We start from the raw sequence: 72089 nt of genomic DNA, 5'->3' as shown, positions 1-72089 counted from the left end.
GTTTGTGCTTTCTCAGCACAGTTCCCAGCCTTTACATGTCGACGTCAATGCTATCCAAACCATCTTCCAAACTCCCCCTGCCGACACTCTCTCCTAACCTTTAAACAGCAATGCTTGTTTTTGAGGGTAGAAAAATGAACCATGGCATTTCTCAAGACTGTGTGTCTGCAAAATGTTTAGATAATTCCAGTTTCCATTAAAAAAAGAGCTCCATCAATAGCCCCTAGGCAGAGCTGCGCAGTGTGACTAAGTGGTAAGTACTCCACATAGCTGGACTTCAGGTTTTAAGAGATGAACCTTGCTCTTATACTTTGATGCTATGCTTGGCAACCTGTTAAATGTTAGAAAGGGAAGATAAGAAAGATTAGATTTGTGTTTTCATTCAAAGCCAGACATAAACTGCTGTTGGAGTACATCCCTGACTTAATATTGCAGACCAGACCAAAAGGGTCAGCTACTGAAATCAAGACTGCAAAATGCTAATATCATATTTTGATTCCTGATTTGACAGAAGTAAGAATCTGTATCTCAACCCTTTTCTAATTCCATGACGTTTCGACTTCAAATCAGTGCTAATGTGTAGCAGAGCAGCCAGATAAATACACATAAAAAGCTCTATAATGAAAGCATTGTTACACAAAGTGCAAAAGTACCTCGAAGATTGTTGCCAACGAAATCAGGACGTCCCAATCAAACACAGTCAATTAAACACAACAATAAGGTTCTATGGCATTTATGTTTAACCTTTCAGATAATTGCCTGGACAATGTTTGCTGACTTGTAGAAATATTAAGCCAGTGAACAAAGGTGTTCTGTTTAGAAGGTCAACTACAATTGCTTACAACTGTGTCTTAAAAAATAGCTTAATTACATATCCCAAATTTCAAGGCCATGCTATGTCCCATGTTCAATAAAATGTCTCTTAAAGTAGGTTTCAACAATGTTCTTTCCAGCTACATTAAGTACTGATACAAGTAACCACCTAAATTAACTACCTAAATTATAAATGCAGCCCATTAGCCATGCCCAGTAGTGTTGTAATAATGAAGTGGGTGAACTGCCTAGACAGTTTGACTTGAAAAACTGCACTCAGCCAGGAGAAAAAATCATTAAATAAATAGCTGACCAAAACTCCGTAGGAAAGTGTCTCTGTGCTGCTAACCCCAGGGCTTATAAATCTCCATTAAATTCAATTCTAATAATGCAAACATTAGGGACGGAGTAGCCAGAAATAGCTCTTTCCTGCAAGATGTGGAAGAGATTAGAACAGAGGGGGAGCAGGGAGGGGAGCCGGAGAAAGGGAGAGGGGGAGGCTCTGTGAAAAGGAACTCATAAAAGTCACATTTGTTGGGGATGCATGAGGAAGTGAAGCCAGCTTTGGCACACGTGTCCGCGGTGCTAAATTAACTGTTAACACAAATAATCAAAGTGCAGGGCCCATTGAGCACTGGCGCCAGTGAAATGAGGGAGAGGCTGGGTCAGAGCTGCCTCCAGAGCCGGCCTAGCAGGTGGAGACCAACCAGGGACTTTCACAGGATGGAAGTGCTTACAAAACACGCTGACCCACTGACAGAGGAAAGCACCGCTGCACTCCTGCTTTCCAGCTATTGTGTACGGGTACCGCTCTTTTTATAACTTGCAGCAGTCCAGATCTTGAAAGTCACAGGATGGATGAATCCTGCCCTTGCCCTTATATGGGTTTCGGTGTCGCCTAAGATGCACTGCTACCAAACAGGCTCTGAGTTAAACCGGCCTGTGGCGGCCAACAAAAAAAAAAAGGGTCCAGCAGGGCTGTTTCAGAGGGGGAAAGTAGGACAATTAGAGAAGGTTGGAGGGCAAACTGTGGCTACAGAGCAGTTTCCTGTGTTGAAAAAGCCCTCCAGTTCATTAGCTAACAGCTTGTCCAAAAAGGCTCCACAAACAGAGAGTGATACAGAAAAGTTCAACAACACTTAGTTCCTAATAAAGGGCACAGAGACTGTTTAAAATCCCACAAGACTCCAATAATCTGACACACATGCAGTAGACATCTGAGTCAGCCTATTCTCAGCCACACTGGAGGGTGATATTATCTAAGTAACCTTTGCACTTCACCCAGGAGAGGTCAGGGGATAAAGTCCCTGAGGAACGTGCTCCTCTGATTGCGACATGTAACGTGACCGAAAATATTCATTGTTCACTCCAGAAGAAATGTTTAATCTTTTTTTGTAAAGCATAATTTTGCAAGAATACTGTTTGAACCCCTGGTACAATATTTAATGAGAAGGAAAATACAGGAATTTAACTGGCCCTATATGGGAAGAAGTGGGCATTAAATGAACATTAAGTGTGACAACTTTGTTAAATTGATTTTTGATTTTGCTTTATTATTAAATGCAACAGGATATCATAATATTTTACGAAAAAATACACAATGATAGATCAAATGTTTCCCATTTTATGTTTTGTGGTTTTGGCATTGCAGTTACCTGTATGTTAAAGTGCTTATTTATCTTTGTAATTTAATAATAAATTGCTACAATTTAAATCTCTTCCAGACTTAATCAGTATGACTGATTGATTACCCGTTATTTCACTCTAATCAGTGAGAAGAACAGTGAACAGCTTTGGGGGTTACTTGCACTAGTCTTAAGAAACAATACTTAGCTTAGAAAAGGTGCAATTCTTAAATTCCTTGTTCTTGTTGTCAGTGTAAGGCCAATTTAAATTGGTCCTTTTCCTCAGAGAATAGCATTTACAATGCTGTTCTTGCGATCATAACGGGATCACACAAGACGCCAGTCTATCGCAGGGCACACACAGACACAAACACACACACACTCACACCAGCACCAATTTTCCCAGAAGCCAATTAACCTGCCAGTATGTAGGTTAACCTAGATACAAGGGAAGAACCTACAAACTGCACACAGCTAACACCCCCAGGTCTGGAAATGAACCCAAAACACTGCAAGGTAAAAATGCAAACAACTGGGCCACAATGCAGCTTAAAAAAAAGGAAGTTTTACTATTGTTTTACCTCACTGTCTAGATAGAAGATGTTAATGATGTGTCAATGTTAACACCCATGTATTGTCCATAACTAGCCTCATCAAACTCAGCACTTCCCATTCTATATTTATATCCATTGTGTGTCTATCAATAGTTTTTTTCTCCACTTGCACTTGCATATAACACTGTGTCTACATTCCACATTCACACACAGACAAGTGTTTGCCCAGTCTTGAATTTGACCTAAATCTCCTTATATTTAATTTTGCTGATTCTGCACTGTGTGCTAATCCTCCTCTTTTTGGTATCATGTGTAAACTTGACTGGTTTATTGACAACACCAGAATCTAGAGCATTGAGATAAATTAGGAAGATCTGTGATCCCAATGCAGATGCATGTGGAGTGTTTATGAAAGCAGGATGGAATGTTTTCATTACATGAAGTGCTTAGACCCTTGCATTTTAAATATTGTTGGCACTCATTTACTGTTTTGGAAAGACAGTACTTTCATTTTAGCATTGCATTTACTGAACCAAACCGACAATCCAGTACATGTAAGAACACACACCATTCTGCCATATTTCTACCCCAGCAAGCAACAGCCGCAAGGCAGGGTACACCCTGGACAGGACACCAGTCCATCACAGGGCACACACAGACACAAACACACACTCACAACAGGGTCAATGGTTTTTTTACAGAAGCATATTAGCCTACCAGTATGATTTGGGACTTCGGGAGGAAACCAGAGCACCTGGAGGAAACCTACTCAAACACAGGGAGAAGATGCAAACTCCACACCAGTGGCACCACGAGGAACTGAACCCAGGACACTCGCTGCAAGGCAGCAGTGCTAACCACCGCACAGTGCTCACCCCAAACCTTTCGAGTCTGCTTTTTTTCATGTTTTTAGTGGTAACATTTTGCATGCTTGTCTGGTTGTTCAGACGTATTAAGAAACGCAAAGCCTTACAAAACACAGCGCAATGTGTCCTACCACAGCTGCAATTTTGTTATCACAGATTAAGGCTGCTGTTGCTGCGAGGCTGAGATTCTCAGTGGAGGTATTGCGGTGAGCTGGCAGGGGTTTAAAGTCAGCTATTCCAGACAGCTGGAATGGGAACGACACCTCCAGTGGAGTGCCCATTGAGATTTGCAGTGCACAGTTTAGCCTTCGGCATTGAAGAAGGGAACCTTGGAACAATGGATCCTTCATTCTAAGAAACAAATTCCATCTGTACGTGTTTACAGCTCTGATTTGTCATGATTGCACATTACTGACACTGCCAACGCGAGATAAACCATGAGTACTGCACGGTACTCTACAGTACAGTAAAGTCTGCATAACCCCACACTTAGCACAAAATAGAAAGTTTCTACTACGGTTACAGCAAATCAGGAGGTCATACGAATAATTAAAAAAATACTTTAAGAGCCTCTAAGGTTTGAAAATATTTGAAAGCCAAATCCAAATAAAAAAAAATGTAATAAATGAAAACAAAACATTTGAAACATAAACTGTACATTATCCAGCACTGCCATTGTGCAACATTGTCAATAAAGAGCTGCTTTTTGTCTCACAGTTCCTGCACATACAAATCGAGGCCAATTCTGAAATTTCCTTGAAAAACGAAGTATTATAGTTCTGGAGTTTCACAACTTCTTACACAATACCATAATAAGTGTTTCTAACACAAAATATTCACTGCATAGGGAGAGCGTTTCGGTTCACCAAGCTCTCCTCTTCAAGCGCTTTAATGTTTTCCAATAAAGGGGCAAGTTGAACATGTTCCGAAAAGAGAAAAAAAACAGCTCAAGAAACAAGATCACTGGACTCTGACTCAACAAGTTTTTTGTTCCGTTAAGAAACTTTTTTTGAGCCCTCAGAAAATTAATAATAATATTACTCATGGCATGGCTGATAGACAGGGAATTGCAACCCATAGAGCTGGATAAAGTTTGAGGCTTGGCTGGTACACATAGGGGATTTGATTTTTTTATAAATACAGCAAAAGGGAACCCAAAATCTTTTTCATTTAAGAGCAATTAACTGGATCCCAGAATCGCTGGCTCCAGAAAGCCGCTCAGCTTTTTGTTTTATTACCCATTTCCTTTCCCCTTGCGCCAGCAGAAGGAATGCGTTCTAACACTTTTCAGAAAAAAAAAAGAAAAAGAAAAAGAAACCCACACTTATTACGCCAGATTTATATTGGGGCCACCACCAGCAAGTGCCAGTCAGTCAGTGCTTTTCTGAACATGTGAGGCATAGAAAAAAATGGACCAGAGCTTAGAACAGTGCTGTGTTCAAACGTTTATGTGTGGTGTAATTAAAAACATCCAGTGGTAATTTAATAGTTCCCACTAAGCAGAGACATGAAGTCTACTGACTTTTCTCTCTGTATAAATAACCCGGAATGCACTGAGTACACAGATTATTTGTTCTCTTCTTCTCTGTTTTTCTGTATATTTTTCATTCCATGTGTGGCCCTTAATACCACTATTCCACACATGGTACAGCATATGAGAGTGCAAAAGGCAGTAAAACATTATTTATTAGATTTTTGCTTGTTACGTTTGTTCTTTTTAAGTGCCAGCATGATTTTTGAGCAGGGATTTCCCTTCTTGTTTGATGGCTTTTCAGTGTATATGCTTTAAAAAAAATGATAAACACAGAAGTATAAGCACACTGAATAAGGCAGGTTTGAACATCCTGTTGCTGTAATAATGCCGTTAATCTGCCTTGAAACCCAGAGAGAAATGATCATATGGTTTCAATCTGCCTGCACCCTCCAAAGAGAAAAGGTTAATGCTGTTTCTTTATTTTACTGTAAATTCATAAACTAAACACATAACAACCATCAACAGTTTCCTGAAAGAAAACCACCCAAAAAGCTGTGAAGAGCACATGATTTCTAAATGCATGATGGGTACTTTTTTGTGTATGCCTTCTTCACAGCTTATGATAATATTTTTAAGCAATTCTTATACACCTTAAAAACTGTCTTTCTAGAATACTGCATTCCTGGGGTCTTTGGGCCGACACTCAAAACTAGCACACAGGGGAAAACACTAAATGTGACCATTTTTATTAGTATCAGAGATTTGAGAAGCTTATATCTTCAGGACTGGCATGTATTCATCAAACCTTAATTAATAGAAACCCATGAAACACTATTAATTTTTTATTCATTCATACACTTTGTGTAATTATACTTCAATTACGTTGTAATCAGGGATATTTAAGATGTGTTGCTGTAAATGCAAGTCGTTCAGGGGAATATTTCTTTTTTAGGAGTATCTACAGTTCTAGTATGTCATTTCCATGCAAAAGGTATTCTTTGCAATACAAAAAAGCTTTACCTCATAACTGTAGGATTATACCATGGAAGAGTGTTCCACACTGTATGCAAAAAAATATTCTTAACACCTATGTTTTTTAATTTGATTTTTTCATTTTACTTTAATTTTGCTGAAGACAAATAAGAACTTATAGAACAGCGACATAAAACAAACTGAAACAAACATTTTTATTTGATGCACTGCTTAAAGAGCATGTAATGCATTTTACATCACTGTAAAACTTCAAAAAAATGATCCAAAACATGAACCCTTTAAAATAAATGGATGACTCAGTATTTCTTTAAATTTAGCTTTAAAAAATAATACTATACATAACTGAAAATTACAGATGTGAAGGAAAATGCTCATAGGCAATGCATACATATCTGACCACATCTAACATCAATGTGAATTAAATTGTTCTGCATTAAAAATAAGAAAACGTGAAAGCTCTTTTCCAAAATTGCGCGCGCGCGCGCGCGTGTGTGTTTGTGTGTGTGTGTGTGTGTCATTCTAAAACTTTATTTGAGACTTTTCTAACAGACTTTGCTAAGCATAACTCTTAGATTAAGTCTTTCAATGTCCAAAGCAGGAAAACTTCATCTAGTACCCTTGGGTTTTAAAAATATTTCAATCTTAACTTGCTAACTTGTTTTTTACATGGAGCAATCACTTTTTCCTTCTATTCAAAATGACATTGGTTTGTTGCTTTGTTTTTGAAAAGTATAAATCTTGTTTTACTTTTGTGCAGATTACTTTTCTCCACGGCCAAGGTATGGAGGACCAACACCTCCAGCCTGTTCACAAGTGAATACATTATTTTTACAGTACAAGCACAAGGGAGACCTGACCTTCTAACCCTGAGGTCTAGAGGTGAAGACTTGCTGGGCTTACTATGATGAGCTGGCTCCACCGACCAGCTAGCAGACTCGCTAGTGTCTGTGTTCCTTGTCACATTCTTTCCCAACTTAGATCACTCACCAATACAACTGCCCAGACATATGTCAGCCAAAATTAATGAGCCATTTTATACCCTACATCCATTTTACCGCACATTTTACACTATGTACAACTCTACAGCGATAACAAAGGGGACCCCCAGGATTGCTACAAGTGTTTGCATGTTTTTTTGCATATTACACATGCCTTTACTAATAAAAATAGACATTGTCAGGTTTCGCACACACAGACACACAAATGGTTTTGTTTAGGTAGAAAAGCAGCAAAAGCCACTCTGTTCTGGCATCAAAAGCTGCTTACTGTAATGAACAATGAGCCTCCGGATAATTAAAAAATGGTCTATCTGCCGTCAGTCCATTTTACAATATGTGTGATTGGTCAGCAGTGTCATGTTATATGATGGTTTTGGCATCTGGAAAAATGTGACATATACAGTATATGGTATCCCAGCAAGTGGTGACACTACTACCAGTCTTTCTAACAGGACACCAGTCATGGCTGGAAAGCTATTTGGGGACCTTTTTCACTTCACTGGTATGGAAAATACAGATGCTTTACCTCTGCTTTGAATTGTCAATAATTATTACTATTTCACAACATCAGAACGGCTTAGAAATGATGGGGTTGATAGTGCCTGAGATGCATTGGAATCCGATAGCAGAGGCATTTTGTAATGGGGATGGCTAAAGTACAAAACCTGATAGCTCGCTTGGCTTTATCAGGCCGAGCTTCAGACAGGTCTCCGAATCTCCTCGCTTGAGTGGCTGGTGAATCACAGGGCTGCCAGTGGCCACACAATGAAGCAAAACAGACATTCAGCCTTAGTAGGGAATCATACTGGTATTGTTTCAATCCCTTCATAGTCACACATACCTTTTCAGTAATATTAAAGATATTGGCATGGTTGTGGCAGGCTGTGGCAACATGTTAAAGACAGCAAAATAGAGCACTCTGTCCAAAATTTGAATGTCCTGTACCAGTTCATGTTTCATGAGGTTCTCTCAGTCCTTGGGGTTTTAATGTTAATAACCAAGGCTCTCCTGCTCTTTAAGGCATTTCACGTGAATAAGGAGACAATGTATCATTTTCCCAGGCAATGTGCATCGCAGGAACATTAAATATACAAACGAACTAAACATTAACCACCTTGTAGTTCAGGTGGGTAGCTGCGTCAGCATGCGTAGGCTGCAAAGGAACAAGTAATAGGTTTATTCCATGCTGAGAAAAAGAAGAAAGAGAACACAACGTTTCGGCCGTGGAGCCTTCTTCAGGTGTGAGTTGAAGAAGGCTCCATATTAACCACCTTGCATCTCTGAAGAGTACTTGCAAATTGCTTGATTAAAGGAACATCTCTCTGGAACTAAGCAGTCAAGATAGATTGTAGTTTTTTTATGAAAGTGTAGCTACACAAATGTGCTGCATTCAATTTAACACCAGAAGGGTGGTCTGACACTAACTGTCCAAATGGGTACAACACTACTACTACCGGCAACAGTACTAGAAATCGTTTTTCACTTCATGTGAATTTGTGAAAATTGAAAAGCAACCTGAAGAGATGGAAAGTGCCTCAAAGAGTTGGCAAAGAAGTCTACTTTGATTACTTTGCAAAACCCAAGACTATAACCTTTCCATCTCCACTGCACAGTCCATCACTCATCTTTAAGGTGAAAAACCAGCATCATGTGATCAGACTGACCTACTCTACAGTTCACCACTATATACTGTCAGCACGGAAACAGGGCTGCTTGCGAAGAACAGTTGGAAAATCATCAGTTTTGTAACATTCCTATCTCCCCACTACAAGTCACCATCTTGTCTATAATGCCCTTTAATGGAACAAAATATTCAGGAATGATTATTATGTGTACGTTTGTTCTAACGTTTCCACTATGATTGTAAAACATGTATAAGAGAACATGATGCACTAATGTAATGTGAGCACTCAATTTTGGATCAATTCTTTTCAGTGCTGGGCAAAGCATACGCTACTCCAAAGTCTGTAAGCTCTTGAGAAGCCTGGACAGTGACGTCACTACAGCATGTTCCTTATACAGTTTATCTTAAGCACTGTTATACTAAATCTCTATAAAAATCTCATCTTTAAACAAGCACTGATTATTTTTAATTCTGCTGCAATTTACATGTTGTGCCTGCAGATTAATTTACTTCACTGAACAGCCAATACAATTACCAGCAAAAAGAACGTGGGCTCATTAGATGGATTCCTCATTTCTTTTTCCCCCAAAAAAGTTTTTCCAAAGCACCGCACCATTTTCTTCATATAGTTGTTTTACAGTTTTAGACATTAAACCTTTGAAGCAGAAAGTCAGCCAGCTAACTGTTGGATATTTTATCTCGTGAAATGTTACAACAAATTTTGAATGCCTCTTATTCTAAAATTAAATATTGTAGAGCACATTTCCGAGCGCAGTTACAAGCTGTCATTCAGACCATGAGCTGGAGGCTCAAAAATAATTTTGAATCGTTCTTTGATGCTATGATTTGAATGTGCAATGATCGAGATGTGTTTGCTGATCCTTGGCTTGTATTGTTATTCATTTGGCTGATGCTTTTATTTAAAGGAACTTACATTTGTTCCCATGTACTGTATACAGCTGAGCATTGTACTAAAGCAATCTTAATGAAGTACCTTGCTCAAGGCCACAACAGTGATGCCCTACCTGAGACTTGAGCCCACATACATACGTTTTTTCCAGATGGAAAATTGCTTTGAACAAGATTTATATAGCTTCCATTTATCTATTTTTATTGATTCTGTTTATCCTACTATTTATGCTGAGTATATTACATTTTTCTATAAAGGTGTTTATAAATAGGTGCAAAATGTTTAACAACAGTTCTTTTTGCATTTAATTTTATGTATTCTTTGAAATTAAATTCAAAACTAAAACCATTCTTTTAAAGCTCCCTTTGTAAGATATTTATAGCAACAGGGATAATAAAACACTCTTTATTCCTGATGACAGTTCTGAATTCATGGCCAAAGCTGTGCAACTACTAAAAAAGTGGGTAATATTTACTGTGTAGTCACAGAGTCTGTTTAACTGCTCTGAACATCACACATGTAGGAAAAGCCATTCAGATGCAATTTCAATAAAGACATGTAATCATTACTTTTATATGGTTTGCCTTAATCTTCAGATACCTCATTAACTTTTACTGACAGAACATAAAAGAAATCCTTAGACAGCAATAAATTACTTCCAAGTGTCCACTGTTATGTCTCAGAAAGGCATTTCTTTGGATATCAAATTAAAATACAAAGGCAGGGGTAAGTACTGACAATCTAAGGCAGTTCCTACACTAACATAATTCTAGCAAAGTTTCCTAAATATAGTAAATTAAGCATGTCATTCCTTTTCAACGTGTAATGTAATTATGTTCAGATGCAGCCTCAGAGATAACCAAATCACTGCTGCGCATGTGGCAGTTCTGTTACCACACTCTGCACTGAAAAATGCAAAGTCTCTGGGAAACTTGAGCAAGAGCAACCGAGTGATTCTGTAAACCTGGGAGTGCAGCGACATCTAGGGGACATTTACTTCCAGATGTTTAGGATTTCGCATCGACTTTGATTATTGTCTTCCAACAGGTCCCCTTCAGTCATATTGATATCTTATATGGCATATTAATGTGAATCTTTCAGTATCTGCATTATACATTTGCAAAACGTCTGTGACAAGTTTAGAAATGTGGATTGCCATCACATTTAGAAATCAAACCAATCCTATAAAAAAGGATTTCAAATCTTAGATGCAACAGAAATAATGACTCTAGAAAGTGTAGTTTTAAACAAGTGGCAGCTTGGAAGGAACAGGACTTAAAATTGAGGACTCCAATCTTCCAAGTCATAAAAGGGCTTCAAATAGGAAAAGTTTTTTTTCGGTCTGCATCTATTTGGAGCAGCAGCTTAAAACTCAATTCAGTTCAATTCTGTTCATATATAATCCAAAATGATCATCAAACCTGATTTGTGAACAGCCAATTATTCTTCTGAGGAACCTTTCAAACAAATGGTCTGAAACTTGACAAACTATTTAACAACACAATGCACGTCACTAAAGTGCCTGGATAAGTGTGAATGAAATGGCTTGTGGCAACCAGTTAAAACTGATGGAAACTTAAAATGAACAGCCCCAAATGGGATAAATGAGTCAAAACATGAAACGCGATGCTGAGGCTTGTTTCAAAGTCAAAACTTGCAACTGTCCTTAAGAGTTTTTCTTTTTTATTGTTCTTCCAAAAGTTCAAGTTGGAAAATTACAGTTGGAAAGACTGTTTAACTGATGAACTTGAAGCTTGGCAAGTATCATCTGTAGGACAACTTCATTCATTAATAAAAAAATCATAAATATTCCTGCTTCAACCAAGATGACTGTACTCTACAATACATCCTTTTTTTTGGCATGTCTCTGGCACAGTGTTTTTTTTTTACACTTTTTTATGGACATGTGCTGCCCTACACACTCTACAACTATCTGTAATTCTAGTTAATATTTTTAGGTGCATTTACTGGCATAGCGAATCAAAAAACACGATACTATTTGAAATGCAGTATTTTGGCTTATTAACTGCTGGTTTGCTTACAAAATAAATTAGTATGATAATAAAGTGCACTTCTACAAGAACAAGAGATATATTTAGACTTGGGGACCATTGAGGTCATGTTTAGCAGTCCTAAAATCTGAGGATCTAAGGTTACGTCTTAAAATTGCACAGTCAAATGTATCATAATATAGCTACTCAAACTTAAAATCAGGCAAGCGAATCAGCATTTAATGTCAGGGGATCAGAGCTGCACTGCAACCTTTCTATTTGCTCAGAAAAGAACCCTATTAATATTGCTGCCTCATGGCGCTGGGGCCCTGGGTAAATTGCTGGGGTGCTGTCTGTGTGGAGTTTGTATGTTCTCCCCATTTTCACGTGGGTTTCCCCAGGGGAGGAGGTGAGTTGGAGTTTCTTCCCACAGTCCAAAGACATATTGGTAGGTTAGTGTGTGCGCGTCTGTGTCTGTGTCGGGCTGCTCTGCGATACACTGGCGTCCCATCCAGGATGTACCCTGCCTGTTTTTCGGGTTAGGCTCCACTTTCCCCACAATCCTGTATTGGATAAAGCAGTTAGAAAATGTATGGATGGATGGAAGAACTCTGCGGAGTGCTCTGCCTTTTGACAGTACCTTTGCAAGCATCCTAGCAAGTTACTTCCCAAGACTTGTATATATCCCTGTATATATCCCGGATTCGGCTGTCACTGAGATGTGTAAGCCCTTTTTGGTTTATTTTCTTAGAGCTTCCTGAATGAACAGGTGATATTCAAGCTTAGGCTTATATGTACTTATTAACTAACTCTTGTTTAGTTTTTATTAGATCACATCTTTTTCCAGCCTTCTCTGGAAAGACAATCTTACAACTTAGTTAAGATACAATGCTGGTTTCAGAACTCTAGAGCCCTGGGAAACACAACAGCAGATGCAACATAACAAACTCATGGAGGTATATTTAGTTCACAAATGGACAGGCATATATACACATTAATTACAACAGTTTGCATTACAGGCGCACATGGGCTAACTCTTCACTAAAACAATAAATGATCTAACTTGGTGCTACTTTGGAAATTTGGAATGCTTTTGAATCAATACAGTTCATTTTTAAAACAGTCTTTTGTTGAGATTTTCCTGCTGGCCTTTATTTTTAAACATCTGCTTTATTTATAAAACATTAAACCAGAAAGAAATACAAGGATTACTGCTTACTTTCAACCCCATTTGTTGAAAACGCAGCAGCTTGGAAAGGCAGTGTTTATGTAAATCTGTGCAGCTGACACAGACACCATAAACAAAAGTGGGAAATATAATAAACACATTGTTCACGAAGGGAGTGTTTGTATTGAGCGTTGGCGTTGTGCTTACGCAGATTGATGAAGGGATGCTGAGACTCCAGGCCTGTGCTACAGTTCCCAGCAAACTTGTGCTGTTTACAGGAACCGATGATTTTGATGACTTTGTAAAAATGTAAATCAACTGACATCACTTCACACTCAAAATTGCAAAGAAATTCTACATACATGTGCTAAAGGACTACAAAGGGATATTTCTTCTGTAACATAGGGACCAGGGTATCACAGCACTGTATCATTTTTAACTACATGTAATAGGTGAATTGATACTACAGAGAACAGTCCCATTTATGATTATCTACTTTTGGCTAATCATATTCACTGTTTATTGACAAAAAGTGAGACATAATAGTGACAGAGGCTAATATTTCAGTCCTTGGAATTCAGTTCAGTGCTTTATTGCAATAATTACTAAATTGCATCCAATTTGGTTCAGTGAGCCCATACAGACACAGAATAACTATACTGTATACAACATAAAGCCGATAATAGACAACACCTACCCAGCACATGCACAAACCATCCTAAACACACAGCAGTAAGATTAACATTGTTATTAAGAATAACAGTGGGGCTGGATAGAATACTAATACTAATGAGCCACAAATATCAAAATTAAAGTGAAGGGTTTATCCACCTATTTAGCATCCAGGTAGGTGCTGTTATGAAATCAGGTAGTCCCTGTGTTGATAGACCTAAGCCCTTACCAGAGGGCAGGAGAGTGGGCAGAAGTTGGGCATTGTGGGAAGCATCAGTGAGGAACTTCAGAGCTTTGCGTTTTAGTCTAGAGACGTAGAGTGAGTCCACAAGGGAAGGTGGCATCCTACAATTTTGGAGGCAATATACACTACTCTCTCTAGCCGTTTCTTGCCCTGGGTAGAAGTATGGCCATATCACACAGTGAAGGAGATGACAGATCTGTAAAATAGGGTAATTTCTTCCAGTACTGTATATTCTTCACATGCTTTGTGGTAGTTCTAAAGAAAAGGGTGTTGTGTCACTGTTAAAGGTGCTCACAACAGCACAGAGTGAACTCTATGATCCAGGTTATGGGTTCGAGCCTGGACTGTGTGACTAGCTGACTGTGACTGGGATTGCCCAAACAGCAGTACAGAACAGGCTGTGAATCAGATGGGACAAGCTGACCCGGGCTCTCTTGGCTCTCGTAATCACAGTGACCCAAACAGTCTCCCAGGTGCTAGCAGGTAGGCGATGTTGTTAGTAAGGGACAATAATAATAATAATTCCTTACACTTATATAGAGCTTTTCTGGACACTCCACTCAAAGCACTCTACAGGCAATGGGGACTCTCCTCCACCACCACCAGTGTGCAGCCCCACCTAGATGATGCAAAGGCAGCTATAGTGCACCAGTACTCTCACCACACACCAGCTAGAAGTGGGGAGGAGAACAGAGTGATGAAGCCAGTTCATAGATGGGGATGATTAGGAGGCCATGCAACCTTAGTTCTTCCCAGGAGGTCTCCCATCCACATACTGACCAGGTTCACACCTGCTGAGCTTCAGTGGGCTGCCAGGTGTGAGTTGCAGGGTGATGTGATACAATGATGTAAGCTGACCCTACAGTACAGGGCTGTTTTGCCTGTGACATGTAAAAAAAAATACAATTGGCAATTCCAAAACAGTGCAGGTATAGCAATTTAAATACAAAAGACAAGAAAACTTTTAAGCACCTAGATTATCTGTGGCACTTCTCCTCTGATCAAAGTCCTTTAGGTGTAATTGGTTCTTAAACTCCCTTTTAGCAACACTCTTACAACTCCCAGGGGTCAATACATTAACATTGGGAGCCAGAGTACAAATCAATTGCCGTTTGACATTGTACAGTGTCAGGTCACAAAGTAAACGCATTGCATGAAATCAATAGATACAATAGGGACTTCTAGTCTCAGCGCATGTTTGTAAGAGGTTCAAAACAGCATTTCCAAATGAACCATGTGTTGAGCATGATGTAACAGTATAGTGGTGGAGAGAAAATCGATATACACAAGGGGTCATATTCAGGAAAGAATACTTGAATTAATTAGCAGTAAGTGCCAAACCAAATGATCAGATTGAATTGCCTACGACGTGGGGGTCAGCATTACTGCCTCCTAGCTTTTGAGTCCTGGGTTAAATTCTGGCCTAGTGAGCCTTCTGTGTGGAGTTTATGTTCCACCCCATAGCCCTGTGGATCATCACCAAGTGTTTTGGCTTCCTTCCACAGTCCAAATATATCGCACCTATATCAACTGGCATGTCAAAGTTGTCCCCTATGTGCGCTCTGAGATGGACTGGGATCCCACACAGTGCATATCCTGCCTTGTGTTCATTGACTGCCAGGTTAGGTTCTGGATCACTGTATCACCATGTTGAACTAAGTAGTTATTGAGAACGGATGGATTTGTTCTTGTAATTGCATTGTAGACTGCATATCAAAAGTGAATAGGGGCAAATAAATGGTATAAGATTCCATTACTTTCATGTCAAAATGTGGAAAGCTATGGAGGTGTCCTTAGTGAAAGGACTTAAGAGTACACAGCATCACACCTAAGTGTCTCACAGTGTGATCCTACTGTAATTCCAACAAACCAGATGCAATATACAATGCCAGGACTCACCGCCACCAGTTATTACAGTGAAGTCCAATTCAGCTACCACTACAACAATTTACAACTACAGAAATAGCAGATCACACGTGTCCATGTTAGGAAAAATAACAAATCCGAGAGTGAGTGGGTCGCATGTTTTTCTCAATTGGAGGGGCATACACCAGCTAGGACAGTTAGACACTTCGATTTTACTCACCTACCGGCCGAGTTCCATGCTGTCACCCCTGGAGATGGCTGTGAGATTGATGTTCAACTAGTTCCATACTAGGATGTGCTGTAGCTCACACCGGCAAAGGTTCGTTGTGGTTTAAATGGGTGGTAACTGCAGAAACTGATATCTAGAATTGTGAGAGTCATGACACAGCTGCACACTACTGAGATAACATCCTCGAGCTTCCTGCTGTACCCTTTACCCCTCAGTGTTCAGGCGTGTGGGACAAGAGCTCAGCCTGCACAGGTTGTAACTGATTACCATCAGACAAGGAATAATGCAAACCTTAGCAGTACCTCCCAAACTGGCTGCCCACTGTGCATGTCCCACTGGGATATTGATAAAAGGCATCTCCCACAGCTTCACCCTTCTCACCAGACCAACTGCACAGTAAAAACATTCCTAATGTCCCTCTGCTTCAGTGAATCAAATCAATTCACATCTAATTTGTGGACCTCACTACAATTTCTGGGGGTATTTTGTACCTTCCTTTTCTTGCATTTTAAGTAGTCAGTGACTCTTTCTTATGGACTCCCTACAAAGTCCTTGCTCTTTTTCTGATGAGTACACACGTCAGCATAGTTAAGAGACTTTGCAGTGGTATAGACATGCTGAAGAAATAATGGATCACTCCCTGGCCAAACAAAAACTGAACTGTGGAGTCTGCAGCGGCAGGGAGATGGATGATAGACAAAGACAAATATTGACAAAGGAATTTTGGAAAAGCCTTCCCCACAGCCGTGGATCAATACAGAATGAAGGCAGTGTATTTGTGTCAGTGATATTAAAATAACTTTTCCCTAAACAGTGTACAAAAGCCAATTTTACAAAAGGGGAGATAAAGGAGGGTGGATTTTGAAATGATCCCTCAGAAGAACCTATTGTCAGGTACCTCTCTGTTTCACTTGGTTCTTTTTGTTTTCCCTCTGAGCAGTATAAAACAATGAACTGTAAGTACTCCCATGGCAGCAGTCTCTGTTGTGTGAGCTCTTGGCTTGCTGAAATAAACAGGTTATAAAAGACTGAAGACATTTGTGTCCCCTCAGCTAGAAACATAAGCCAGCTGGAATTGAAACACGTTCGGTCTTCTTGAATATGTGAGTGTTATTTATAAAAGGACACTTTTTAATAGATGTCAGTGAAAACGTTCCTCACCAAAGCACAGTATGTGACTACGTGTACTGAGAAATTTGAGTGAAGTGCATGAAGTGGAATAATGGTCTGTGACATGCAAGGAAATTGGGGTTATGATTTCAAGGTCTGTCTTGTTGAGGAAAGCTTAATTGATTTTATAATGGTTTAATTGTGAGTAATACTGATATTCTGTTTCTTTAAAGCACTTTTTTTTCCATTCTACCTATTTATCTGATGTCTTTAAAGAATCATTCCAGGATGTTGTAAAAAGGTGTAAATTCATTCTTCTGGGCTGAACCCTAGAGCTTTTGTTATTCCTTATTTATCACATACTTTTTTAAATTAGCCCCCGAGTCTTTCTTGTACATCTGGTACGAATGATATTTCCTAGTCAGACCCTTTCTGAGAGAGACATTTATCTCTCCATGGGGATTTAATCAAATTTGTTTCCTTGGCATTTGGAATATACTCCTCCTGTATGCTAACAGTAATTCTTGTAAAATGTACCTCCCATTTTAAATTCTGATATCTTTCTGCCAATATTTTTTCCCAGCAGTCTGGGCCATGAACCATGTCTTAAAGGCACAACCATCAGAGGAGGACACAGAACAGGGATGAAGAACTTGCCCGGTCATGAGCAACAGAGTTGAAGAATGTTTAAGATAGTGTGTTTGGTTAGTTCAGGAGCTCGTATAATTATTCATCACTGTATACACAAAAATCTAAGGGTTAATCATCAACCCAATTTTTATTTTCATATTTGAAAAATAATACACGGTATAAAATTCCCATTTCCCATTGCTCCGAGATCTGATTTGTATTCAGTAGCATTCTGAAAAACAAAAATATATGCAGGAAATATTCTACAGGTGTCTGTTGTTTATTGGAATTTCCTGCCAATGAGAATATCCCCAAACAATCGTGAACCATTTCGTTTTCTCAATAATAAGATGGTGACCCATTGCTTTCTCTTCCTTCCTCTCTGTGACTTGCATTCCACCTATTGACTATTGCTCTGTGTGGTCTTTCCTCTCTGTGTAATACATTACATATCATATGACCCCATTGGAACAAAACTTTTAAATATATTTCTTTTTTTCATATAAAATTGTTCCATCTTCTTGCACATTACTTTGAAGAAACAAAACAATTAATCCACCCAAAGTTACAGTTTCAACTTACTAAAAGTTATGACAGGAGGATCTCCTGACCTCACAAAAAAAAATTCTACTTCATGCTGGGATTTTCAGTCTCGCAAAAAAAAACATCACAAAAAAGATCACACTGTACGGGTTGCTGATCACTCAAAGTGATTTAATTTTCATGAGACTTGTCAAAAAATTGTCAAAACATCTCAAGCTTCTATATTAGCAACACTCATGTTTCACCAATCCATTTTTCCAAACACTCTATTCAATACAGAATCACATGCGAGCTGAAGCCTATCCCAGTAAGCGCTGAGCACAAGACACATACTGGATGGATGCTAGCCCGTTGTCGAATTATATTGAACACACAAGGGCCAGTTTTCCCAAGACCCAATTCACCTCCAGGTATGGCTTTGGACTCTGTGAGAACAAATGAACATCACATAGATACCCATCCAGGTCCAGATTTGAACCCAAGACCCTACCATTGCAAGGCACCAATGCTAACCACTGCATCACCCTACCTTTCAAGCTGTCTTCCTCACTCACATGTTAAGCAAAAATGTATTGAGCATACAGCAATGTGGAATCCATCTAAATGGTACCACCACTTATAATGCTATTTCATATATACTGCATAAAAAATGATATGACTCTATATAGGTATGTTTCTACATATATAGTATAGAACTAATGTGAATTAGCCAATAAAGACCATAGTGCTCAATAAAGTCCATCAGGGTTATTTTCCCAACAGAACCAAATTGTTGCCAAACCCAAACTATCACAGTGAGGGCTCGTGTAAACTCAATGTCCAATATGTTATTACCTTGTGGATTTTTGCTCATATAGGTATGTGAATTTCAGTATTGTCAGTATTGGCTGTGTTTTTTTTTTCAATTATTATAACAACTGAACTCTTCCCTTTTAGGACTGGCCTGACTTTATTATTAAGGCAGTTGTGACATTACCATAATATGAGGGAGAACCATAAAGTCCTTTGCTAACAGAGGTTTGCTTCAAGGCGATAATATCAATCTCAAGTATGATGAAAGGCTTCCAGCTTTGCCTAATATGGATTCAATCAACAAGCCCGTAAATAAAACCAGATTTTTTTTTTTTATTTCAGGAACAGCTCCTAAATATTTTCACCATCATAAAACGTTTTCAGCATATCTGGCTGTTTGCTATTTTTACTCAGTACTGCATCTGGGAGCCATTGTAAGTGTTACATTTTTCTCCAGTGGCACACTGCACTTGTTGCCAATTGTTTGTTATACTGAGCTGACAGTTGACTTTGGCTTTTTTGGCAGTAGTGCTCACCTTTTGGCAGACCGTTGCAAGAAAAACATAGGATGTGGGAAAAAACTTTCAGTTTATATCTGCAAATGTACTTTTTCTTGCTGAAAAAAAAACACTTTCAATTAACCGCATAAAGACAGCAAACTAACAAAGTGTAACCATTACAATCAAAACCAGCATTTGTTTTCTCGCTGTTTACTATCACAAACAATTTTTCAGGAAAATGAGAAATGAAAAATCTTATCAGTCTTCTACCACTGTGTGTATGAATCAGACTAAAATCCAGGAGTGTTACAAAATTCCCAATACGATTCCCAATCCCACTGTCATTTGTTTCTCCCGTCTTTGCTTTATAACATCCATCGTGGTGTATGCTGGGAGTTTGAGAGCAAGCGAGAGTTTGTGCTCACAGTTTTCTGTGTTGGCCGAAGTTCCATTATATACAAATATATGAGATATTCTGTGATCTGTCCTTTTTTCTCCTCGTTTACAACAGCTTCACTAGGAATAAGAACATCCAAGAATAAAGTGTTCTGAAAGGATTATGAAATATTTAGTGAAAATTTGGCTTAAGCTGCTTAGCTGAGGGCTGACCTCCTGGCCATAGAACGAGCAGGTGAGGACCCCCAAGCAGAGGGAGAAGTGACCTGAGTTCTAAAGATGCTGTAACTTGCTAGGAATATGACAAGATACAACAGCAACACTGCATTACAATTGTAAAGCTTGGAAAAGGCAAAAGCATGCATTAGCTTTTCTGTATCAGACTGGGAGAGATGTGAAATGATATACACAAAGGTGAAACCATTTGACAACATTGAGCCGTTGTAATAAACTCTGCAACTTTTGATATATTAAGTTTGAGAGGTCATAAATTATTCTGAGAAGTGGAATCACAAGATGCAATCTTGACTCCAAGTGATATCAATTTTAGATTGAAAAAAAAATTAGATTGCATTGGACTGTAGACTCCAGAGTGCTGCATTTAACTGGATTTAAGAGATGACAAATTGTGGGGGAAAAGGGCTCTAGGATTACTTTTACCTTCTTCAATCCAAGCAAAAGCTGACCTTGTGACAGTCAGGGCGTTACTACAAGATTGCTGGAGTTGCTAGAAGACAGGTAAATGAGCAGTGTCCCTCCATCCAGAGTACAGTACAGTCAGGTTTACTTATAAAATTGTCAAAATGTAAATTCATGGCAAAGAGTGTGGAGTTCCTGGGACAGCTGACTGATGAGAAGGTTTTGCAGCCCACAGCCGAGAAAATGTCTGCAATCGCAGAAGCAGATATGACACTGCAGTTGAGAGAGATAAGAAGAATATGAAAGTGCTTGCACATATTATCTAACACTCTTTCACATCCAGACACTTGATATATGCTCAAGTTGAAAAACAGACTCTAGCCATCATTTATGAGGTTAAGACGTTCCATAGATATACGTATGTGAAGCACTGATCACAAGCCTCTCCTCTGCACTCTAAGACTAAAATTGATAGTCCATGGCTTTAACAGCATTTTGCAGTTGCAATACCCTTTCCCAGTCATTGAAGTGCTTTATTGGTGTTGAAGGAAAGATGCAGCTATCTGATTGGATGCTGAATACATTTGCTCACCCATATAGCACACACCAAATCAACTTGTTCTCAATTTGCTATCCATTTGAAACAGTATATTTTGGAAAATGCAGATTGTCCTTTTCTGTCCTAGGCAATGCTCCACCGATCCATTGTACAGGACCCATCTGTTATAATACTATAATATTGTTAATACTACTGTGGGAAGGTGTTTGGCACGATCGTAAACCCCTCCTCTTAAGGATGCTCCAGCCCTTCCTTGTTCAGTACTCATTCCCTGCACCTGCCCCTCGTCCTATAAAAGCCAGGCGTTCACTCTTTTCCTGGCTCTGCATTGGTTTCCGTACCAGGCGAGTCCAGGACCCGGAAGCGCCTGGTCCCATCAAGGTTTTAGTTTCTGTTCCTGTTCCCGTTACCATTCCCGTGCCGGTTCTGACCCGGTTCTTGTTTTAATCTCGCCTGGCTTTGGACTTTTGGCCCATCTTGGATTCCCCTTTTGGACTCAGCTCTGGATTGTTTGCCTCGGCCACACCTCCCCGGAACACCAGCGCACCATGGACATGCCCCCCTGTTTTCATTCCTGCCCCTGCATGCTTTTTTCCCAGTGTTTTCCCTCTTACCTGGATTGTGTCGACTGCATAGGGTCCGGAAAGAACGCTTCCGTTACAGTGTTGTTATGTGCTAGGTGACCTTGACTTGCCACCTTACCATATAACCTCAAGTACAATGAAACGGCTACTACCATCTTAGTTCTGCTTTGTTTCGCAGCAATACTCACTGCTATGCTAATTCAATATAATTCTACTCTAACGATACGAGTGTGAAGAACAAAAAACCCTGCTGGTAACAGTGACACCCTTGGCCTTCCTACAGAAGGGTAAGGACAGACAGATTTGTGAAGCAGAGTGGCAACATTTGGACTGTTGTCTGCTCTAGAGACTGCCTTATATGCAAAAAATGTCTCTCGTGTAAAGAGCTGGCTTTTGCTGTTTTTCACAGGGAAGGGTGCACTTGTACAGACAGCTTTTTCTGATGGATGTGAAAATGCTGGACCAAGACCAATCTATTTTGCCTTATTATTATTATGGGGTTTTCAATGCATGATGCGGAAAGTTTATTGACTTTTGGGGGGAAAAAATACATTTTGCTCTTAAATATCCTGTTATACAGTCTACACTGTTGAAAAGAATTGTTCAACTGCACCAGCTATTAGATTTGAAGAGGAGGCATTGTCAGCAGAGGCCATGCAAATTTTCCAAGACACCTAAATACGTCTTCATGTTATAGATCAAGAGGCCCCAACACTAGAGTAAGCCTCAAGTGAGCAGAAAAACAGTGCAGTGGAGTTTCCACAAGAAATTACTTCAGTCTGAGGATATGGTTAATTTTTTATTTAATGGACTGGAGAAACTGAACATCTAAAGGACCTGTGTAAAAATGTGGCTCTTTAGAAAGATCTTTACTGCCAAGAGAAATTGGACATAGAGAATTGTGATTCTCACTGGGATATGCTTCTATGATGCCTTTTTATGGAAAAGGCTTGGAGACTTGCATAGTGAATAGTTTTGCATACCAATTTGGCCGCCAATTGTGTTTGGAGCATTTTTCAGCCACGGATGTGTGTGGTGCTCTCAGTGGGAAAATGGTTTTCATTTTTTTGCTTTTTGCTGCAGATTACAGCCTCTGCTCCACATTTTGGTTGTTTTGTTTTTAGGTTTGGGTTTATCTTTCTTTGAGACTGTTTATAGCTTTTGGAATGAAGGACCCTGAGAAGGAAAAACAGTGATTCCACTTTGTAAATTTCCTGGTGGGTTGCAGAAAGAATACGATGAGTGTTAGTCTGACTGGGGATGTGTGTGCTATTTGAGAGAGCAGGTGTTGTCCAGAGTGCATCTGGAATTCACCTACAGTATTAAGAACTATTGTGGGATATTGTAGACACTGAACTAATTGTAAGTGTATAACAGTTTGGTTGGGAGTTGGTGGATTGAAGATCACATTCATTATTTTAGACATTCTGTCTTGCTTTTTTCCTATGAATGTTTATTGACTGAACATGATATTAGTCTCCGTAAATTGTTCGCTTGATATATGATGTTGTAAGTGTGAAAGAGGGAATGTTCAGAGGGCCGTTACAGTTTATTTGTTTTGTTGATGAGCTCTCTGAACTTCTTTTTTAATTCTCTACTTAATAAATTAACAATTTTATGTCATTGAAAATGCAGGTCTTTGCAAAACCAACTAAAAAAGCCTATTCCTTGGTTTGTGACGGTTACATTTGAAACATTTCAAAATCCTAAAGCGTATGTGGACAAATTCCCATGACTCAGCAATGTGTTGCTGAATTGTATCGACACATAAATATAAAATAAGCTTAGACTTATAAATATATGTTGTGTTTAACAAACTCTCAATTGTGATGGGAATTGTCAGAATTTACTGTAAATTAAATCTCTCTGAATAAATACTGATGTAGAAGCCAGTTTTCCTAGGATACTCAATTCATTTACAGACACCAATATGTTCTCGTAAATTTAAGCAGATGGGACTTTTTATGGCAAAGCAGAAATACTTTACCTTCATTCACCTCAATAGCAATTATATAGTGGAAAAAAAACTGCCATTTATTTGAAAAACATCTCGCATTGAATGACATTCGTGATTTACTAGAACATTGCACTGTATATTTAACTTTCTTTTCCTTGTGCTTCAAGGCACAAGTTAAGTTTCTCTGACCTTTCTTTATTTGGAAGTGTTTTCTAGATTTGATTAACAACAGTACCTTAATGAACTTGCATCCTGATGTGAATTCACTTTACCACAGCAGATATTTATACTCACATATTATTTCTAATTAGAACGATCCAAAAACTCTGCCTTTTGCACATACTAGAAAATCGGCGCTTCACTCTGGAAAGACAAAAATATTTATTTTGGACCAGTTGTCCTTAATCCAGACATCACAGATGATGACTTTGTTCTAATTGTATTTAATATACTAAAACCCTTCCTTCTGCACAGTGAGCTTTGACACTTCCACTGGCTTGGTGAAGACCTGATCTTTTACAGTTTTGTTTGAATCTTTCATTCATCATTGCGAAATTGTGTCAACAGCATGTGTTTAACTGTTAACAGCTGCTCATTGTCCGTTAGTATGTTAAATCCTCGCTGTCTTTATTTTTTAGCCAATTAAAGTAGATTTATTATTTCATGAAATAGCTTGTCCAAGCCTCACATTCATTCTTTTCACCATTATCTGCCCAGGCAATTTAGAGACTGCAACACAATGACTCTTTTCTCTTTGCTGAGTGCAAGACGTTGGGCTCTGGAAACCACTAATTTCATACCAAAAACAATACACATTAAGTTCAAATAAATGACCAGCCTGCAATGTTCAAGGGGTTTCTGTATTGTTTTCTCGAAAGAGAAGTAGAGTGAGAAAAGAACAGACCTTCCTTTAGATCAGAGCTCTATTGGGAGAGCCATGAAATTCGGCTGTGACATTTGTGAGCTGGGTAATACGCTGGCTGTGAGTCTTGATGTACAGTCACATGTACCTCAACTTTTCTTTCATTATAATGCTCAGGTAAACAGTACTTGTGTCAGGTGCAGAAACCTCTCTATCTATATATTCATAACTGAAGACAAAAGTACAAATATATGTCTACATTTTTGAAGATAAGACAAAAACATATTAACTGATATGAGAAATTCAAACTGCTGGTGCAATATATCTAGATATTGTTGATTTTTGCAGCACCTTTCAATGTAAGTGAAATGTTTAGGTTAATTGAGTATTGCAAGATTTGAATCTATACTCAGTTTGCAACTAGCATTTAAAATTATTTAGTATCATTGTAAATGCACTTACCATACAGGGAATATTAGCACATATCGGCAGGATGCCATTTATTTTGACTTGTATAATGGAGCCTATGCTTTAAAGCCAGAAAGGTCAGACAGAAGGGAAATGCAGAAGTATATGACAGAGTCTCCACTTTTCCACATAACACATTTAAAATAAAAAAAAATAGAATATCAAGGCTTTCTATTTAAGATCAGAGTTAAACTTATGAAATAAGAAACAACGATTATCTAAAAATGAAATAAATGAAATTTTAGTGATGGAGGTTGCATTTACACAACTAACTCCTATTTCAATGAAAGGTAAAGTGTGCTGCACTGGCAAAGACAGATTATGGAGAAAAGACCTCCTGATTAACTCAATATTAGCTTTCTCAAGGGTTTTGTCGTGTAATGAATGTCCAGTAAATTATATATACATTATCCAGGCAGGAACCCCTCTGAGAAGCTATAGACAGGAGCACAGCAATTCTGACACTGAAGAGAGAGTTAATAAACCTTAGCTATACTATCCCAGAGAAAAAAAATGATAAGCAAATAATGAGATCAGCTACAGTACCTTCTCCCTGGAAATGAGTGACAAATCAATGAGATAAACGCGTAACAGTCCCTATAGGAAAATTGTTCTAAATTGGAGCTGCCTTAATTTTACATTTTAGTGCAGCACATCCAGTGATGCTATTCAACTTGTAATGTGGAAATCTGTTTTTAGCAAAAAGTGTGAAAAAAAAGTTTACCTATAAAGTGTTTTTCAAACATTTTCACACAGTTGCAACAATGACACATTTTGATGAATTACAGACGTTTCCAAAGTTGTCACTCTATTTCTGTATTATGTTTAGAAATATAAAGTAAATGGATTTTCCATATTAATTAAATATTGTAGGCGTCATTTAAATGTATTGATCAAAGCTGACTGTGACACTCAAGTGACTTTGTTGTATCAGCACTAACGCACTCTCACCTCGTCAGTGGGTAAGTGGACTGGGCACAGGTGATGAGGCGATTTCACCTGTTGAATGTCGAGTCTGGTCTAACATCTTTGTGCCATCAATATGTAAGAAGCTGGAGCAAGTCACCTCAACAGATCTCTTTGGCAGTCGTCTTTAGAGTTGAATCAAAGTTTTGTGTAGACCACCCTCATGGACATCAGCGAGTGTGCGGCAGATGTGCAGAAATATACAGTAACTTGCATACACCAGTCCAATCTCTGGGGAGGTCTTAGTGTAGTAGTGTGAGAAGGAGTGTCTAGTTGTTATAGAACTCCACAGTGATTAATGGCAATATGACAGGTCTCTCCTCAGATAGCTTGTGAGACATGAGCAAGAAAGAAAATACTGGGCACAGAGGTTTTATGTTCCTAAAGCTCTTCGATGTACAAAGGCAAATACCTACTCTAACAAACCAGTACCTCTAACACCATAAATCCCTTTATATAGCACATTATTCTAGATTCATGTGGGAATGTGACTCCCAACGTTTCACCAATTATCCAATTAACTAATTCAGCACATGTGAATTGTATTGTATTTACACAATAGAGGCTTAAACAGTCTTCATTGGCACGGATAGCTGCTGTGTGGCTGCTGTCATATCATCCAAGTGGGGCTGCACAATGGTGTGGACACAAGTGTAAGGATTTTGTTTAAGGAATAAGGAATAAGGAATAAATACTCTTTGCTTGTCACAGGCAACCTGACTGAAGACCACCAGTGGTGTTTAGCTACAGACCTTCACTAGAATGAACTGGAGTAAGTTACAGACCTGCATGGATTTAATCTCTCACATGGTGGTACAGGTGTAGCACCAGGGAGTGGGGCTGAAACTGAAACTGAAAAAGCAGGGAAATAACTGATGTTACAGAGACTGAAAAGAAAGTGTCAGAGCTTCCTTAGTTTATCTCTGGGTGGTGCGTCTGGAGCTGACTTTGTTACTCTTCCCTTCTACATAGTCTGTACAACTTTGCAAAACATTTTTGTCATAAGCAGTCCTTAGGAAAATAGCTCCATGCTATTGAAATTGATTCAGTTGGATCTTTCAGGAATTGATAAGAAATGTTATACTCGGTTCAGTAAATAGCTAGCTACTAGTGACCAACCGATGTGGGCACAATGGATTCCTTATGACGTTTTCACATTCTTATGTATCTGCAAAGCATCATCCAATCTGTGCAACTATATTCACTCTTATGGTGATGAAATGTGCTGGGCATCTAACATGAAATGTTTTCTTAATTTTGGATGGGAGCCAGTCCCGTCAACACGTTACATACATTAAGTTATACAGAAGTATTTTTCTGATAAAGCTATTTTAATTGTGAATGTTTTGTTCTTACTTTCTTTGTTCTTGATTTTATATGTAAGGAGTGTTTGCCTTAAACTGGCTCTGGATTGAAAGGGCTTTTAAAGAAATCCACAGCCTGGCTGGACGCTGATAAAACTAGAACTTAACACAATTAGAACACATTACTCTCTTTGCTAACATTCTGCTGCTTTGTTCTAAGCTGGTCATTATATGCTTCTTTATTATTCTGAAATGGATTGCCTGCTACCTGGAAAAGAGTTTTTAAGACAAAAGCAGCTGCAAGGAGCAACAGAAAAAAATCTAACATATAAAGCATTAATAAAAACTTTGCAAACTAGGGGAGCATGTTATAAGGTGTCCCTTTTCTTCAGAAAAGTGCTAAATGAATAACAGCAGGTTTGCACTGAATGTGGCAGTCTTTGTTTATCTGGTGCGTTAACCTTTCTTGGAATTTGAGTTCATTTGGCTTCATTGTAAACTTTTATTGTTATTTCAATGGTGCACCGGCTGAACTCTGTTTACACAAAACCTTCCTGAACGTCATTTCAATGACTGATATTTTGTGTGTGTTTCTGTATATATATATGTTGAGACAGACTGCCTCCAGTCACAGTTACTGTAAAAGTACCCAAAAAGATTTTTCTAATGAGTTTTAGTTTATTTACTTAATACTTTGAAGTATTCTCAGCAATTTAGCTTCAAGACGAATTGACTTAGGTAGTTTAAGGTGCGTGGAATGCACAGTGGCACAGTGATTAGCATTTACTGCATCACAGCACTGGGGACATGGGCTCAAATCCTGTGTGGAATTTGTATGTTCTTGGCATGTATGTGTGGGTTTCCTCCCACAGTCTAAAAACATACTAGTGATTTCTGGGTGGTTAGAAAGTGGATGGTTGGATTTTAAGGTATCGGCAAAATATATGTTTGGACAGTGATGTACCTGAATATACCCAAATATATCTTTAAAAATGAGAATTTGCAAACTGGTTTGATAAAGGACTATTGTTACTACCACTGCATTATTATGCATTCAACCTCTGGTTTACTTATAGCATCCCTGTTTGGCCAAAGCATTATGTGAAAATTATCTTTACCTGTTAGCAGGTTACTAAACTCTTTTTATTTTGTTTGGGGTTGTTTTTAAAGTTTAGTTTACAGTGTCTGGCCCTCTTTATGAAATTAAAGACGATAACTCGTATTATTATTATAATAATAATGGCTTGACATGTATTCTTTAGAAAACGTCCCCTCTAATTTCCTCAGTGAAACAATGTTATTTAGTTCAATGAGTAAATGAGAATCTTATGCATACCTATGCCGAAGGTGATGTTTAAGAAAAAATGAAAGATCAAGCTAGTTTCAGCACAGAGGTCTGCTTCGTGGCATCAGAGTGAACAAAGTAGCAGCAGGAGTATTATTTAATTACAGAGGCTTGTACCCATTTGTTTCCCAGTCTAACATTACTTACATTTCCCAATGCCTTTTTATAAATTAGTCACACTTGTTTTTAGTCTTAGCTATCAAAATTACAAGTGCACCTGAATTTCGTGGTTTTGTGGTTTCAACATAATTATTAAACTCAGTAATTTAACTCAAGTTATTTAAATAGAATGGTTTCAAAAGAATTTTAAATGCTATCGCTAGTGCACTCTTTTACAGATGCACTACTGAAAGCACACTGACAGGTTGCATCACAGTGTGGTATGGCAACTGCAGTATTGCTGACTACAAGGCCCTACAGCTGGTGGTGAAAACTGCCCAGTCCATCACTGGGGTTGCTCTCCCATCCATCCAGGACATCTATGACAGATGGTGCTTGAGGAAAGCTCTAAGCATCATCAAAGACCCCACACACTTCAGCTAGAGACTGTTTGACCCTTTACCATCAGGAAAACGGTACTGGAGCATTCAGGCCTTGACTACCAGACTCAAAGACAGTTTTTACCCCCGCAGCATCAAATTATTAAATTCCTAGCCTCTCTGACATGCAATCTGAACTCTTCCAGTGCTTCCTCTCTTTATCAGAACTCAAACACACATTGAAATATACCTCACATGTCAAGAAGTTCACTCCCCATAATTTTCTATCCTTTATTTCATTCTGTTGACCTATGATTTTGCACATCTGATGTTGTTTTGCACATTATCCGTTGTTTTGCACATTGCCTGTTGTCTCTGTCTTTCTTTTCCTATACAACTGTATGGTTGTTTTACTTACTACTTACCATCCGAGAGCTACAGTAACTAAATAGCACTTAGTTATACCATATACCTGTGTATGAGTATAATGACAATAAACTTGAACTTGAATCAGCTACATTGCCATATTTGAGGTACCAGTGCTCAATGCTAGCTTTTGAACGTTTTCAGGAGTACCATACTACACACCTCTCTGCAGAAACACTGAATGACTTAGAACAGAGGACAGATTACTGCACACAGCTCAGCCTGGAGCCCCGTGGGTCACTGAAGGACTAGAGGGCTTTGTACCAGAAATACTGACTGACCTTCAAATCTGCAAAACAAGTCTCACACAGCACAATTCAAAACCTTTCATGAGACCTTTTCTAATAACACCTGGGGGCACAGATTACCATGGTACAAAAACATGTGAAGCTACATTATAGAGAAAAAAATGATCTGTGGTGTGAATTGACATTGCATGACTCAGAGAAAATCATAAAGGTCCAGTGATGACACCTTGTGGATTTTCTAGAAATGTGCGTGGAATTTAAAATTCACTTAGGGCCCAGAAGGCTAATTCTTTTTTCATGCGCTTTATTTACTGTGATATTTGGGGAGATGTCAAACACTCGCCAGTCCGGCCCGATTAATTCAATGATTGCTGAGTAGCTGTTGTCAACTTGTCCTCTAGTCAGCATATGCTTTTATAATCAAGTGCTCTAGTTCCACGTACCTATGGTGAATGGCAAAGAGAGGAAGAATCATGCCAAACTACTTGTTATTAGAGATGAATACAGAATAAAGTGAGGATAATGCTGTAGTATACAGTCTGCCCTGGCAGATCAGCATAGAAGTTAGAAACAGTACAGTGCTTCTAAAGGCATTAGAAGCAAACACTGTGCTGCATTTGCATGAATCATGGTTCAGATTTTCTCATTCGTACCACAACCCTTTAATTGGATCCCAACAATACAAAATACATGACAGACAAAATAAAACAAAACCATATGAAACTTATGTTGGAAAAGTAATATTGCATCTGCAGAACTGCTATAAATATTCAGCAAACAATCAGGAAGTAAGAGCAATGTTTGAAAAAAACAAATCTCAGTGACAGTCTATACACGCACACAGCCATTGTAGTCTTCTCTTTTCTTACAAAGAGCTCAAAGCTTCCTTTCTCAGTTGCTGAGTAAGAAAAGAGTTAGGGTGCAAAGCTGAGCAAATGCCAAGGTTCTGCAACAAGAAGACTTACATGTCTGTTAAATGAAGGAGAAACTTGCAAAAGAATGTGAAGTTTAATTATTGCAACATCCATATTTTTATTTCTAGTGAATTTTGTAATATTTAAAGACATAAAAATACAAAACTGTTTGGGGGGAGGGGGATACAAATGACTTCATCAAAGACTAATTTAATTTTGAGAATTTGATACCAAAGAGGCTTAATATAATGTTTTCTATGCCATCTCTGTTTTTGTTCTGTACTGTAACTTCACTATTTGAAATATGAAACCCTGTAGTTTCTGTAGTTAGTGCTTAAGGCAGAAAGATAATTGTGTTAGGGTATTCTGAGTTGGTTTAAGTTAAAATAAAAAATGGCAACATTCCCTAAAGATTAATGGAATTTTTTTGGTTGACAACACAATCCAAGCTTTGACAACAAAAATCCCAAAGCATTTCTAGTAACCTTTTTAACTAACTGAATCAGTACCTGATGTATAAGCTGCTTAAATATTAAACAGCAAAAACTATAAAGAATGCCTGACTGTCTTTGATTTACAAAACGAGGCAGAAGTAAAATCTACTTTCTGTTTAAATGTTTATGTTTAAATACTGATGACAACATGGGGAATAACATAATATTTTCCATTCCCCTTTGCTCAGGACAGAGGCATGAAGAAACAGTATTGTATTTCTATATGTTAGATTTCTAGATTATCACTAGCACAGTCTATGTCAGTTTTCTATATTACCAATAGCATGGTCTATGTCAGTTTTCCAGTTTATCACCAGCACTGTCTTTGTCTCGTTTCTGGATTATTGCCAGCGTTGTCTTTGTCAGATTTCTAGATTGTCACGGGCACCATCTTTGCCCATTTTCTATTTTATCACCAGCACTGTCTCTGTCAATTTTATAGAAACGTCTTTGTTCACCCGATCCTGTTTATTTTTTGGAAGAAAGGGTTACTGAGCAACATTTAAAAATTCAGATTTACCCTAAAACCTGACTAGCTTTCTTTCGTCGTTGAGAATCCAAGAATGTGAGTATCTGAAGCAGAGTAAGACATTACAACACTTGTTATGTTGGAATGGAATGCACAGTGGATTATCTTTTCAATGCACATAATCAGTGAGACAATTAAACAACAAAAAAAATTCTCTTTATAGACTTTGACCTTTTAACTACACTGGGTTTGTATACTGCCCAGAAAAGCAAAGAATTTCAGTTCCTTTTTAGAAGCTCACAAAACAAAACAAAAAAGCCTATTATGCTCTATTGGGATATATGCTAGAAAATATATAACAGAAAATACCAAACATGCTTATTAAAATATTTTTTTAGTCTAAGAACAAAAATTCCATTAACAGGAGGCAAGGACCATGCAATTTATACTACTGTATATGCACACACTGCACACCCAAACCAGTGAAAAGTTTTACAGAAAGTAAACATATAGTTAAATGGCAAAATAAAAGAAAAATCATGTTACACAACTTTGTGTACACTCGTGTTAGAAATGATCAGGGCTTTTTGAAATAATTCCTAGTGAGAACACATGTGAGAACACATTATTCAAAGCAATACCATTGCTCTAAGAAGGAAGATGGATGAACTTTGTCAGTTTTCTAGATGATAACTAGAGCAGTCTTTGTCCAATTTCTAATTTTCTAGATTATCGCTAGCAGTCTATGTCGATTTTCTAGATTATCACTAGCACATAATCTATGATGATTGTGTACAATTAATTACCCTTTCACACACATTGGCACTCTGAAGGAAATTGTGAGAAGAGGCAGCTTCACAAAAAGTGTAATTAACAGATGCAGAAAAATTGGTAACTCCACAAATTAAAATGGTCAAGGCAGAAAGGGGTCAATTTCTTCGAGAAGGCAGAGGGTAAAGGTGTACTTTCAGAAACCTTGAGTTAACAGCCAACTTTCATTCCTCGTTAAATACTTCCATATAACAAGGAAACTAGAGAAATGCCAGTGAGACACAAGGTGGGAAGAGCTGCTGAGTAAATGGGGTACATTTGCAAAGGGATAATCATCATCATTCAATACCTTCAGACAAGAAAGACAAGATGAAGGGCTGTTTTTAACATCATAATGACTCTGAACTCAACTTAAACAACATAAATCAGACCAAACAATGGGTTTTGAATGTGATCTCCACAGTGATGTTAACCCCTTTAAAATGTCAGGGGATGACAGAATAGTAGGGATGTACTTAGTTGTGCCATGTTAGATTTCCCAGAATGTGTCAATTATTTCTCCCCTAACGTTGTTTTAGGTGGGACTGCAAAAACATTAGCAGAAAGGGAACAGGTTTTTGGAGATTTGCCAGTCATTTTCGTCATCACATACAAAGTGGCAGAGCAGAACTGTATCCTGGCAAGGGGCTTTCTGAACAGAAGGACACATTCTAGAACGTCTTTCATTTTATATATAAAACCATTATAGCGGAATTAAGAGTGCAGAAGCAATTCTAGGTTTGCTACACCAGATGTGGCGACTTCACTACAGACAAACCTCAACTGTAAAAGCACAAGTCCAGCTCACCAGTTTATCGGTTTACATTAGGGCTGTAGAGAACAGAGATATCAAAAAATGCTCTCCAAGAGTGTATTCAGGATGGTAATTAGCTTCCAGAGAATTACCCACCGCAAGAGACACCTTGTATATTGTAAAATCTTCAACACATCCACATGTTGAGCAAAGCAGCAGGACAAAATACAAACCTCTAAATCTCTAAAAGAATATTTACCTCTATTTTAAATTTAAAACAATTTCCTTAACATATCAAAACCCCAAACCTTTATCAAATAATTTAACCTGTGAATGCTTGTACCTAATCATATGAATGTTCTTAGTCTTAATTCACAACATGCATTTGTCTTCTGATGGGTGATAAAAGTAGTCATTAAATGACTAGGTGAAAATACATTAAAATGTGTTTATTTTGAACACCTTTCCTGGCTAAGTCTCCCAGATCTCATCTCTTTAACCGCTCTCCACATATTTTCATTTGCTTACTTTTATCCCTTTTATCTGCCCCCTTGTTCTCCTACTCACCTGCAGAGGACTCCACCAAAGGGAAAAATGTTCTTCTCCTCTTGTCATACAGGACTTATCCTGTCATTGGTCCATTCATCCACTTTCCAACAGTACAGGGTCAGGGTCTCAGGGGAGCTGGAGCTTATCCCAGCTAGCAACGAGCACAAGGCAGGGTACACCCTGGACAGGACGCCAGTCCATCACAGGGCTCACACAGACGCACACACCCAGTCACACCAGGGCAAACTTTCCCAGAAGCCAGTTAATCTGCCAGCATGTCTTTGGACTGTGGGAGGAAGCTGGTGCTCTATCATTGTTTGTTAGCACTAAATCATCTCATTAATGAGTACTGATTGGGACCTGGTGAGGAGCTGATTTACCCTGTTGGATGTTAAGCCTGGTGTAAATCAAGAAAAAATACACCCTACGTACTACGAGACATTCCCTTTCATCACATCAAGTCACAGTATCATCTCAGGTAGACTTCTCAGCAGAACTACATCCTCTTCAGTTACGAAGGAAGGTTCTGCATAGCCCAGTGTGACAGCGAGTGTGCAGATGTGCAGAACTGTATGCTGATAGTGTACAACGGAGCAGTCGATGCATGTAATGTCTGAGTGTGATGGTGTGGGCAGGAGAGTGCATTCCTTACAAAACTCAATTTGCAGTTATAAGACTGCACAGCCAAGTCAACACAATGATATCCGAAAACTATTTTAAAAATGGTCATTCTGGTGGTCTCAGCATTTTGTCTACTTATAAAATTAGACTAGACACTGTCTAATATAACCTCTAGACTATTTAACGACAATTTGGGTCAAAATTATTCCCAGTGCTGGGTCTAATTGTGAGACAGCTTAATAACCCTGATGTGCTGTTGCAGGAATCCTGCTTCATACAAGTAACAGTAATTTGGTGTTTGTGCTTGGCCTTAGGGGCAAAGCTACTATTCGTGGGATCATGACTGAATGCCTCAAAGTCACCATCCCTCCTTAGATTCAACATAAATGTAGAACAGGCACACAGCACTTATAAATATTTTTTTTCTAATACTAATATGTTGCATAGAGGTGCTTTTCAACTTCAGATGGTTAGCCCAAAGTACTTACGTAGCAAGCAAGGCTTATTTCTGTCCAGACATTCTTGAGGCGGTCGAGCAAAGGACCCTGGAGACTTCGTTAAGTCAGTCACTGAAGAAGCTCTGATTCGGCTGCATTTTGTGGTCGCTCTCCCAAGAGCTTTGGTAAAGAGGGTTTTGAATCCCACCGTTCACACAATCTCGCATGTCCTTCTACAAGCAGAGGATGAGAACAGCAGGAGCCCCTGAGCAGCTGACCCAGAAAATGCTGTCAGAATGCTCGATATCCCAGGGTTCCACAGCTGAACTGTGGGGGCTGATGTCATTAATTGACCACAAACAATTCCCTTAGCGGTGATCTACCACTGTTTGAGCCAAATATCACCAGGTTATTATATAATAGTGCTGTATATCACACAACAGTGATCCCAGTGACTTGCCTGCAGCTGGAGAACTGCCCCACTGCGAGTGAGATCCACATAATTAATACCAGGCACTGTCTCTCTCAAAAAACAGTAATAATGCTGTGTGGATACAAGGTAATCAGAGTTGATTAAAATTGGGGGGAAAAAGTTTATTCCAAAAGTTTTTGTTTTTCATAAAGGCATTAACTGGGATTGAATGCAAAATAATTTTACAAATCTTTTAAGTATTTCTACTAAAAAATTTGAGTTATCAACCATTTAATCATTTACTAATGGGTAGCAATAAAAAAAACACAGACTCAAAGTGCACATTCAGAGCCTTGGTAAGGATGAGAAGATTTTGAACAATTTATTTGAAATTAATTTGGCCCCAAAGTTAAAATTGTGATACACTGGCACAGGAACAAAAAAAATGTAATACTATTAAAATTCGAATACCGGCATTAAAAAGCAAAAACAAAATTCCAAATAAAAACCAAAAACTAGAACTTTAAAGCTCATTTAGGAATTGTGGTTGTTATAATGCTCTCTCCCAGAAATGATGAAAATGGGGTGACTCAACCAACACGAAGTTAAATGCCAACATTACATGGAAATCATTAAATTGACACCCACCTAATCTGGTTTGATGGTGTGCTTTAACATCTTTTTCACATTCCAAAGCTCAGTGAATTTATGGCACGTTGTCTTTTAAAAAAAAACTATTACTGGTTTCAGTAACTACAGAAAGCTTTATTTTCCTCCCCTGGATTCAAGAGCAATGACCATTGTTACAAAGATTCCAGGCACCTCACTGGTTAAGTGATTCACTCAACAGGGGGGACAATATCGCTAAGACAGATCAAACTGTAATGTATAGTCACATTTGCACAGGCATCTCAAACAATAAGTCAATAAATGATTACCTAACATTAGCCATGGAAGCAGGGGAAAACACCAATTCTTCAGACATTTACTGCAACCTATCTCTTGCCTTTTTTCAGAGACAGTGATTTTCATCATTAAACAGAAAATGCCAAAATTTCTAAAGGTTCTCAAGATGTTAAAATTGTTAACAGCACATAAAAACAACAAAACAGCAGTCTTTATAGGTCCTTGAAAATACTTTTGTTCTGTTTTAGCAAAAGGGGTTTCTCTTACTAGACAACAAATTTCTTAACTTGAAACTCACATATTATTTTCTCCTGGCTAATGGTAATGCCTGTGCACAACTACTCATTTAAAGTTTTTGTTACAGATTGCCCACCTACCTGGAGTTAAACGTTTAAAGATTTAGATATCTATAGTACTGGATCAAATGGCTCTAAAGCTTTGTAACTGAATTCACACCCCTTTGTGCAATGCAAAAAAAATTTGCAAGCCTCTTTCTAAAACAAATATAAACTGTTTAATCCTGTTTTGAAGGGAAAAAAGGAAAAGTCCATACTTAAATCTCAGAGACTGGTTTTAATCTCAGAAAATCACATTTCCATACACCTATTGTCTTATTTTTTTCACTAAAAGTTAAATGCAAGTTTATTTTTTTTTTTAGTAGAACAAAGACTGTAAACAAATATCTGCAATGTCTGTTACATGTCACATATAAGAGCTGCTTTACAGAAATGATCGGTTTTTGTCATAAATACAGGTATCAAAAACAACCCTTAACACTCTGTGACACTACTAGTAGTCTACACCCACACTTGGAACTAATATTCATGAACAAAATTTGCAACATGAGTCAGTGTACCTGCTAGATTTCACTAACATAGAACTTAATTTGCAGCTCTTTTAATAAGATGGGTTTTTTAAAGCATGCCATTATATACACATCCTATTTTTCTTATTGAGACCAGTATTTTTAACTTAACATATATAGCTCTGCAATAACCTGACCTTTTTGTGTCATGCTTCTCTCCAAAATAAAAAGCCCAACTTTCACAATTCAAGCTTATGATCCAAAACAGTGTCTTGAATAAAGAAGAAAATAATTTTGTGCAGTTCTATTCTTTTTTTTATTATTATTTTAAACCGTGCCTCACATAATGGGCCAACATTTTGTTTTTACTTGACTAACAGAGATGTCCCAATCCTGCATCTGCTGATGAATTTCATTGTGTGGGTGGTAAGCATTGTGGAAATTTACAAGACATTTTAGGAGAATAAGGTTTAAGACAGAGGGTCGTAAGAATCTATTAGAATTAATTGCTGTAGGTCTGTCCTTCTGGCGGCTGTGGAAGCTTCATATTCTCTTTGGACATCATTAGACGCCGCAGCTCTTGAAGAACAACTTTAATGCTATAGGAATTTTGCCATTTAGCTAGAATTGGTATGCTACGAGCATCCACCTGCAATGGAAAGAAGAGAATATCAATCGCCAAATGAAATGCTTCAAAAACATCAAATTAGTTGAGTGATTTTACAAAAGAATTTAAATCTAAATTAATCTCTACTAATCGAATTAAATCTCTACTGTTTATCAATGGTACTTTCCCCTGTTTCATGAAAGAAACAGACAGATTAGGATATCAATGGAAAATAAGAAAGAGAGATAAAAAACTAAAAAAAGTACACTTCAAATAAGTGAAAAAGATTCAGAAAGCACATATAGTATACATAGTCTTCATATAATAGTGTGATATTCATCTGAAAAAACATCATTCGTGCATTAACGGACATTCAGCAAATAACAGACATCTCTTCCCCCCATTAGTTTATTAAAATGTTTCATTTTTCCTTTCCTCTGAGTTTCAAAGTAAAAGGTAGTCGCTTATCCATTCCACTTCAAGGTGACAAGTATTATATACTATAGCATGAAACCTCCTATATTACAATGCATGCATTAAACAATCATACACAAACAGGTGAACTACTTGCACCTACTGCAGGCGCTACAATACAACTGCATGTTTGACGTTGGGTTTCAGGCTGCCTCTAGTGTCGATGCTGCTGTAACAGCAGTCTGTATCTGCGCTGCCTTCACCACTACTTTTACATGAACAGACTCTTACACCGATGAAAGTGGATAGTCAGGCAGGGTAGACTAACGGACATCAGTGTTGCAATACACATGAACAGAGCATTGCCAATGCTTTAACTACAATATTTTAGTCAGTAATTTATAGATATATATTACATACTTTCAACCTTTAAAATGTCTTCATGTCTTCATAACCTATTCCAGCCTATGAGGTAGTACAGAGCCCTATGCACAAGTACAGCAAATTAAACAGTACTTTTGGCAGATCCTCTGCTGAACACAATGAGGTAAAACTGCTAAAAGCAAAATAGTTTCCCAGCATCTGTCCATGTACATGTGACCAGTCAAACAGTTTGCTTGCAAATACTTATTGAATCTTACATTTATGCTTTCTACTAATGATGCTATTTCAAATATACAGAAATGTACACTTACCGTCCCATTGGAATTATTTATCCCATTCATACTAATTTTTGTTACAAATCTAACAGTTGGTGGTACTTCTGGATATTTAGGTCCACACTCTACTTTGAGACTGTATATTCTGTTTTCATAGTTAGTCTAGAGAAAAAAAGACAATATTGGGAGATTTAGGCACAGCTGTTCCCAAAGAAACACATTTTAATTCACATAGAACAAGAATATCATATGTTGCAAACTGCAATGAACTTACACAAGTAAGCAAAGCGTTACACTAATACAGCATGGTTAAAAATACTCACCTCACAATGTAAAAACTATAGATGACAATAGTTTCCTTAGCCAAAAAAACGGCAGCAAAAACATTTGGGTTTGAAATTTAATTTAGCGTACGTCTGGTTTGAGCACATAACCTTAACCAGATATCTTTTCGACACCTGCTCAAGAGGTCAATGACAAGTTTTTTTTTTCCCTCAATATGACTCTGGCTCGACAATCATGTGTCATACAAAGATAAGGGGCAAAACAACCCCCAGCTGTATCAAAGCCGAAGCTAACTTCAACCAATTCAACCAACCTCAAAGCCACTTCTAACACAGTAATAATAAATTGCATTAATACAGCACCTTTCATTCTAAAAAGATCCCAAGAGCTTTACATGTAGGAGGGGACCCGTTTTATTCACCACCCACCTGGAAGACGCACGGCAGCCATTCTGTGCAACACATTTGAAAGACAAGTGAGAAATTGCTTATCAATTGTATCAAGGGAGAACTGCCAAAGCAGGCCACACTGTTCAAGCCCAGGGTGGAATTTAGCCAGAAACCCAGGCTTCAAAAAGTGATCTTCAATGACCAAACGGTTAGAACCTCTCATCTCATCAGAGAGGTACAGCATATAGCAGAATACCCCTGTCCGTATACTGGGGTATTGTTGTTCTGAAATTCTGCTCCAGGAAAGAACAGTGACACCTACTGGTCCACTATAACCATGTAAAGCATAACAGGTTTCGTCTTGGAGGCTGCACATCCCAGTACTGATCATGCCCAGTCTTGCTGGGTTCGGAGATGTGATGAGCTTGACCTAGAGCTGCTGAAAGAAGCTAATCCATCACATTTACCTATCAAACCTAATTGAGACTCATTGTAAGGTATTCCTTGTTATTGTTTATTCATTTCTACACATCCATGAGCCCAAAGGCTACTTTTATACTACAAAATACAGATCAGGTTTAAGTGTTATCTTAAAACCAAGCAGCTGAAATTTAAATAGATCTCCAACATAGGACTATTTTTGCACAAGTAAGTTAACAATGAAAACTTTTTTGTTTTTATGTAGCAATGTTTACTATAACTTAATAAGGACTGATCTAACTGAAATAAGAGTATTTTTTGTTCCGCTTACAGCCATTGATTCCAGTGGCAACTGAACTTAATGGAGGGCAGCACTGTGATGATGTGGCATTTGCCTTGTTTTGTTGGGTATTTTCTGCAATCTTTCCAGAATCCACCCTCAACATGTTTACAGCAGAAAAAGCAGGCTGGAATCCTAATTTTCACCTGTTTGTTCAGAAAACAAACTCAGCTTTTGAGAGGATACAAGTATTTCTGGATGTGTACAGTAGCATTTACACTAGAAGAGGCTGACTGGTATCCATCCTCAGTCACTCATTCAATGACATCTGACCTAGTGTAGATGTCTTAATATTAAAAAATATCAAATCACCAAGTTTTATTCTAAAGTGCAGTGACTGTTACTCACAGATAAAGTACTTAAACAACACAAAATACTGCCTTTAAAATTTACAGCTTAGTAATAATTGTTTAAAATAATTTATGCTATTGGTGACATTGACAAACTGCATGTATATGCCAGAAATTATACTGCAGCCTACAATGGGACCTGTGTTGCATTACTTGCCTTGCTATACAGATGGACAGCTAACACCCACAGACTGGTGGAGATTTTCATAAGAAACTGCTTACATGCAGTATTGTAAATGTGTGCAAAATGTTTCCACTAATAAAATCTGCAAACTGCTTTACAAAATACACTACCAAGTGTACTCTTGTTGTAGCATTTCAAACTGTCTAAACATTAGAAAATTCTCCTGAGCCTTTATCAGTCTCTAAAATTTGAAAATCTTACCAAATCTCAAAAACCTGACATTGTGATTTTAGTAAGCGATTATTGTGGACTTACCATCTTCTGTATTATACTATATTTTAGACTATTACACTATAAAATATCTTCTATATGCACAAAAGGCAGCATTTTGTGAGATTATTTTACTGTTATTCCTAAAATACCATGCACTTGTAAGCTTGCATTAATTAAAACAATAGTAAAAAGGGCAATCTTTTTGTGACAAAAAATGTAAATCACAAACCTGACCTCTCCCAATACTTCTGAAATGCCTTCTTCATTTAAAAACTAATTTGGCAGAGTACCTACTTCCAGCTTATATAGTTTATAAACTCCAGTTTAACGTGAATTATATAAATCACAGATGAGCAGATTTGCTCATTTCTTGTTCCTTCAGAAGTTTTCTTGATGATACAGTTTTGGTGATGATAAACCATTTGTTTTGATTGCTCTATAACTTTGTTTTCTCTCCCACAAACGTTTTGATGGCCTTGTCCTGAAATTGGCAAATTAAATTTGACCATAACAGATCAATCTTTCAGCCTTTTCGATTAACTACAATGAATTTTGTCTCATGTTCCATCATAGGCTCAGCTGTATTGTCTGTTCCTATCAACATCTCATTCAAGCATTTGATTGCAACTTGTATCACGCCAATCTAGCCTGAAAAACAGCCCAAGGAAAATGGCGAGACCAAAAATGGCTATTAATAATTGCATTAAAAAACAGGTGTGTGGTCTAACACTGAAATCATTTTACAAACAAGGGGACCCACACCTGATGTTAATTATGTGCTTTTCTTAAAAGAAAATGCTTAAAGAAAACATTTTTCATTTTTGGTCCTACTAATCCATCTGCAAATTCTGCTTGCTCTCCAAGCTATTAGTTATGTTTTGGAAGGTAAGAAAAAATATGATTGTTGTGCTTAGAAAATTTAAAACTGATTATGTCATAAGCAAATTAAATTAACTGCTTATTTTAACAGCAATAAACTTTGCTTATTGCTGTTAAAGGCGCTATATATAATTATTGATGCAAACCAGACATGCACTGAAACAAAAACAATCTGACAAACTGTATTAAAGTCAAATCATTTTTTTTCTATGACTAGCTGTTTCTATCAGTATAAACTACCACAATAAAGGAACTCTACCCAAGGGATCTCTGTCTGGTCTAATTACAGTCGGTCTGTCATGAGGAGAATCAATACCGGTGATTTTCTTCCACTGAGCCACCATATGACAACTTCCCTGCTGGTGTGGCTCACAAAGCCTCCATTTCCCAGATGTCTACACACCTTATGACACAATATACTGGGCCTGCAAGAGGTGCCACTATGGACCTTGGTCCTTTGGTTTTTTTGGTCATCTGGTATACCCGCTATTCCCAGTAATGAAGTAATGAAGGGCATATTGTCAGCAGTTATCCCAATTTATGAGAAAAAAACACAAATCAAGCAAAAACATCCCAATTAGAAACAGACAAAAATCAATGCCTGTGGCGGAACCTCACTTTCACAGGTTAGAAACCACTTAAAGGAAATATAGGTCTAATACATTATTACTATATAAGGTGTAATGGTGTAAAGTCAGCTTTCCTTACATAAGTAAAAATCAGAGGTAATTAATCAAATTACTGAATGCAGGCAGCCAAGTTTGTGCTAATTAGCAAGCATTCTGTACATAGGTGATCAGTCAAAACACATTCACGCACAATCCTGAACAAACTAGATGAATGTATAAGGAAAAAACTTTGGCAAGTACTTCTTCCTGCACTAATAAACAAAATCCCCTCAAATGGCTCTTAAGCATTTTTTACAGCAGAGAGATACAAAAATAGTACAAACTTGATGGAAATGCAGGCTTCAAAACCACTTAACCTTTTTCACAACAGCAAATGGTACCCAACCGCAAAGCCAGACAGTATAATTTCACACATCAGCCTTTTCTAATATCAAACTAACAGAACGTGAAAGAATGACATTTCTTGCAAACTGAATGGCTATAAGTGTGCAAGTAAGTGTGCAACCCATCAGCAACTACAATCAGTTGATTGCAGCCCTTCAACAAGTGGCATCCGCATAATGAAGAATGGAACATGAAAACTAAATTGACAGTGTTGACCAATCCCTTTCACGTAGGTCTAATTAACCGCAATGCAGCTTTCTGTGCAACAGCACACAACTCCACCACAGGCCATTTCCGATTAAGGAGTCCACATCTGGAGGTTTGAATTGTGTCCTAGGTGGTAATTATAAACCTGATCTCAATTTCAACGATGCCGTGAGGTAACCATGTCACTTCAAAGCCAACGAGTTGACTTACAGTCCTATGTCCTTCTGATTGCTTTTAAAAAACAGAGGCCCTTATTATTGACCTCCAGGAATCATCATGTGCACAGGAATCAAAAAGCCGCCTCTCAATACATTCTGCTACAGTATGAGATACAGTTAGGAGACCAAACAATGGAAACGCCTGTGTAAAAGACAGGTATCGAACAAGTAGAGTGGATATCAAAAGTTTACACAAGTTTCCGTAGTGTAATGGTTATCATGTTCGCCTCACATGCGAAAAGTCCCCAGTTCGAAACCGGGCAGTAATATCTCCGTTTAGGGGAGGTGTGGTGGCTCTGTGGCTCAGGATCTGCGCCTGTGGCTGGAAGGTTGCCGGTTCGTATCCCGCGGCCGGCAGAGGAATCCTACTCTGTTGGGCCCCTGAGCAAGGCCCTTAACCCCAACTGCTCCAAGGGGGCCGTGTAAATAACTGACCCTGCGCTCTGACCCCCAGCTTCTCTCCCTGTCTGTGTGCCTCATGGAGAGCAAGCTGGGGTATGCAAAAAGACACATTCCTAATACAAGAAATTGTATCTGGCCAATAAAGTGATCTAAATTTACACTCTTATTGAAATTTCAGATTTTGTTGATTTAAAGGCTGAAATTAAGACAAATCAAGTCAGACCTTTTTTCACCTTTAATAAGGTCTTGTAACCAACAATATTTAAGTGGAAAAACAAATAGATCATTTTTTGGAAAAACAATTAAAAATAAAAAACAAAGCCCGAGTGAGCATGTTGGATAACCAGGTTGACTGTAAATATGACTGGCATGTTTACAAAAAAAGAGATCTCGGTGGATTTAAAAGAGGGGTGATTGCTGAGGCACGTTTGTAAGAAATTTTAGTATCCAAGGCAGCCCAACTTGCTGATGTTTCACAAACAGCAGTCACTGAAATTATGTCAGCATGAAACTTCAAAATGACAAAATCAGCAAAGGGCACAGCAGGCAGAAGTGCATACTCCGGGCTCGTGATAGCTGTGCCTGAATTAAAAGTGCACATTCAAACAATGTTGAGTAACTCTCTTAACTCCTGAAACACTACAGTACTGTCTTCTTTTTTGGTAATGTTTGTCTATCTGTGTTGTATTGCACTGTGCCTGAAAAACTAATTTCCCCCAGGGATAATAAAGCTTGAATTGAAAATAAAACAGGCAAGCAACTGCATATCAATTTACTGTAACTTTCAATCTGAGATGCGAGCAAACAGTTTAATGAAAAACAGTCCACAGAAGAACTCGAACGAGATACCACAGGACAGAAGAATGGACGTATGGCGCCAAGTGCCGATGTACCTAAAGTACTCTACAGTCCCGAGTGCTTGGATCGAACAGAGAACGGTTCTGGTGGCTCCATAATTCAATGGGTGTCATTACCCATGGTTTGGGTGCGCTCATTCTCTTAGAAGTCAAGGTCAATACTAATCACTGCTTAATATTCCTGAGTGATCATCTCCATCCCATATTGCAGCACTTCTTTCCTGCTGGGAGGGGTGTTTTCCAGGATGACAATGCTCCCATCCACAGAGCACATTTGGTTTCCCAGTGGTTTGAGGAGCGCGATTTCTCAGGCATCAGATCCGAACACAATTAAGGATTAATGAGATACGCTCAAACAATACCCACCTCCAGCAACGAGGCACGAGTAGTTTTTCTTGTGAAACAATGGTGCTGCATCCACCCTGCAGAACTCTTGACGCTGGTTGACACGCAAGCTGTGCATAGTAACGCAAAGCCCTATAAAGTGTCTCCATTTTTTGTCCATTATGTGTATGTCAAGCTCTTACCTGATCTGCTCCAGGTGCTGGGTAATTCAAGCTTATCTATTTTGAATATATCTGCAAACTTGCAAATGAAATGAAATCTCTCAGTGTTCTAGCTCTTCAACACTTACCCTTGCCGGTCCAATGATCATGCCTGTCCATCTTGTGAGTGTCATGTCTTCATCATCTTCAAGACCCCAGCTGACAGTACCATCTCCTACTCCTTTCTGTCCCTCTTCAAGCTCTTCCAACAAGCGGAAATTACGAGGAACTTTGACTCCTACAGAAACAACACATGCCACTTAAATACTACAAGACGAAAATGAAGAACGCAAGGCTGACAACAGATACCAATAATACAACGCAGAAAACTATTTCTCTAAAACAGCAAATTTATAAATGCACACCTCGGTAAGTAAATGAAAAAAAAATGGAATCAGTGCTACACCTGCTGATAAAGTTCTGATTAAAACTATTTTCCATTTCCTTCTACTTCATTGGTTTAGCATATAAGTGACTTGCAAGAGACAGCATTACAGTGCAAGACTAACTGCACTGAGACACTATGCCATCATCGCAGCACTGCAGTCAATTACATGAATTTTTAAATAAGGTGAACTAAATAAAACAACTAACAAAAAAGCAAACAGCAAAAGTGCAAGGCTTCAGCAATTTTACATTAAAAATGCAGGAAATGCCAGTGCTGCGTGAAATAGTGAAATTAAAACTTTAAAGCAGTAAAAGGAATGCTACATAATGTTATCTATTATCTTCACAGTACTACAAGCTAAATTCATTGTATTGGCACTCCATAAATTAAATGCTTTCAACCACTGAGTTAATAGACTAGCCTGTAATAATTGAATAAATGCGAGAATGTTTTGAACGCCAGAAAAAGAAACACATTTTACATTATCTACAGTTAGGAATGAATTTCGTGGCTTGCCTTTCACCGGTTCTATCACAATGGAACATGTACTGGCAAATTCCATGTTAAAAAGTAAAAACGTTACTTTTCAGGGTGTAAATAACCTCATCCTGTTCCTTTGCAACTCCCATGCTGATACAGCTACACACTGTATTGACCATATTTGACAAACATTACTATTCAACTTTATTACAGACCTGAGATAACCTGCGGTAGTGCATTGAAGACAATGACACATTATGATTTACAGACCAGCTGCTGTACATAACCTTGTTTACCTTAATAAGAATATCAGTTTCACTCTTGACAAGGTTTATTCTCTAACCTTCTGAAGAATAAAATGTTGTAATCCAGTTCATTTATGCATTTAAACATCATATAGCTATACAAGTTGAAATTCAACAAAATTAATGCTACTATAAATGGCACAAAATAAAATGCATCGAAACGCTTTTGCATTGACTTTTAAACTAAATTTTAGATTATTAGCATTAAAAGGGGGACAGGAGTAATCAAAATCTTTTACAAAACAGCCTACATAATCTTCTAAAACATTAAAATCTAAATAATGGGAAATAAATGTCAGTCCTTGACAAGTTCAAAATGTTCTCGTAGTTCTATTTTATAAAGCAAGCACCTAGAAATAAACAGAATGATGAATTTATGAAGCTGTGAAAACATTTCATTCTTAAAATGCAGGCGATGGAACATAAAGTGCCAGATGTAATCATACATCTAGAGAACAAAAAAAAAACAGAACAGAAATATTTACAGACTGGACAAAGTGCCTTGGCTTAAAAATCTAAAAGTGTTATACTGTAATCTTCATGGTACTGCACAGAGAAGTACTAACTGTCATAAATAATTCAGGTCCCAAAAACATAACGGCGACTTTTACTGAAATTGCAGTACTCAGAATTGTGTAAAGCCTCCTCTGACAGGGATGAGACTAGCAAGTATCTTCTGTAGTGTGCTGTGAGGTTCTGGCACTTTTGAATCAGAAATCATGACCTTTCCTCCAGGTTGCTCTAGGTCTGGATCCTCTGTTTCTGTATAAGAGCTTCTATATATTCTTGAGCTTCGACCCACAACCATTCATCTGGACTGATGTCTGGGGATCGAGACGGTGTGCTGAGAACAGCACCAGGTGCTTGACCAAAATCTCCTCCTCTACATGTTGGGGTTTCCACAGATGGAAAACCACCCCAGAACATTATGCGCCTGCCTTGAGATTTCACAGTGGGCTTGAGTATGTTCTCAACATGAACTTCATCTTTTCAATGCCAAGCATGTCCAAAAATATTTTCATTTTGTTTGACTATAAGGCTTGGTTTCCACTGCCATTCAGATGTAGTCTGTCAAATTCAAGTTGCCTTTATTGTGAAGCACTTCAGAAGAGGGGTCTCCCTTGCAACCTGACCATTAGTGCAACTGTCCTACAGGCAGCATTAAATGGCAGTGTTCACTACTTTTCATCTTTAAGTTGTCAGTTTGTGTAGGAGATCTCCAGCTGTTGCCTTTGGACTTACAGTTGCCCCCCTAGTCACTGCCTGGGATGACAAGATACACTTGTGTCCCTTCCTTGTCCGATTTGACACTATAATAATCTTAGGTTTCCTAAAAAACAAACACTACACTAAAAACTGGGACATTCAATCTTTTGAAGAATCTTTAATAGCCATTTCCCAGCGTCTGCAGGTCAATAGCCAATTGTCCACTGTCTTTCAGTATCAAGATTCCATGATCGTGAGTAAACTTCAAGCTAAGTTCACAGATTATACCAAATCAGGGGGATCAGTTAACAATTAGAAACTAGCAAATCTTAAAAGCTCCAAAAAACACCAAAAGATTCAGACAAAATTCAAGTAACCTGGCAGATATGCAGTACCAACTAGTGCAGTTTTACATGCAGGTAGCATAAACTATAAATATAAAATGGGAAACACTGAGACTGAAAAAGAGTGAGGTGATTTTGCTGACACATCATTTTCTTCTCGTAGACAAGATGAGCAAGCAATAAAAAAGGCAAACAGAACATTTGGATACACCGTGTACAAGAGCAGAATTTAAATCCAGGGACGCTGCACTAAAATTGTCAAATTACTAGAAGGAACTCATTTAAACCACCGTGTTCAATTTTGGTTAAAAGGGTGGACCAGAGGACACTACAGATCAAAATGTGTTTAAAAAAAGTGTGAAAAGGTTAATTAAAACCAAAAGCAGGAGTAACTTCTTCACTCAAGGTGTTGTGGGGGGCTATGGACAAATCTGCCCAGTCATGTTGCTGAAGGCAATATCCTGGTTTCAGTCACAAAACCTGGGAGGCTTGTGAATCAAATAACCATATGGGTTCTTCACATTTGTAAAATATGCACACAAAAAAGTCTACATCTAATGCACAGGTCATGTTTCTAACAGTACATTAACCCGTCCTTCGGATGAGACGTAAAACCGAGGTCCTGACTCTCTGTGGTCATTAAAAATCCCAGGGCGTTTCTCGAAAAGAGTAGGGGTGTAACCCCGGCGTCCTGGCCAAAATTTCCCATTGGCCCTTACCAATCATGGCCTCCTAATAACCCCCCTCTATGAATTGGCTACATTACTCTGCTCTCCTCCCCCACTGATAGCTGATGTGTGGTGAGCGTTCTGACGCACTATGGCTGCCGTCGCATCATCCAGGTGGATGCTGCACATTGGTGGTGGTGGAGGGGATCCCCATTACCTGTAAAGCGCTTTGAGTGGAGTGTCCAGAAAAGCGCTATATAAGTGTAAGCAATTATTAATTATTATTATGTGCAGAATTATTCTATCCATCAGACAAATTATTGTACAGCTACTGGAAACAGAAATGCACTTATAATAGAAACTAAGGACCAAGGTGGCCCTCTGGAAGCTTGCGTTTGGCTATCTTGATCTAACCCTGCCTTGAAAAAAGTTTTCTTAAGGTGTGTCACTCTCTCCCTTAACCTGCGTCTCATCTCTCCGAAAATACATTTACACCTTGTAAAATGTGACCATTCTGTGTGTGCAGCCTAAGCAAATTTGACATTTCCTACATTTCCTGTGAAGTGCAAAAGTTAAGAATAAAGGGGTTTACTGCAATTCTCAAAGCTAAAGGCAAAGAAATGTGGCCAAAGTGTCTCAATACACTTGCTTTTCATTTTAAAAAAGTTTTTCCTCAATCTGAACATAAAAGACCAAACCCTGATCTTGCCTTCACATGCAGTACTGCAGTAAAAAAAAGGGCTCTACTATTCACGTTATGAGTTTGTGGGAACTGAAAGAAGTCCTCTAAAGACTGCCCCTTGAAAAGAACACTTCTCCACCTGAACATGAGAATCTCATAGAAGGAATTGCTATTTTTAGACGATTAGAAAGTAGAAAGCAGTAGTCCTGGCTTGTTAATGCAGACTCTCTAATTGACCTTGACAAATCTTAAGTGCAGACCTCTCACTGGTACTACTGTCCGAACAACTTAAGAAACTCAAAGATAAAACACTTAGATCAATTCGAATAACGCCTACTAATTATATGTAGCAGAGCATCTTTGCTTGATGACCTCCACCTACCCACCTGCTAGCATCTCTGTAATACATGCACTTAGCCATCAATACTTTCGAACATAAACCAAACTATCTTTAACACGCGATACAAAGCTAGACAGATCTAGCTTTGTGAACTTCTGTCTTCCATTTCACCTGAGCACAGCGCTCCTTGGAATGAAACAATTCTGCAACTCGGGGAACAGAACACCCATCAGTCTGTGGATTTTACCCAGACAGACCAAAATTTCTAGCTGGATGACTGAACCACCAAAAAAGCAAGAATGTGTGAAGACAGTTGTAACAGTTTTATTCATTCAAGTATTCACTCAGGAATGGATGGTTTATCTGTTCTGCAAAGTGCTTTTAATACTGTTAAAGGCTAGAATAACCTTTTTTGCACTACTTTATACAATATCCATACCACTTTAACTCTTCATGATGAGCACAAGAAAGACTTTTATAAGGGCTGCGTTTTTTACATGATAGGCGCATAGCTCAAAGCACCGCAGTGTTTACTATTACTTTAACGACATTTTGATTAGGTTTATTTGCTTAGGGGACTACATTGATTTTCAGAACGAAATAAAAACATTTCCTTTGCTCTTGTGCAGTGCACTTCTATATTACGTATCCATGCAGTGTTTCCGAAAACAGATTTCTCCAAGGGGGAGGGGGGCAACATCTTGTTTCGACAGTCATTCATCGCTGAAATGTATGAGTAAAATTGCTTTTATGTAACACTGGGCTGCACGTATCAGTGTAAGTGGAATCAAACGCATGCGAATTTAAGGTGCACCTTCTCACCTGCCGCTAATAAATCAATTACATAAGACTATTTAAATTGGATGCACCATTTCACGCACGCATTCCAAGTATCATCGGGCTCACGGATCCAATTAAAAGGGGATTTATTTCTGTAGCACTTCCAAGGTTGCAAAACAATCGAATCTTTTACCGAAGCACGTCAGTGGCAAAATATGCTCACATTAACTCTACGAACACCGAACAACCTTAACACTCCCAGGCACACCCACAATGAATGCAGATCGCAACACTTCCTGTACCATTTCTGAGTTTCTTGCTGTCCGCGGAGAATAAAATCGTCTCATCTGTCCTTCTTCCTACTGCGTGTTGTTTTTTTTGCAGGAGAGGTAGCATGTTATCTTGTTCTTTTTTTTAATGAATGATTTCGGCCAGGCCTAAAGCAAATATACCTGCCACGGGAATAGCCACTTTTAACTCGAAATCCCAAACACACACGTCAAAGACGCCCTGTATTCGTCATTTAAAGACAGTTCTGCTCTCACGGTTGGCGTTACCGTGTTTAGGGGAAATCTGGACACACGCCCTCGTTAAAAATACTTATTCGGCAATATACGTTTCAGCGTCAGGCCCGAGGAAACGCTACTTCCTGAACAAAACACAAGAGCCCGCAGCGGAGCACACACGGGCATGCACGCGTGGAGAGTCTGAAGGAAATACCCTGCAAAACACGAATTAAATAGGTTTTGCTCAGTCCTCTTCCCTGCATTGCTACGCCAATCGGGCCTGCAACCTTCCCCAATACCGATCCCCCCCTCCAGTTCTGATCAACATTCACAGCATGATGAGTGACTGTGCATCGACAGACCTCCCGTCCTCTCTTGTTCGACAAGCAGAAAACCCGCAGTAACGCAACTCTTTCCCCTCTCGCTCGACTTCGTCCCTCTTCCCGCTTAAGTCAAATTACGCGTTTCCCCCCCGACCTGCTCGCGTCTGCGCGCCCACCCCGCGAGTCGGAATAATCGCATTTTTTTGTCTCTAAAATAGCCCAGATTCTCACACAAACCTGTGGAGGCCGCCATCTTGTCCAGCCGAATCCAGAACCACACAAATCCGTGACATCACAGTCACCTGGCGCGCGCGTCACCACTGCACCGAGCCGCTGCCGCCGCCGCTCACGTGACCTCTCGGCGCTTGTTGGTTTGGGTGTGTGGTGGGGGGGTCATTCATCGAGGGAGTATGAATGTGCCCAGCGACTGAAAGATTTACTTGTTTTACAAATACATCTACATCAAAAACGGAAACCTACTCGAATCATGACTGGAATCCTTTATTACTACCGTAGCTTTTAGTTCACTTTTTTAATTTCCGTTCTCTTCTTCCATGTTATATTAAATTGCCCCCATTTTTACATGAATAAAGTATTTTGAATCGAAGTTATTGCGTTTATAAGATGTAAATGAATCAAACGGTAAATCAATCAAACGGAAAACACTTCTTGTTACCATGTAACCCCCTCCCTAGTTTTTTGAGTTGTTGCAAAAGAAAACAGTATTGTGCTCACTGAGCAGTTTAAAGGCACTTCTGTTGTTTCATATGTGATTTCATTATCTGCTTTTCATGTGTTACAGCGTGACAAAAGGAGTTGTGGGACAAATGCATAGGGGCTATATACCTTATGCATATAATGGATTCTTTGTGTGTGTGGGGGGGGGGGGGTTTCTCTTTGGGTCTGCTTTTCTCCTTTCATCAAGGTCTCCAAGCCTTTCCAGTGCAAGGCTGGCTGGTGACAATCAACAATGTTTCAATGACACGCTGTCGCCTAGATGTTCATCAATCACCACACAGAGGTGACACATTAGGGTTGCTGGAGAGTCTGGACCAAAGGTGGTGCAGGGGGACAGATGAAGCACAAAGGACAAAGGGACAAGGGAAGGGAAGGGACAGTGTACCTTGACACCTGGTGAACTCCATAATTAACCCCCACTCACTAGGTCGAACTACCAGACACACACACACACACACACACACACACACACACACACACACACACACACACACTACAAGCTTTGGTTGAAGGGTAATGGCATAGTTGTAATATAACTGTCTGTGCTGGTCTGGGAGCACGTGGGTGGTTTTGGGGAGATACATCAAACCTGTTGTGGAGAGAAGGATCCAAACTTTTTTTCCCCATGTGTTTTGGTTGAAGTTTCTGAAATGTTTATTTCTTAAAAAGACTTATTGGTTTTAAGCCGACGGCCATGAAGGTGTAACATAAACACATTCGGGAATATCAAAAACTTGATTTGAAGGGTTCCATCATTTAAGTGTCAAAGTATTATTTTAACATGAACATTTTGTGGAATGTCTACCTCTGGTGCTGGGCTTTCTCATGATCTTTTCCTTTTTTCTTTTACAAGGCTCATCCTTTCCTCTCCTATAAAAACAGGGTTGAGGGGGAACTGCAGTCTCTTCCTGTTTTGCCACATGTCCGTCAACAGATGCTCTACTCCTTTCTCAGGCCTTTCACATTTAAAGAACTTTATTGGCATGACCAATCCATTACAATTAACACAACATTTACAGATATTACAGACTTTAATAAGCATATTATTGACATTGCATACTGTATATCATATAAAACATTGTTATGAGACAAGCTCACTATCAGTTCCTCAGGCTTTGACAGGACACAACATACTTGGGTTGCAGCTCTACCGAGTTTCCACACCCAGTAGGATCAGAAGAGTGTTTATCTAATCCCAGAGTATTTCTCCCAGTGCAGCAGAAAGTGTACCTCTGTCTTGGGTTTTCCCTGCTGCCAGCAGGAGCTCAGCCTGTCCTTTCTGGGCAGCCAGGTCTGCCTGTGTCCAGTTTCTGTGTCAAGGCTACAGTCACTGACCCTGTCCTCTCTGCACAGTCAGGTCTGTCATTGCCTCCCAGTTTCTACAGCCAGGCTGTGGTCACTGAGCCGATCATTTCTGGACAGCCAGGTCTGCCTGTGTCCAGTTTCTACATCACGGCTACAGTCGTTGAGCCTGTCCTCTCTGGGAAGCCAGGTCTGCCTGTGTCCAGTTTCAATTGTCCTCGGTCTGGTCATAACACATAGCACCTTTCTTTTCTTGTTGTCTGACCAGTCCAAAACAATCATTGTCTTTGAAACTGACTCAAGCCTTCCAGCCTGTGAAAACTTTCTAGCCCAAACCTTGTTACAAAGAACTATTGCCTAACTTTTTTTTAAAGGAAGGGGGTAAATGAGTACAGAGGATGAGGTTTAAATGTGACTTTAATACTTTTTTTTTACGTAGAAAGGAATATTGGTAAATGTTTACACTCTTTTTTAACATTGCTTGTCTTGTAATGTAGAATTTGTTTCATTTGTAAAATGTGGTTAATTAAATTAGGGGTATTTCATACTATGTCTTTATAAAGAGCCCATTTCAGGGTTACAGTGTTTTAAGAGAAAAAGCAGACTCTATGAATTAGGGCAAATAATATTACGTTTTGCAGATTCACTATACTGTAAGACAGAACTGTCTGAACCGACTTAAAATTCGGCTTTTCATTTATACAAAGTTAGCAATACAGTAGCTATTTTGCCCTAAATTTAACCAGCAGGGATTACCAGTATTCCCCATGAAGTCTGTGTAAAGCGGCTCTCCGATATTGAAACACTTCCAGCTTGTAGACTTTCCGACTTTAATCAAGCCCTCAAGTTCAAATATGAATATAGCACCACCCTTAACGAATAAGTTAAAAACCTTCTGATGAAGTTGAAACAAGGACATTTTGAATTGGGGGTTGAAATATACGCCTGTCCAGAACCCACAATTTTAGATCATGATAACACGTCTGATCGTTCGTCGTTGCAATGGGTCACAAGGCAAGATTGTCCCTTTATCGCCCCTGCTGTTTGATATTGCTCTACAGTCTCTGGCAATTAGCATAAGAAATAATCCTAGTATATAATGTATTAACACAGCAGCCTGTATGTCGCTGTGTCCTGACAATGTGCTCCTGTATCTTTCTGATTTTATATCTTATCTATGTCATCTGAATTGTAAGACCTGAGATGACTTCTGCAAAGCAAATGGGCTCTGGTAACCAAGTGCTACGGTTTAAATCCTCTCAAAAGTTTAAATAAGTTTAAGTATGCAACTTTGTATATAAATGGTTGTACGTTTTTAATGATAAAATGGGGGATTAAAAACTGCATTAGACGCATAGTAAAATCTAAGAGCCGCGTAGGGGAATTAGCTCAAATGGTAGAGCGCTCGCTTAGCATGCGAGAGGTAGCGGGATCGATGCCCGCATTCTCCAAGCTTTTGCTTATGGATAGAAATGTGCTCAGGGCACATGGAGTAAAAGGAAGGCAGTTCCCCGAGTGTTTGAATTAGTAACCATTTTCTTGTTTTTCGGCAAGGGCAAAACGAAATGTCCCCGAATGCGCAGCTCGGGAAAGACTCCTTCACTCACAAACGTGCAGTCGGGATGTTTGTGTGCTGCGCTTTCGTTTGTGTTTGAAGTGTGGAGCTCTCTAGGAACTCATCAAGATGTCGGAGAGAGGGATAGAGGAACGAAAGCCTGTGTTATAACCCTCCTGTATGTGTGTTTTTTAAATTAAAACTGTATTCCCGATTGAGAAGACGACATAAAACCTGTTACTGGAACGTACTAATTTAAGGGATTCAGTCATCACAACTTCATGTTTGGTGCCTGGGATTGGGAGAGGCTTCTTTTGCCTTAACGGCGTTTTATTGACAATCATTTGCTAGGGTAATCATATTCCTGTTAATGTAATGTAAACAAAAAACACGTTCCGGAGAAGGCGAACCGTACCAGTAAAAAAATCCTTGTCTAGAAAGAATTTCACATAAATTGGATCAATGTCCGGTATTAGACAGGGCTGTATAGTCAGACTGCTGGATAAGTAATAGGTGCTTAAGGAAATACCTTGACTAAACACATTCTCCTTGTACGTAATTTATTAAAGACGTGGTTGTGGCGGTAGTCTGCCCTCTCAATGGAGCCTTGCAGACCGGAAGCGCGCAATTACTTCCTGTGCGGGGACGGCGTGTGTTCTGCCCCTTCGATAGCTCAGTTGGTAGAGCGGAGGACTGTAGCGGTGATTCCCGGCCATCCTTAGGTCGCTGGTTCGAATCCGGCTCGAAGGAGGTGGATTTTTTTTACCTTCAATTCGAGCTGCATTTTATGTACATTAGAATGTATACATTTCACTGAAAACAATGATACCGTATTTAATGATATTCCCATTATATTCCAAATGATACTGCCTACGTTGTCGTAAAAGAAATGCATAACTTTGGAGAATGCGGGCATCGATCCCGCTACCTCTCGCATGCTAAGCGAGCGCTCTACCATTTGAGCTAATTCCCCTTCACAGACACCTCTTTCAAAAAATCCTTTATTAGAGACTATAAAATTTAATATTAAAACGATGATTCACAACTAGTTAACAACAATTCATCTAAGAGGGATGATTTGGATTGTAAAGAAATACATAAACTGCAGAGGAGACATTTTGAATTTCGATCCTGATGAAGGAGAGCAAAACGTCTGTCCTTCGAGCCGGATTCGAACCAGCGACCTAAGGATAGCCGGGCTTTACCACTACAGTCCTCCGCTCTACCAACTGAGCTATCGAAGGGACACGACAGTCCTTTGCTCAAGTATGTATACATAAGTACATACATAAATAGTATAAATTTACTTGATTAAATAGTATAAATATTACGGATTTTAGTCGCCCTAGTACGCGAATCAAGAAATGGGTGTTAAATTCATCACATTCAAAAGGGTTCAAACGTTTGTTGCCCAATTCAGTTTTAAATGATTTTTTTTAAACTGAGGACCACGTAATTGTTGTTTTTTTTTGGGGGGGAATGTTTGAACCGATGAAAGTTGCGAGGAACAGAGTCTTCCACCAAACGTAAAATAGTAAATGAGAAACGAAACGACTCGACTCATTTTTTCCGGAAAATGTGCGTCAGCAAAAATAGAAAAGATAGCACCCAAAGCCGGTGCAACTGTCTACCTATCCCTTAGCAGACAGCCGCTTCTCCACGCAGTACAGCGCACAAGTCGAGGTACAGATATCGGATATTGGGGTACCACCCCTGAAGGTGTTTTCTAGTAATTTTTTTAACCTTGTTCACGAAAATGTATTGCTTGTGTACTGCTTTCATTGGCGAAGAGACACCAGTTTCCAAATTACCGCTGGCACAACACGAGAGCCCATATTCCTATTTTTAGGAATTAGTTTCAAGATCGATATAATTTAACATTTAAAAAACAAAATTGAAAGTACGAGCATAATAATCTAATGATCATAGACTACATTTCTATTCATTTTTAAAGTACAAAGCAGAAGGTGTTTCCCTATCTTAAATATACGATTAAAAGTCTTCAAATACCATGTATTAATTGTTAGTTATTTTGCAAATATGTAAAGCATTTAAAAAATAAATTCTCCTTGACAGTAAACAAGCCGATCCACCTGCTAGCTTGAACAGCCCTCAGACCCGCGATTGGCTAAACCCCCGAGCAGTTCGGGCTGTGATTGGGTAAAGAGTGAGAATCGACACTCTGATTGGGTAAAGCGCCACAGCGGAAGTTCCGAGAACGTGTAGATACACAGGTGATGGAAGTTCTTCTTGGTCCAATACTGTAGCCCCGGTTATCCGTGTGTTCTGTATGGACACGCTTGATATACAGTCATACATCCATTGGTTTCCAATTATTAATCAATCTAAGAGAAGTCGCACTGAGGTCAACACTGAATTGCAGACAAAAGAATCTCATGGCATCCACAGCGCGTTCACGACTCCGATAGCATGTCACAATAGGAGTGCGCGCATCATCGACCACATCGCGATACACATTGCGACTGACGCATCACTGTCATGGCGCCACTGTCGCGACATTAAGTCCATATATCGCGATATGATATACCCCCGACAAAACGCCCGCCACCATGTCGCAACACGGAGTCTACATATCGCGATATGACAAACACCCCCACGGCCATGTCGCGACATGAAAGGCCCTATATCGCGACATGACCGGTCCGACCAAAACGCCCAACCCCCCATATCGCGATATGGAGCCCGTATATCGCGATATGACAATAACTGTCACGCCCATGTTGCGATATGAAAGGCCCTATATCGCGATATGACATACCCCGACATAATGCCCCGCCCCCATGTCGGGACATGGAATCCATATGTTGCGATAGGACATACCTTGACAGGTTATTCTGACCCCATGTTGAGACAAAAAGTCCATATCCTATCTGCGTATATCATGTCCTGATATGAGACCTTTCTTGTGACAGCAGTGCCAGGGTGGCATGGAAGCAAGGCGCCAGTCGTGATATACACCGCTGCGATATATATGGGGTCCCCTATCATGACATGCTGCGGAGGTCTTGTAGTGATGGTATCCCACAGTTATGCATTTGGCAACAGCATGTCATGGTAGGGAAAGGAAAGGAAAACGTGACTTAGAAAATAAAAACCATAGATCTTACAATCACGGTGACTTTACATCACAACCACAGCTTTATGTCATAGATGGTTAACGTGTTGGCATGTGTCATGTCATAGTATTATTCACATCTGAGGCTCGTATGTTTATGGATATTGATTGTCAGACGGGGTCGCTGGAGGTCAAAGGCACCGTGAAAACAAGGCGCTATATCTCGGGAATGAAAGTAGCAAACGTAGCACTAACGAATGAGACCGGTTTGGTTTTCCTACGACATTGTAGGGGGGGCTGAGTGACGTCACGACCCTGAAAAACAAGGTGCTATATCTCGGAAACGAAAGTAGCACAAAAGCTGCTTTCAACGGCTCAAACCGGGAAATTTGGCCAGGACGCCTGCTCTTTTCAAGAAACACTCTGGGATAGTGATGCACAGGTTGACTCACACCCGCGGGTCGGGCGGGCTCGGGTTAAAAAAAAAAATTAGATCGGGTCGGACCGGTGCGGCTTTGTTTCTCACAAACGCGGGTCAAAACACAAACCGACCCCGCGCATCGCTACTCTGGGATTTTTTAATGACCACAGAAAGTCAGGCAATCGGTTTTACGTCTCATCCGTAGGACGACGCCTTTCCTTTCAAATGTGTGAACTAGCTGCTTAATAAATATCGAGCAAGGAGCTGCGTCAGCATGCGTTTATTCCATGCTGAAAAGAAAAGACACGGCGTTTCGGCTGTGGAGTCAGAAAAAGATTAAAAATGTTATGTTGCACATTAAGGGCGCCCCCTCGGCGGCCGCCTTGTTCACCTAAGAACTTGGCGAATTACTGTGTATGTTGACTGTATTGATTCGCAACATCTTTAAAATACTGGTTTTACCCCTCATGATAAATGAACAGTTCGTTTTACATACGTGACAAACTAGCAGTAATAGCAGTAGAACCAAATCAATAAACAGTTTTATTGTACGGGGAGTATTCCTCAACACAAGCCACTACTGTACTCACAGATACATAAAAGCATGTAATGCAATTCATTTTGCACTTGGCGGATGTTCAGAATGAGTCTAATCACAGCAGAATTTATATTTGCTCACCTGTTTTCAGTATGAGAAGCCAAACTTTCTTAGGAAAAGTTTTATTTAATTTTATTTTAACCTATTATTCATTTTACAATACAGTAATTATTACATTAATAGAAGTGAAACACCAGAAAAGTAAAACACATTGAAGACAATAAGGAAAGAGCATTGTAATATAATAACATTTGGCCCCCTAATCACACTTTACAGAGGATGACTGGGCTTCAAGAAAGAAAACATTTTTTCCCCAAAAAGAGGGGCGGGCGAGGAAAATGTGGATTTCAGCTATCCTGCAAACAAGAATTTTATTCCTTATGACAAATGCAAGTGAAATACAAAAAATGTATTTTATTTACAACATCTTTCTTGCTGTATATTCACAACTGTGCCCAAGCTTGACATCAGAAGACAATCCGCAACGATTCTGAAACTTTTTGGAAAAACAAAATTGTGAAAAGTCAAAAGTTGTATTTGTAATTGGTTGGAAAAAGCAGTAAGCACTACTGCTGCGTGTGGCAAAACTAAACATTTAAAGCAGTCGGACAGTTTTTCCGGTGACAGTCAAGAAGTCCTCATCAGCCAAAGCACGAAGGGCTTCGTCAAACATATCTTTGGTAATGGCCTGCAAGAGAAATGAGAAGATTTGTATTGTCCCCTGAGGGAATTTTTTTTTTTTTATGGACACCCAGCACTCCCTGTATATTTAAATAGAATGCAAAAAAAGAGAAGAAAAACATTGCACATTATTCTATTGCACATGTACAGCATAAAACATAATATGTAACATTTATAACACATCACAAAACATATTGCACTCGAGTGGGTTGGAAAGAGTCAAAATTGTGTTTATCCTTGACATTTGGATCTCAAACTCTGATGACCAAGTTTCTTCCAAATTGTGAAGCACTGCTGAAACCCACTCATCTTATGCATCTACATTTCCTTTTTTATAATCTGTTTTAACGTGATGTTGAATGGTTTGTTGTTTTATGCCTTTTACCTGCCTGCAAAGCAGACTTCCCATCTGGGGCAACAAAGGAAGTACTTTTCTTGAAGGACGAATAACCTTAGATCCCATTTGGTTTTGATTGCTTAAACAGACCCTCAAGCAGACGGGTAGAGGTTAAAATTGTCACACTGCCAAAGATTTTGCACTAGACATCACGCATCTCCTTGTCCTGAAAATCTGTCTCAGTGGCCCCCCGTTCCCCTTTTAGGTGTGAGCTCCCACTCTCTGGATGTTCCCTTATTTTGTTTCTTGCATTATCGAATAGTCTTATCTCTGAAAGCATTAATGGAAGGGAAACAGTGTGCTGTGTGAATAATGAAGGCATGAGCAGTTCCAGCAGACAGAGTAACTCACAACATCAGACTGTCCACGGAGATCATCAAACAGCTGCTGGTATTTCATGGCTGGGGTCTTGCCCTTGGACTGGATGAGCTTCTTCAAAACCTGAGCAAGCTCCTCCTTGCGTTTCCGGGCTGTCGCACTCATCCCTTCCAGGGAAGAGCAAAAAGAAAAGTTAAGAGGTCCAACAAGCTTAAATTTCTCTTTACCAAGACGTGGACACGTTAAAAGATCGTTCCATGATATTTCTGTATACACTCATACCCTGAGAAGACTAACCTTCGCTAATGGGAACATAAAGAATTTATACCTTGCAATCCGTTACAAGAACGGACTTTTCGCTCATCTGAACACCTGAGTTCGGAAGTGACCGACTTTGGCCGAGAGCCTTTTGCAGACATTTGAATTTGGCACCACCGAACAGCTGTTTCTGCGCGGACGCAAGGCATTATGGTTAAGGGTGCCGTGAGGCTGCAGCACTTTGTTTACCATTGCAATGAAAGCTTGTGCTCTCATTTTCAAAGTGTTTTTTCTGTTTGTTTTGTAGTTGTTGTTTATTATGGGCCCTAAAACATTTTATTTAATTCTGAGTAGGTTTTTTTATTTTCTTGTCAATTTCTTTAGCGTAATAGTTGACAACACTATGAACATCGATTGGATAACAGATTGGATAGCGATCTTATTATGAAAGAATTAAAAATGTAAATATCATTAATTATTTTACAACTATAGGTGGCATATTTGAGTAGAACTGCGTTGTTCACTGAGCTTGCTTTAATGGTCTGTATGGTATTATGCATTTAGGGTGGTTTTTGAGTGAATTTATCTTCAGTTTGGAATGGGGTAGAATTTTCCCCAAAAGAAATAATGGAATTTTTATTTTCGATTTATGATCTCCCACCCTCCGAACAGATTTTCAGGAACTAATTAGGTTTGGAAACCGAGGTATAAATGAATTTAGTTTAGAGGGAAAAAAAAAAATCAAACAAAAAGCAAGGCAAAAGAAAACACCTAAAAACTTAGCTTAACTACTGAATAAAAGAAAACAAATCAGAACCTGGCTTTTTCTTGCCCTGGTGTTTTATGGGTTCCTACCAATGGCCTTAAAACCGTACCTGTAGTCAGAATGGAGATGTCCACAAAGCCGGTCCTGGGGTCCGTGGCCGACTGCTTCAGAGCCTCACGGTGAAGCCTCTTGGCCTCCTCCACGTCGATGGTTTCCACGACCTCCGAGAAGCGCACCTTGGCGTGGGCTTCGGCCAGCCTGATCAGGGACTCCAGCTGGCGAGGGTAGGCCGAGACCATGCCCCTGCCGCTGCCTATCTTCCTCATGTCCACGTAGGCCTGCAAAAGAACACAGGTCTGCTTTCAACTGCGACGGACGGAGTCAAGAAAAAGGCATCGGAACTTGGAAACAAGAATTCGACTGGGCCTCCCAAGTTGCTCAACCGGCGAAGACGCTGGGTCATTTGTCTCTAGCCGACCGCAACAAGCATTTCCCAGACAGCCGATTGGCCAAGCGTTGTTGGGGTCAGGAGAGGTGATTCTGGGACATACCTGTCCTCTAATCAGTGCTGGCTCCTCTGGTTAAGGACTGGAGTGTCTGGGAGGTGTTAATTGACTGACTCAAAGGCAGTTGGGTAGGCAGACTTCTCCAACATTTCCTAATTCTCTCCTGCATGCGGTCACAGGGATTTGACTAACACTCCAAATGCGGGTGGGTATAACAAAAATAGTTCTGAATGGTGGGGAAAAAAACCTAAGATTTACCTCAATGAGGGCCTGGCTGGCTTCCTCGCTGAGCCGAGGGTTAATATACGTGCGCGCGTAGGCAATGTAGTCTTTCAACACTGCCATGTCCATGAACTCTTCCTCGATTTGCTCTTCGGTCTGGTAGTACAGCGACACCAAGTGGTGAGCCAGACGCCGGTCATAGGCATCGTCTTGGGGATCGAGCATCAGGAAGATGAGATCAAACCTGGGAAATGCATGGGCAATAGGGACAGGCTTCTGGTGAGTGCTGAACAGAGAAGCAGCTGTTAATCTTGGTGGTTTTGATGTGCGTACAGATCAAAATGTTGAACACTGAAAAGTACAGTGCCGTGCTATAAAGATAATTAAGCCAAAAGGGCAGAACTTTTTTTTTTTTATTAAGGACTTCAAATGGACAGTCGTCTCAGCAATAGGGAGGCTTTCGAACATACCTTGATAACAGTGTGTGTGGGAGCTGGATGTTCTCAATAGTGGTCTTTTTGGGATTCCACTGAGACTCTACTGGATTGGCTGCAGCAAGGACTGATGTCCGGGCATTCAGTTGACAAATAATCCCAGCCTAGCAGAACAAAAACACACCAGTTTAATAATTTTCCTAAATACCGTAACTTCATGGATAGTTACAGCTCCCATCAAGTTGCATTTTCACAGGTAAATTAAGTGTCTTAGGCACCTTTTAAAACAGCTGCCACTAGGGTTAAAATCAAAGACCGTAACAAGAACAAAAACACGTGGATGTTTAGTGGGAAGGGTAATCTATACAGTAAAATCAACACCCAGGCTGTCTAGAAAAATATAACAGGCTATTATGAACAAGCTTCTAGAAATGGCTGATCAGTCCTGAGGCTACCCAGCTACTCTGAGGCAAGCCAGCAGCTGTAACACCCTGCAACTCACTGAAGCCCAGCAGGTGTGAGCCTGACCAGTACCTGGACAGGAGACGACCTGGGAAAAACCGAAGTTACTGCGAGAAGAAGAGTCAGTGGGACCAGTAGGGGGCGCTCACCTTGCAATCTGTGTGGTCCTAATGCCCCAGTACAGTGATAATACTGTAAAAAAAGATACACTTTCTTACAGTATTATGTATCACTTCTGTACAAGACTGCTGTTCTTTGGATGAAAACCAAGGTCCTGACTCTGTGATCATTAAAAATTCCAGGTTGTTTCTCGAAAAGAGTAGGGGTGTTACCCCGGTGTCCTGGCCAAATTTCCCATTGGCCCTTACCAATCATGGCCTCCTAATAATCCCCATCTCTGAACTGGCTTCATCGCTCTGTTCACCTCCCCACTGAGAGCTGATGTGTAGTGAATGAATTGGTGCACTATGGCTGCCGTCACATCATCCAGGTGGGGCTGCACACTGGTGATGGTGGAGGGGATCCCCATTACCTGTAAAGCGCTTTGAGTGGAGGGTCCAGAAAAGCGCTATATAAGTGTGAGGAACAATCGCTCTCCATCAGAGAGGTGCACAGCTCGCGGCGGATACCTTGGCGATGGAGAGGGTCTGCTGCTCCATCACCTCGTGCAGCACCGAGCGCGTGTTGTCGCTCATCTTGTCGAACTCGTCGATGCAGCAGATGCCGTTGTCGCTCAGCACGAGGGCGCCGGTCTGCAGCACCAGCTGGCGGGTCTCGGGGTCCTTGGTGATGTAGGCCGTGAGCCCCACCGCGCTGGAGCCCTTGCCCGAGGTGTACTGCCCGCGGGGCACCAGGTTGAAGACGTACTGCAGCAGCTGGGACTTGCTGGTGCCGGGATCTCCGCACAGCAGGATGTTGACCTCCGCGCGGAAGTTTCCTCTCCCGGTGTGGCTGAAGTCCTTGCGGGTGCCTCCAAACAGCTGCAGGAGAATTCCCTGGAAACAGATGCTAATAAATACTCCTTATACTTACATAGTGCTTTTCCGGACACCCCCCTAAAGAGCTTTACCAAAGTGCACTCAGCACACACCAGCTCTCAGTGGGGAGGAGAACAGAGTGATGACACCCATTCATGGATGGGGATTATTAGGAGGCCATGATTGGTAAAGCCCAGGGGGGAGTTTGCCCAGGACGCCGGGGTTAATGAAGGTTTAATAACACCCAAATAGAAGACACAATGGCTCAGCCCTGATGTCAGTGCTCTCTGTTGTTGGTTTTTCAAAGGCAACTTCACATACGTCTTCAAACGGTTCACTGCAATCCACCTGGACCTGTGCTGCTTTTGGCCTTGATTAAATTCCAGCCTATCCTGTATAATTAAAGGCTGAGTACCATATTCTATTCACAGCGCACAGCCAACATTGTGGCCTCTGTTAAAAACAGTCAGGACTTTACGAAAACTTCATTGCTCTAACTGCAGACATTCGGCTTAGCTTCATTCAGCTCACATATTTAAGCCTGGGTTATTCAGTGTCATGAGTCTCGGCTGGCTTTTAACTGGGGAAAATGAAAGCTGACAAGATTGTTTCCACTCCTCCGTGAACCTTGTAAAATTACAGAGGTCCAAGGAGCGATACAACAACAAAAAAAAAAAACGGATCGCAAAAGAACGTAATTGTTTACCCACCTCCAAACAGAACAAATTAAGCATAGCTCATGCTAGGAGGATTAACCACGTGGGAGCCTGAGTGACCACATCTTCAATCCACTATCCTCTGACACAAGCTATTAACTGAGTCTTAAGAGCAACATGAGCATGAGAACAAACTCTTATTAGTAGTTTAGTTTGCACGTCCTTGGCAGACTGCTGCATTTCACACTCGCATACACCGGGTTAGCTAGGGGGCAAAACCATTGCCAGTGAAAACTGCTTCCTATCACATCCCCCAATTCTTCACGGGATCAGGTATTTGTAATATGGAGGATACGGAAATCATGAAGTGTCAACACTTTTTGAGAGCTTCCTGCAGGGGGAGAAGATTTAACATCCAGCGGAGGATTTTGACCGCAGCTCTGAAACCAGGGTGCACGCAGGTGCCTCTGTACAGGAGAGGGTCTCTGAATAAGTTCTAGGCCAGTGATCTCCAACCCTGGGAGGCCTTGGTCTCTGCTGATTTTAGTTCCAACTCAGCCGTTAATCACTGCTGGATACATTTAATTGATGTACTTGATTACTTTAGAATTCAGTTGACCTTTTTCTGCACACCTTCCTCGATTTAAAAATAGCCCACTTTTACATATTTATTGAGGGTTTATACCCTTATTTCTCCCTAAACAGCTCTTATTAGACAACAGTTTATGATGAACAGACAGGAGACAATGGCAATGTATCAAATGCTCCAATTTAATCCGATTGTTTTTTTTTTTTTACTTCTGATCCACCTGGTTACTTTTCCGCAAATATACCCCGATAAACAAAGCTCTAAAACTCAGAAACCAATACAGTGCCGACATCTTAAAAATGTACTGCTGAAGCAGCAAACGAAAACGAAACAGCTTGCGATGACACCATCTGGTTGGACAAAAAGCAGGATTTCCCAGGGGGGCTAGACGAACCGAAGGGCTTCCTTGTTCGTCACCCATTAGGTCTTACTGCCAGTTTTAGTGGCTGCCAAGTTTAGTTGTTTAGAGTAGTTTGAATTCACGGGGACAGCACTGTGACAATGGCCCTCATTCTCTCTTTAGCCAATTTGGAAAAGGAGTGAGAAAAAAAAAACACCAAGCGCAAAGGTTGGTCTGCAACCAGCTGGGACAGGAGCTAGCTGAGACCGGGGATGTCCCCAAGACCGCCGCTGGGTAACCACCGCTCTCAGAAAAGGCTTCTCGGGCCAGCCCCCTCTGCCCGCCAGCGGCGCACCCACCTTCTTGATGTCCTCGTGCTCGTAGATGCTGGGGGCCAGGGCGGAGGAGAGCCGCTCGTAGACGTCGGGCTTGGCCGCCAGCTCCTTCAGCGTCTGCACCCGCTCCTCGGTGAAGAGCTTCTGCTCCAGATCCTCGTCCAGCCCGTGTAGCCGCTTCTCGTCCGTCTTGCGGAAGTGGATGGCGTCGATGTGCGTCTTGTACACCGACTTCACGTTGCTCTGCCGCGGGTTCAGCCGCATGGGGACGGCCCTGTAAATGCCTGGGGAGGGGCGGCGCAGGGGGACCACAAGGTCACGGAACCGCGAGACGGGGGGGCACTTCTCTACGCAAAGGGTGGTGGGAGCGCGGAACATGCTGTTGAAGCTCATAACCTGGCCTCTTTCAGAAAATGGCTGGATGAAGCTCTTGGATCAATCAACAGCTAACTAGTAAATGGTCTCCTCTTCGTTGTAAATCACTCCTTAAGTTCTAATGGTTTTTACTTACAAAGCCACCAAAATAAACTCCTGGTGGTTACAGACATTCTGCTTTTGCCATTCTCACAATAACAAACACCTTATAAATTTGCTTATGTAAATGTGTATTTCTAAGAAGACATAACAGGCATAGAGAAATCAACAGTCTCTGGCATTCTGAAATAGGCTGACTAGCGAATCGAAGGGGTAAACGAATGAATCAACTCTAATGAGGCCCACCAACCTGTGATGTTCACTCTGTCTCCGGGCTGCACTTTGTCCACTAAGTCATTGTGAGCGTACAGCACAGTGGTGTGGGGCGTCTGTCCAGCCGGCATGTCCTCAGGGGACTCCTGCAGCTTGATCTGCAATCGGGGACACAAGGTTTTGGGGTTCTGGTTGAGGAGACAGCGTACGCCAACGAACACACTGCTCCCTAGAGCAGCACGCCTCCGAGATTAAACAGGAACGGACGGGCTTGGTCACGACAGAACACGGGCACGTGACTAAGGACCTGGGCACGAAGGCCCCGGAGGCCGTCGGGCATCGCCAGCCCGAAGGCACCTCTTACCATCTGCTTGTCCGAGAAGACGGAGCGATTGTGGATCAGCGCCAAGCTGTGCGTGGTGTTGCAGTTGCGGCACACGGCGGGCTCGGCGATGCGCCCGCGGTCCACCTCCACCCGCGTGCTGAAGGCGCACACCTGGCACCTGAAGAAAGCCTCCTGCATCTCGGGGATCAGCTGGGAGGTGCGGATCACCATACCGCTGATCGTGATCAGCTGGTCGATATCTAGAAGCAACACCGAAACCCTGTCAAAGCCACTGGAGAAGATGATCACTTCCCACAGCGTTTTTTTTTTTAAACAGACTCTGACAGAGCAATCGCTTCAGATGCGAAGAGACGTGCACAACTCGACGTTTTGTTAATACGGAATCATCAGGTTTTTCTTGAACGACATGCCGAGTTTACAACCGTAACTGTGCGCTGTGAAACGAGCCTCTTACCCTCTGGATTGAGACTCCTCATGTTCTTGGTTTTCTGAGCGTTGTAGGGCCGCACCTGAATCTGGTATTCCAAAATGGAGTCCGGGAAGCGCTCAAAGAAGGTCTCGTTCACAGCCATGTCAAAAGTAGGAATCACTTCCTGTGTCAAAAGGGTTAAACAATCTTGATCGATTCCAACCTTTTTTTTTTATAGTGCTGATCTCAAATCTCAATATTCCCTGTTTTAAACTGCTGATCTCCAAGGCAAACTGGCAAAACCTAGCACTGTTTTAGAAACATACGGATCTTAAAAGCAGGTAGCTAAATCCGTTCAAAAAACTCAAACAAAGGTCATCTTTTAAACCTGTGGCTACTGCAGAAGGTGAGCAAGAACTAGGAAATTTAATTCCGCCCAGAGACAATCATTCTGTTACTGCAAGAAGAACAACAAGGGGTGTCCAAAGAGCACTGGGGGCTCCGTGCGCAGGGGGAGGGGGTTACCTGTGGATAGCAGACCAGCTGCCTGTACAAGTCCGCATCAAAGGACTGCAGATGCGCACAGTTCACATTCAGCACCGGCTCTCCCACCACATTGATCTTTAAGGGGAAAGAAAAACACAAAGCGCACAAGCCATCAGGTTGCAGGGCATCCACAGCGGCCATCGAACGACGGCTCCTTCTCTTGTCCGTTCGGGTCTCACCTCTTCCAGTTTCTGCATGTAGAGGGGCTCATTTAAATCCAGGCCTGCATTTTCATCCTCTCGGGACGTCGGGTCAATGAAGCGCTGCAGGAACCTCTAAGAGCACAACAAAACACTTCCATCAAAACCGCGATCTGACACTTCGACGAAGCCGTTTTTTACAGAACAAAAAAAGACAGATCAACACAGAAAAAGTCACCAAAGATTTAGTGCATTGTTGCTCATTTAACACAGGGCCTATTTCATGATACTAGCACACCAGGTACCGAGAGGTACAGAGGGTGAGGATGTCTTCGAAAAAATGTGAAACATGAGTTTTCTGATGTTCATAATCAAAAATCAATCATTTTCTTCTTACAATTTAAAACAGTTCACCTACAGTAATTACAATAAAAACTGACTTTAACCATGTAATCTAAACATTAGATGTTTTGAAGTAAAATTGCCTATCTGGCAAAGATAGGAACTTAAGCACATTTTCATGAGCTTTTTAAATCTGCTCCTACCTTAAACTTCTCCTTGCATGTTGCTACGTTAACATCGGTGCCCCAGATCACCAGTTTCGGCCCGACCGACTGATCGCTGACCTCTGCATCCCCACCTGCCAGCTGGAAGAGAGAAGAGCCCCTGAGATCTCACGAGCGTCCCCCGCGCGGTGTTACATCAGAGAGAGAGAGGGGGGAGCACCAGGCCGACACCCACCTGCTCCGAATGCAGATCCACCTGACGGGCCTTCCTGACAGAGCCCAGATCGGGGCGCTGCTTGGCAGGGGTCCCCCGGATTCCACTGCGAGGGGTGCCTTCCACTCTGGAGCTGGGGGTGCCGTAGGTGAGGGGGGAGCTCATGTCAATCTCGCTGGGCGGGGCTGCAGGACACAGATCAAACTCACTGCAGAAGGCAACCTTTTCACGCGTGGCTGAGCCGACTAAAGAAACCGAGCTGCACCACAGCGCGAGGGAGGGATCAAACAGGTGACCGTAAAGTGACTGAACCTGCTTCACCATCAGACCACACACAAAAAAGAAACAGAACGCAGGTGTCCCGAGTCTGTAAGCGGGCTGAAAATAAGGCATGCTGACTCGCATTAGGCTCCCTGCCCCCTGGGAATCCCAAGAACAGCGGTGTTCTCCGAGGGGAACGAGGAGTATCCGCACGGTCAGGCGTACCAGACTGTCGTGACCGCGGGGGGCTCGAGAAGAGTGGCGCGTTGTTCTCGGCCGGGCTGCCCATCTCCGTGGCCGGGGAGGAGGGCATGGCCAGCAGGTCCGACGAGGTCTCTTCGGTCCGCCGACGCTGCGAGGGGGGGGACCGGGGGTCCCCGCTGCGAGCTGAGCACAGGAGAATCACTTCCTAAGGCAGCTGGACTCCACACAACGCTGAACACCACAAGGCACACCTGCAGCTTCCCGCCCGGGACCAGGCCAGAATCACGCCACGCTTAGAGGGCAACTGCAGTCCCGGTTTCTCAGACCGCTTCTTAAATCTCGCGAACAAAATCCCTTCGTACGACATTGCAAAAAAAAAAATAACAACTCCAAATTAAGTACAGGATTGTGAACTTTGTGGAGGTACTGTAAATGCTATGTTGTCGTGCCACGGGTGCAAGGTCACGCATATTGTGATGTGGCCCTTCCTGCTCACTAGTCGCTGTAGGGACTAAAGTAATGTGTATGTATGAGTGAGTAACTACAGGTTGTGTCGCAAACATTTCACCACAGAAACGTTCCAGCCTGATCTGCGTGGGGAGTTAACAAGTAGGATTTGTCTGCAAAACTGTCTCAAAACCGAAAGCAATATTTCTATTGGATTAAAAGAGATGTATTCATAAGTCCGCTTCTTTACAATGTCATAAGGCCGCAACGCATCACGAAAGCTTCGTTGCCTCGTTCTGAAATGCAATGACAGTTTTATGCTGGAAGAGGTGTTAGTGGGGCCAGCGGGGGGCGCTCACCCTGTGGTCCATGTGGGTCCTAATGCCCCAGTATAGTGACGGGGACACTATACTGTAAACAGGCGCCGTCCTTCGGATGAGACGTAAAACCGAGGTCCTGACTCTCTGTGGTCATTAAAAATCCCAGGGCGCTTCTCGAAAAGAGTAGGGGTGTAACCCCGGTGTCCTGGCCAAATTTCCAATTGGCCCTTACTAATCATGGCCTCCTAATAATCCCCATCTATGAATTGGCTACATTACTCTGCTCTCCTCCCCACTGATAGCTGATGTGTGGTGAGCGTTCTGGCGCACTATGGCTGCCGTCACATCATCCAGGTGGGGCTGCACATTGGTGGTGGTGGTGGAGGGGAGACCCCATTACCTGTAAAGCGCTTTGAGTGGAATGTCCAGAAAAGCGCTATATAAGTGTAAGCAATTATTATTATTATTATTATTATGCACTGTGCATACCTGGAAATTTAGTCTATTTTGGAATGTAAATTGGAGGTTGCACATGTATGTTTTACTGTCATAGTGGCTTGAAATGCACTCATGAGTTGGGATAACCTTAAACGAGTCCCATTAAGCCAGTAAGGAGCAGATGAAGGTGTATTAAGAGACGAGCTGCAGTGACACAGCAGCCCTGCAGGACCAGGACTGCCCACTCCTGACTCCCAAGAACTCCAGAGAGAGCTGATGATGAAGCGATGAGGACAGCTCGGTTTAACAAACCCTCATGCATTTGATCCACCCCGAGACACTAAAAGGTAGAAGGTTATATACCTTGTATACAACTGTGAAGAAACTGAACACTACAGCCTGCCCGGCATGAGTGTGGAAGGTCGATGCCCAAGGTTTAGAAATGGCATTTTAGCAATGGTATACCTGCCCTGCAATACCCCATGGCCACAGATTTCACATGAGAAAACCACACAACGACAGCAAGGTCTGCAGTTCTCTTTCACGGAATTAACGCATGGCATAAAAATAAGTGATTTACACGCTGCCACTGGAGGTCACTGCGGACCCGGCAAGATTGAATTCTAACTAAAGATTAAAATCAAACTAAAAAAAAAACTAATCCTTCAGCAAGAAATAAAAGGAAAAGGCTAAGCTTGAAACTCCCCCAACCCAGTAACTCACGAGTCGGCGGATTGCTGCCTCGTCCGCGCTTGCCTCGGCGACTCGGGGTGGACGCTGGCGATGACATCTTTAACTACCGGCAGAAAAAAGAAACAAGCACACGACTTCGTTGAACTGTAAGATCTCAACAGATCCTGCATCGCCAAGCGAGCACTACACAATATGTACACGGCAATCCGGTTCCCCCCGAGAGCAAAATCATCAATCCTTAAAGCGTTTACATAAATACAATTAGGTACTTTCCCCTTTTAATTAAAAAAAAAATCAAGAAAAAAATAATAAAGTTCAAATTATACTTAGCATTACATTAAAAGTTCAAAAAGGTTTAATTTTTTTAATTATAACTTTCACAAAACCACATGCATTCTGTCATTTCACAGTGTTTCAAATCCACAAAGCAGAACCAAGATGGTTTTACCTAAAATAATATCCTGAGCTACCGATTGCGAATTCTGGTAAGCAATCGCTTCAGACTCCTGTAATCAGGGTCTTGGCAACTATATAAATTATATCAAGCAGACACTAAAAGCATTTTTCCGTGCTCCGCTTGACCAACTTCTCCGGCAGCATTGGCCCTGAACCAGACTGATTCTGCAACAAAAGTCAGTCCCACATGGACTCCGACTTAAACTTTCGCATTTTCCTAATGTAAAGTAATATAAAGCCAGTATACTTCTAACTAATATCAATACCTACACTAAGAAAGTACGGCGTAATAACCCAAACAATCCTTATGTTGCTTCTCTTTTAATCCAGAAAACAAGATATAGCTAAAAATAAAAGTCTCACCTTTCTCAGTACAGCCTTGCTTTCTGCAAAACCCAAAGCATCAGAGTTGGCGCGAAACCCCCCAGCTGACAGGATTTCGCGCGGTTTTTACACCAATAGCACTGCACCACCAAGGTCAGGGTCTCTGCATGTTTTTTGCGGGGGGGGTACGATGTTTCCGACTGCGTGGCGATTAATTGTTTTAAAATATAACATAACAAATGAATATATGTATAAATATTAATACTTTATTAACACAAAATCGAAAATACTTATAAATACTTAGTGCTTAAAAATATCAAAAGTCTCAGAATAATAAAACAGTTCTAAATAAGCACCCCTACTCCTGGCTTTAGCGTGCAAAAGGGCCATTCCGCGGCAAAAATGGAATATACCATAAGCATTATTTTATCGGCGTCTATGAAATATAAAATATATT

The 72089-nt window shown here is 40.4% G+C and overlaps 2 protein-coding genes and 4 non-coding genes across 6 annotated transcripts; 2 read left to right on the top strand and 4 right to left on the bottom strand.

Moving 5' to 3' along the window:
- Window positions 1-36754: 36754 nt before the first annotated feature.
- On the bottom strand, window positions 36755-51355 carry ube2v2 (ubiquitin-conjugating enzyme E2 variant 2). The gene is made up of 4 exons (XM_015353676.2): window positions 51248-51355; window positions 45078-45226; window positions 38723-38848; window positions 36755-37655 (listed from the first exon to the last, which is right to left on the bottom strand). The coding sequence occupies exons 1-4, from the start codon at window positions 51261-51263 to the stop codon at window positions 37509-37511; spliced, it is 438 nt and encodes a 145-aa protein (XP_015209162.1). The 5' UTR covers window positions 51264-51355; the 3' UTR covers window positions 36755-37508.
- A 3073-nt stretch (window positions 51356-54428) lies between these two features.
- On the top strand, window positions 54429-54501 carry trnaa-agc (transfer RNA alanine (anticodon AGC)). The gene has a single exon. It is a non-coding gene; the product is annotated as a tRNA-Ala (tRNA).
- Window positions 54502-55267: 766 nt separating this feature from the next.
- trnay-gua (transfer RNA tyrosine (anticodon GUA)) lies at window positions 55268-55355 on the top strand. The gene is given in 2 exon segments: window positions 55268-55304; window positions 55320-55355. It is a non-coding gene; the product is annotated as a tRNA-Tyr (tRNA).
- A 150-nt stretch (window positions 55356-55505) lies between these two features.
- On the bottom strand, window positions 55506-55578 carry trnaa-agc (transfer RNA alanine (anticodon AGC)). The gene has a single exon. It is a non-coding gene; the product is annotated as a tRNA-Ala (tRNA).
- Window positions 55579-55761: 183 nt separating this feature from the next.
- On the bottom strand, window positions 55762-55849 carry trnay-gua (transfer RNA tyrosine (anticodon GUA)). The gene is given in 2 exon segments: window positions 55762-55797; window positions 55813-55849. It is a non-coding gene; the product is annotated as a tRNA-Tyr (tRNA).
- Window positions 55850-58632: 2783 nt separating this feature from the next.
- Window positions 58633-71777, bottom strand: mcm4 (minichromosome maintenance complex component 4). Its single transcript, XM_069191512.1, has 17 exons — window positions 71672-71777; window positions 70883-70955; window positions 68976-69137; window positions 68511-68674; window positions 68315-68416; window positions 67809-67904; window positions 67609-67704; window positions 67129-67267; window positions 66693-66913; window positions 66366-66486; window positions 65666-65925; window positions 63374-63739; window positions 62319-62446; window positions 61885-62092; window positions 61230-61458; window positions 60130-60263; window positions 58633-59388 (listed from the first exon to the last, which is right to left on the bottom strand). Exons 2-17 carry the CDS (start codon window positions 70947-70949, stop codon window positions 59296-59298), a joined length of 2586 nt encoding a protein of 861 aa, XP_069047613.1. The 5' UTR covers window positions 70950-70955; window positions 71672-71777; the 3' UTR covers window positions 58633-59295.
- Window positions 71778-72089: the final 312 nt, after the last annotated feature.

Source organism: Lepisosteus oculatus, chromosome 6, assembly GCF_040954835.1.
Source record: "Lepisosteus oculatus isolate fLepOcu1 chromosome 6, fLepOcu1.hap2, whole genome shotgun sequence".
Taxonomy (NCBI): domain Eukaryota; kingdom Metazoa; phylum Chordata; class Actinopteri; order Semionotiformes; family Lepisosteidae; genus Lepisosteus; species Lepisosteus oculatus.
This window is presented reverse-complemented; position numbering and strand designations above follow the sequence as displayed.

What these genes read in the sequence shown, in the direction of transcription:
- ube2v2 (XM_015353676.2), bottom strand. An exon ending in TGATCATTGGACCGGCAAGG is followed by an intron (nt 38,849 to 45,077) that starts GTAAGTGTTGAA and finishes TTTTTTCTCTAG; the next exon opens with ACTAACTATGAAAACAGAAT. An exon ending in TAAATAATTCCAATGGGACG is followed by an intron (nt 37,656 to 38,722) that starts GTAAGTGTACAT and finishes TTTCCATTGCAG; the next exon opens with GTGGATGCTCGTAGCATACC.
- mcm4 (XM_069191512.1), bottom strand. Translation starts at nt 70,949, where the DNA reads ATGTCATCGCCAGCGTCCACCCCGAGTCGCCGAGGCAAGCGCGGACGA. An exon ending in CCACACACACTGTTATCAAG is followed by an intron (nt 62,093 to 62,318) that starts GTATGTTCGAAA and finishes TGCATTTCCCAG; the next exon opens with GTTTGATCTCATCTTCCTGA. An exon ending in CCAGCCAGGCCCTCATTGAG is followed by an intron (nt 61,459 to 61,884) that starts GTAAATCTTAGG and finishes GTTCTTTTGCAG; the next exon opens with GCCTACGTGGACATGAGGAA.